General features: G+C 39.6%; 3 protein-coding genes across 4 annotated transcripts; 2 read left to right on the top strand and 1 right to left on the bottom strand.

The window, feature by feature from the left end:
• Positions 1-17,017: 17,017 nt before the first annotated feature.
• Positions 17,018-39,611, top strand: trpc4a (transient receptor potential cation channel, subfamily C, member 4a; the record flags this gene model as incomplete). The annotated part of the gene is given in 16 exon segments (XM_080508974.1): positions 17,018-17,176; positions 19,299-19,517; positions 23,962-24,102; positions 24,857-25,033; positions 25,639-25,839; positions 33,259-33,381; positions 33,383-33,425; positions 33,428-33,604; positions 36,074-36,213; positions 36,293-36,493; positions 36,590-36,711; positions 37,020-37,215; positions 37,320-37,514; positions 37,756-37,797; positions 38,154-38,243; positions 38,928-39,611. Coding segments are annotated over 16 exon segments (2,910 nt in total).
• Positions 39,612-44,207: 4,596 nt separating this feature from the next.
• On the top strand, positions 44,208-61,568 carry postna (periostin, osteoblast specific factor a). 2 transcript variants are annotated; one of them, XM_080508266.1, is made up of 23 exons: positions 44,208-44,478; positions 45,150-45,248; positions 49,369-49,433; positions 49,564-49,721; positions 49,796-49,960; positions 50,058-50,204; positions 50,317-50,458; positions 51,284-51,496; positions 51,585-51,719; positions 51,893-52,041; positions 52,439-52,575; positions 53,517-53,647; positions 53,749-53,879; positions 55,153-55,255; positions 55,359-55,426; positions 55,519-55,564; positions 55,647-55,679; positions 57,792-58,157; positions 58,452-58,481; positions 60,104-60,148; positions 60,369-60,455; positions 60,534-60,569; positions 60,814-61,568. In XM_080508266.1, exons 1-23 carry the CDS (start codon positions 44,360-44,362, stop codon positions 60,867-60,869), a joined length of 2,661 nt encoding a protein of 886 aa, XP_080364392.1. In that variant the 5' UTR covers positions 44,208-44,359; the 3' UTR covers positions 60,870-61,568. The 2 variants fall into 2 exon arrangements, with proteins under 2 accessions (XP_080364392.1, XP_080364393.1); XM_080508267.1 differs by lacking the exon at positions 60,104-60,148.
• An 8,038-nt stretch (positions 61,569-69,606) lies between these two features.
• ugt5d1 (UDP glucuronosyltransferase 5 family, polypeptide D1) lies at positions 69,607-71,758 on the bottom strand (the record flags this gene model as incomplete). Its single annotated transcript, XM_080508973.1, has 3 exons — positions 71,507-71,758; positions 70,682-71,395; positions 69,607-70,188 (listed from the first exon to the last, which is right to left on the bottom strand). Exons 1-3 carry the CDS (start codon positions 71,675-71,677, stop codon positions 69,607-69,609), a joined length of 1,467 nt encoding a protein of 488 aa, XP_080365099.1. The 5' UTR covers positions 71,678-71,758.
• Between the last annotated feature and the right edge of the window lie 331 nt (positions 71,759-72,089).

The following is a 72,089-nucleotide window of genomic DNA, read 5'->3' as shown; positions in this document are numbered from 1 at the left end:
GGAGATGAACGATTGATACAAGAATGTGGATGCTGGTCTGAATTTAGTCATTTAAAATCTTTATACCCTCTGCTCATTAATTTCTCTGTAGTATTTCATAATCATCTAGAATCTTTGTCCCTGCGTGTATTCTTATATAACCAGCTATTGTGCATATTTGCTAAGTGGTCATTAATTGTTCTCAACTCCTTGACCAAATATTTCTTAAGCGCTGTCCAAACAACACACTTGAAATTCAACAAAATCTCATTAATATTTGTAAAACACAGCCAGTTGTGGACATAATTATTTTAAAGGTCAGGTTACTAATGAACTGAGACCACCTTAAACAGTTTCAATGTAGTATTATGTCTTTTCAAGAATTACAGCAGATTTTGCAACCCTTTTTGGCTAAAAAGAAAAAGGTTTTAGTGAAGTGCTGCACTTACAGTGGAGTCTCTATCACACAGAGAAAAAGTTGTCAAGTGTATATGAGGACATTTTATTCTTTTGATAAAACTTGAATTGAGCCGCTAAGTGCTATATGTTGTTTCCAGGACCCGCCTGGGAAGCAGATTCGTTCCCCTAAAAGTGGTTTTATACAAAACATTCAATGCAATATCAAAGTGACGGACAGGTGATAATTGGCGTACAAATGCATAGATAAAAAAGACACAGATTAGTTCTCAATGTTTTACTTTTGCCATACTTGCAGATCTGAGGCTGTTAGTACTTACATTTCTCTTTCTACTCAGTTGGCGCAGCACTACAGTTTTTGTTGCATAATTCATAATGTTAAGAGGAAAACTTAAAATTGTAAATGTTGGTGTAACTTCAGTTCACCGCTGTAATACCATATTGTCAACCCCTTGCATTTTTAATGCATTTATACTCTATTGGCCCTGGTGGAGAAATCCATCATTTGGATTTTCTCTGTAACAACAACATGTAAGAAGTGGTCAGTGTGCACTGCCATACCAGTGTTTAGCATTTTAAATAGGCTCCGAATGATGGATGTGGGGTTTTTTTCAGTGCTGGTAGAACTTGTAACATCGGGAGAAAACTCAGCAAAAATGCAATCAGAATCAAGCTTTAGGGCTAATATTGTACTTGAAATGCCTCAAGAAACACATCTTAAAAGCCTTTTACTACACTATTTGCATTCCTTATTCAGTCGGCGTCATATTCACAAGCTTAGCATGCAGTGATAATGCCCTGCTTAAAATTCATCATGTATACTTGCCGTTTGTCAAGAGCATTTGATTTCAATGTGTGCTGCATGCTCACTGTAGGTGGTCAGTACATGGTGTCTTACCTTTTTCACATATTGACTCTGCGAGAATTCAGACTACATTAAAAATAGAAAAAAAAAAGAAAAAAGGATCCTACTGGCTGCTTGTGAGGACCCTGCGGTGGGTGTTAGATGTACTGAGCATACATGATGTGCGTGATTTATCTCTTGTGACAGCTATAATTGCATGGCTGGGTCAAATATTCAACAACAATCAAAGATGCAGGTTCAGTAAAGCAGCTGAGAACATATGGGGGGGAAAAAAAACGCCCGTTGAATTAGAGGACAAAGCCTTTGCAGTTGCAATGTGTTGTTTAACAAGCTATTATTTTAGGGTTACAAAGTGCTTTCGTTTTCCCTGTGGCTTTTAGAAGGGAAGAGACCATCAATGTGGTTTGTACTAATAATTAGATCAGTCAGGTTTTGGGCGAGAGAGGGTTGAGTGAACATGAGACATGACTTCCCTCAGCAAGCTCAACTTACCTTTATTTACATTGTGATTGGATTCTCTGCCTGATAACCTATGACTCTAATACCTCTGCAGAGGTCGATAAGGGTAATTACCACCAGGAACCAAAGGCGTCAGTACAAGCATGAGTGGAGGTGGTGCACGCATGTGCTTGTGATGGACGGAGCACATCACAACCACAGTGTAACTACAGCAGAACATCCAAGCGGGGACCAACTTTATAGTTATAAATGACTGTTTGAATATGTGATGTTCAGTTGTGTTTGATTATTATTCAATACATATGTATAACCAGATGTGTAACTCACTGTCACAGTAATGATTTTATGGAACAATTGCTTAGCAACACATATTTTTTATTGAAGCCTTATATCTAACAGATATAGAGGGAGAGAAAACTGGTTTAATGAGCTTCTGTTTGACAGTTTGGAGTTGGTTATGGTGCGTCAGTGAATAAGTTGCATCCGCCACGACAAAGAATAAGCCCACCTCCACATCACTGAAGCAACAGATCATTACTTGGCTCTATAACTTAATTTAATAGTTTAACCCCTTACACTACATGATCCAAAGGAGCAATTATATTTCACTTAGTGGACCATAATGGCTGAACACTGAAAGTAAATGGAAAAGAAACAGAAACAAAGTAGGAAACACTGCGGGCAAAGCAGCAGTTCAGCCACAGGGACTCTGACTAAAGTTTATTTTTCATGTTGCATTCGACTTCCTTTCCTGAACTAATTTGTTCAGTTGTATCACTATGATGGCCTCTGTACATTATATAATAGTTATTACGACCTTTTACTCATATTGCTTTGACATAAGGTATCAATGAATATGGTCACAAAGTAGAAGTGATAGACAAAAAGGAATAATTCATAATTTGGTGCTAGAAAATAGACAGCTAGTGGAAATTAACATTTTCTCAAAGCAGCAAGAAGAAAATGAAAATGGACACATAATGAAAAATATATGATTAAAGCTGAATGGTGGGGGATATATGAAGTGAACTGAAGTGCTTTAACCCTGTTATTTCACTTCTCACAGAGCAATTAGTTCTGCTTATTAGTATGTGGACAGAAGCCTCGGTGGCTCCGCAAAACAGCAGCATGCGGTTTTATGCATGTTAGAAATAAATATGGCTGCCTTTCAGCTCTGTGTAAAAGAAAAAAACAAGTATGTTGTTTCAAAATGTATTTTAGGTTTCAAGGGTGACTGTAACAAAGAACCCCATGAGCAAGGGCAGTCTGGAAAAAAAATAATTAACACAACAACGTCCTCTGCGAGTGATGTGCTTTGTTTTCATGGTCCATTTGCATTAAAGATAATACAATGGTTTTGTAGGACAGAGCTGAATGAAAACCTTGTGTAAGTACATGCACTACACACTACACACACACACACACACACACAGACACACACACACACACACACACACACACACACACACACACACACACACACACACACACACACCAGCCACAGATACATATTTTACTTTTGCAAAATTATTTCTCTGCCTGACAAGTTTGAAAATATGAGAATCTGAAACCAGAAGGACCAGATTTCAAAGCAATGTCTCTGTGCGTCTGAAACTGGGGCAATGTCTTGCTTCTTGAGCAGAGCGTTCGTCTGTCTTAAGCAGTGCGCCATGGGGAGTCTCACATTTAGCTAGTGATTGTTCACAAAAAAACTAAACAAAAGAAATTGTATCTCACAAGATTAGAAAAAAAGTCATACTGTAGGATTTGTTGGGTTTACCAAGATCACAACACTTACTCATAAACAAATGATCATTTAAATCCTTTGTATTTATTCTTTAAGGAGTTTAGAAGGTAATAGTAAATGGGGAAATCAGTGAAAACACCTGAAGAGCGAGTGCATCCTGTTTTCTGTATAAACACCATTAATCTGATTTAAACAGTTGCAAAATGCAATCAGTCAAATAACGAAGGATGTTTTTCTGAGAGTTGATGTTCATTCATAAGAGGAGAGAAGCTGAACACAAACCATATACTGGCTATAGAAGAAATTATTAGCCATCATCAGCGATGTGTTAAGATGATGTGACACAACGACACTTCAGACTGCACTCTAGCACTCAATTTACAGACCGTAATAACTAACCCTGTGATTGACATGCTGGCGTACAGCCAACAAAGGAAATAGAAGAAAAAAAAACTAAAAACAAGTGCAGTGAGAGAGCACTCTAAATATCACCTGCTTTGTGATGTGAGAATTGATTCTTAGTTTGATTTTCAGGGTGTGGAGTTGGAGTAAATCAGCGTCCACTGACCAGGAAATGTAGGATGTTAACAAATAGGATTCACTCTGAGGCGACAGATTGAAAGGATGTTGGAAACAGGGCGTTCACAAAAATCCATAGCTGTAGGGTTGATAGGCGAAGGGGAAAGAGGTTGCACACAGCAGGTATTTCTGATGTAAAAAAAAAAAAAAGCTAAATTATTGAACACAATTTTTGATAGTTATTCGATTCATCTGAGTGGAGCCTAAAAACAGGAGAGTTGTTTTTTTCTTGCTTATATATGAGCCATGTCAACACCATCGGCCATTGTCGTCTCTTTGCTTACGCGAGGAGCTGCAGGACGCCGTCGCACTGCACTTGTTCCCAAAATTGGCCGTTAGGCTGGTCATGTGGTCGCACGTTTTGATGGAAGAGATGAGACAAGAGGCAGCACCTGGCTCCACACCAGCTCCCTCGGGGCACACAGGCTCGCACATTAATTCTCTGAAGTGAGACGATCTGTCATCAAATGAAAACACACACATACACTCACACACACTGATGCTTAAGGCATACATATGGGCGCTACCTTGTGGCTATACCCACACACACTAACGAACAAACACACAGACATAAGCTGCGTCTCAGGGGACAACAGTAGCCTTAGCAACAGGAGTTGTGCCAGTTATTTCTCCCCTCATTTTTACATTCTCTTTTTGTCTCTCACTTATGAACACACACACTCACAAAATATCAAAACAATCAAGGCAGCAAGAGTCACTCAGAAATGTTTTCACACCATTTAATTGCATATAAAGCATTATTTTTGCTAATTATGCATAGGGTTCAAAATAAACCCCCTACTGAGAACTTAAAATGGCATCCTGCATTTTTTTTCACAACAAAATAAATCATTTTACTGTCCTTTTCTCCTGATATGTTTGTTCCACTGGATAGAACAACACCCAGGACAGGCTGTCTGTCGCTTGCTACCGGCAAATAATTTATAGATTGGTGCTTGGCCATGTTAATTTGCATGTGTTTGAAATGAGGGAGGAAATCAACGGAATGATAAAATAAAAAAGCACACCTGTAGTGGTGGTGCTATTAAAAAAACAAAAAAAAAACATCAAAAAACAACATGAAAGAATATTCATATGAGCTCAATGGGCAGATTATTTCATGAATATCACTTTTTTGTTTAGCGAGGATATTGCCACAAAAGGTTGGGATTAACTCAAAGAGGGAATCAAACAATTCTATTTTTCTTTGGACTTTGGTCATGCATCAGCGAAAAAGCCTGAGCTGAGCAAGTATGGATTTCTTGCTCGTGTTGCCTAATTAGTCGACCCTCTGCAATTTGCCGGTGGGTGGTTCAGTAGTTGCTGTCTTGTGGGTGACACATTAAACAGGATGTTGCTGACATGGTAACATCACGGTAAATATATATTTTCACAACTCTGAAAGAAATAAAAATAATGAAATTTTATTGTTGCTTCATTTGGCTGGAAAAACCACTTAAAATTTAAAAAAAAAGTGATTTTGACTTGTACGAAGTTTGACTGATGCTTATCACATAGTCGGGATGATTACAATGCCCTCGTGGTCACAGAGTCTGCCACGCTGAGTCGGTTGAACGCTGATGCTGCAGCACTGATATGAAAGCAGCCCACACAAAAGCCCAGAACATGAGCAGAGAGTGGTGCCATCAGAGAAATACATTCGGTGTCAAGTCCTTCCTTTTCTCACAATTGCCCTTACACAGGCGCAGCCTGAAACCATTTCCAGCCATGTGTTCTGCCAAATAAATGCTGACAGCCCGGAGAATGTATGCTGTACCTGAGAGGTTTTCAAATAGGGAAATACATATGAAAAAGAAGAGAATTAGTTATGACAGCCCTCACTGCATAACTTTCGAAAAATGTTAATGGGAATGGCTATTGCAAAAATTAAGGGCACGGAGTCATTCCTGAAAGAAACCCTCTCACATGAAAAAAAGAAAAAAGCAACACTGAACTACTGGAATAAACCTCCCTTTCATTTTTGTCGTATTCAGAAGCAACAAGCGGCAATCAGTAATATGCCGAGACAGAAGAGGCTCCACACGAGACTGAATGTTATGTTGTGCAAACCCACCTCTAAGCTTAGTGGTACTGAAGGACATCTAATCCTCTGCAGCACATTCACACATTACACTGGTTCTCAGCATTGCAATGTGTACTTCTCAGCTATATGAAATGCTTTACACAGAATATATAAGGGGTTATGATGCGGTGCAGCATAAACGAACACAAGGATATCTCAGAATACAGAAGATTCAGAAAGTATGCAATAAAATAGATACTTCATGACAATAAACTCAAAAACAATCTATCTGATTACTCGGGAAACTAAAAAAATGAATCTATTGTCGGAGGATATAGCATAGAAATATGATGACTTTTGTTTAATTCAAATAACAGTCACAGAATCAATGAAACTTACATGCAATTTTGACTTTGCTGTAGATTACAAATCTATTTTGTGCTTTAAAAAGATCCTGTTTTAAGAGCTGAGCTGTGAACAGATGTGATGCATTTCCTGATCATGAAGAAAACTCTAAACATTCATAAAATATAAAAACATGGAATTGATTATATAAGGCCAAACTCATGCATGCAGCACTAAGTCAGCATCAGCAATCTGTTGTAATTATGCGAGTTTAGATTTTAAAGATAAGGCTTGAGTCCTGGCTACTTGATCTGTAGATTTTCTTGTTGCCCTAACAGGGATGAAGCAGGTACAGAAGCTTAGAAACCACTTCAATAAATGAAGTTTATTGTCTTTTGAAAAGTCTGCAGGCACTGAAGCTTCACAATTGCTGAGAGCGGAGACAATAATAATGAACTTGGAACTGAACTCAATTATTGAGCCAAATCACGACCAGGTACATAAAATACATAGTAATCTAATAGTAGTAATCCTCAGAGCTGTGGAGAGTCTGCACTCATAACCCACAATAACACACCCACCACTTCAATAGTTGTCCAATAGGCACTTTTGTATGTGCGCCTTGCTGCTCATATCCTTGCTGCTACTTGAGTACATATCCACATTTATTTGTTTTAATTTCTTTACTGTATATATGTGTTTCGTGTTCTTTTGTGACTTCCAGTGCCCACCATGACTCATGCTGCTACTGTCAACAGAATGCCATTGTATTTTGTGTACATTGACAATAAAGGCATATAAATCCAAATCTAATTTCTTCCATTGGGAGGTATCAAACAGGAGCAATAAAAAAAAAAAAATCAGGGGGCTTTCCTTTGTGTGAAAAACTATATAAAAATAAATACGTCTATTGTTAATTATGTATTGTAAGTTCAGCTAAAGCAAGTTTTAGTGCAAAACGTCCAGAGTGACAGATGTAACAGGTGTAACAGTCTCAAGATTCATCATAAGTTTTAGATTAAAACAAACTAAATGCCACAAGAAGAGTTATGCTTGTTGTGCTCTTGGATACTCGTCTGTGGCAGTAATATGTCATAAACTGATTGGGAAGTCTAGTAACCAACTAAAAATGACTATTTGGAACAAGGCATGTGCACTGTGAGGTTTCAAGAGGTGAGATTTATAGTCAGTGCAACCATAAATTGGATAAGCTGACCACAGATGGATGGGTTTCATAATTTTAAAGGCAGAAGAAAGAAAACATGAATTCTAATTTGACATTAAAACATTTTTACAAGTAGATGCGTTGGAAGAGGCAGTGTAAAGCTTTTCAGAAGTGAATAGATATCCTCGGCTTTTTTATGACACACAAAAAAGTGCGACTATCATAGTGTTACTTTCTTTGTCAAGCAAAGCACTCTAATACGCTCCAGTCTGTGAAGGTATGTCGAAACATTTATTCCAATTATAGGTTGCTCTTTTATTATTCATCATCCTTGAGTTTTTTCTCTCAGCAGCTGGGAAAAGAAGGTTTGAAAATGGTCCATCTTTTGCAAATACAAGTTTAAGTGTTAAGTGTAGTTAAACTACAGCAACCTTTGCCGTGCAAAGTAGCTTTAAAAGCAGACAGCAGATGGGACATTCAGGTGGAGGTCAATGCACTCAAACGTACAGCTGAACATAAAACAGGAAAGCGGTCATACGGTCTGAAGGTATTATGCTATTCTCCAAAAACTCTTGTGATATCCAGGGCAACTGCTTTCATTTATGTCTTGATGATAATAGTACAAAACCAAAAGAGTAGCCAAGTGAAACATTATTGTTTCCCTTGAAAAGAAATCAGACAAAAGACATTCTCATTGAGTGGGTGACATTACTGCTCCTCAACTATCATAGTTTAATCACCCAAATTATTTTTTCACGGTGGATGTTTTTTTTTTCAGAAAACATTTTAAAATAAAAGCCCTCTGGAAACGTTTCCCTACAATAGCAGAAATAAAATGTATGGTTAAGATAAGATAACTGCTGTCCTTGAATATATCCCGGTCAGTAACGCGGGATGTGCTGACAGAGGACGTGTGTGCACGCCGAGACAACCTGTTTATTCTCTCCGGGGTCTGGAGAGCGATGCCAGAGCAGCCCAGCCATTTCTGCAGCTGTGGGTTGTGTTTCTCAGGGAAGAACTGTTTACTTATAGTTGGCATCACTTGGTTAAACTCCTGAGAAATAACTACACTGTTTTGCCTTGGAAATAGCTTGCACATGGAAATTAGATCCATTCATGTTGTATTCATCCATCCATCTTGTATAACATTTTATGTAATACATGGTTGAAGAGGAGCTGATCCCAGTTTACTACAAGTGAAGTCAGGGACCGGTCACCAGTTTATCACAGGGTAAACATATAGAATCAACTCTTGTGTTGAATACATTAATAAACCCCTTGAATGAAAACTTCCAGGTCTTCAGTGATGCTAACACACATTAGAATACAATGGAAGCCTTAAAAGGACATGATTAAATACTTTATTCCCCTTCTGTTTTCCCATGATAACGAGTTAATTTCAGTGGTTTTCATGGAGATCTCGAGTTCCTTCTCCTGTTATCTCGAGAAAACAAAGTTTGTTTTCCCAACATTATGAGAATAAATTATCACAGTATTTAAAGAAAACAAATGTTGTTGTAGGTGGGGCCGCCGAGGCTGCTCACCGGAGGAAGTGCCGCAGCATCTCTATTTTGCATTCCACGCTTTGTTGTGCACTTTGGAGCATCAAATGCTGCTGTATGTATCATTCATTACACATTTGTTAACAGCATTTGTTTTCTTGAGATAATGAGATAATTTATTCTATAATATTGAGAAAACTAATTTTTGTTTCTCAAGATAACAAAAGAATGCTAAATAATGCAAAATCTCAAGAAAAACATTGAAAATGACTTGTTATCATGACAAAACAGAGGAAATAAAAACTATTTAAACATGTCATTTTAGGGCTTCCGAAAAATAACAGCAGTGGCTTTATGCCTATAAGTAGTACCCCAGTCATTCTCCAATCAACACATACATAATTTCTAAATCAGGCTGAGATTGTGAGACGTCATTAGTGAAAATAAAACTTTTTTGTCAATAAACCTTGTGGGTCTTATGCAAGTAAATCTTTAAATGAAAGTAAACAACATTGTTTAGTGTTTATTTCAAAGGGTTACTGCAAACAGTTTTTGGAAAACCTTAGATGTTTTGGTTTTTTTTAAGCTGCCACACACTTTATAAACAGATCTTTCATCCTGACTTCCTTCATGCTGCATAAGGCTTTCACAAACACAACATAAAACACAATCCAAGCAGTTTTAGCTTCAAACAGCACCCAGAAAAGCAGGTTAGTTTATATAAGTGAGTCTTTTCAGAGAGTCAGGTGAAGTCTTTGGCAAAAAGGAAAGAATGGGAAATAAAAATGCTGTTCAGGTTTTCAGCAGTGACATCCCAATATGAAGAATTACAAACACACATCATTACCTTTCACCACAGATTGCCGAGTTAATGTTTTTCTCAGTTGAGTTTGCACACTGTTACAAATATAGACAAAATGTGTCAGGAAGCATGGTGGCAGTCTCTTACTATGCCTACAGGGACGACAAAGACTGATCACTTTACCCAGGAGCTTCTCAGAGAGCATGAGAGTAATGGGGATTTAAGCAGCTGAGATAGCTACATTTACCAGGGAAACCCCCGGAGCCGCTGATACAAAATATAGTACGTCTCCCACAGATGCACCCAGAAGAAAAGTGGGGTTATGAAAAGCTGTGAGTTACATAATCATGATGCTGACAAAAATGGATTCTACACAAGGCGGGGTGTAACTTGATCAAAGGGTGACTTTTTTTGTCAGAAGCTCTGGATGAGGTGAGGACAGCACTGCTTTTCCACAGAGATGAAAGAAAAAAAGGTTTTAGGTTTACGAGACAACTTTACAATTTGAAGGGACGTCCATACACCGATAACCTTCCTCTCTGACCGACTCTTTGTCAAGCTTCAAACCAAAGTGGGTTTCACCTGCGGCTGTGTGGCGAGTGTGAAGGAGGGGTAGGAATAACAAAAAGAGGAAAGACAGAAAAGGCTGAAAGACAGAAAGGAGGCAGTCGGTGTCGCAGACAGAGAGGGTGAATGTTTGCATTGTAGGTACAGAAATATTCCACCTTCATGCTCATTCCATCCATCCATCCGTCCATCCATCCATCCATCCATCCATCCATCCATCAATCCTTGCCATAGCTATATCCTGATTGTGGTTCCACTTTTCTACTGTAAATAAACTGTTGCTCGATATATAAACAGAAATGAAGAGCAAAGAAACTCAGACATCTCTTCCCCTGCAACTTCTTCCAGCTCTTCCAGGCAGACCTCAAGCCACTCAGGGACAAAATAGATCTATAATCTCTCCATCGGGTCATGACCCAACCTCGAGACCTCTTCTCAGGCATACGTGCCTTGTAAACCTCCAACGGGACACGACCAAGAGGCATCTTCGTCACCAAACTCACCTCAACTGTCTCTTCGCAATGTGAAGGACGATTTATGAGCTCCTCTTTCGGTCATGAAGAATGACGTCCACCTCTTTGTGGGGAAAAGTTATTTTAGCTGCTTGTAAACACAATCTCTGTTTTTTGGTCATGAGCCAAGGTGGATATGTAATGGATGGGCGGATGGATGGATGTGCGGCAGCAGTGGAGTCATCAGTAAAATAAAGTTGCAGTAATAGCACTGCACTTATGTTCACTCTGAAATAGGCTATAATAATTTTATTAACAAGTGAAACAACACTGATAAGGAAAATTCCCCATCCGCCGGTAACTCTTGAATAAATAACAAAAAAAGAGCCCCCTGCTTCTAAATCCCTCTGCTGCGGAAGTCATACTGTGCTCCCCTTCAGGGCAAAATTTAATCAAGCAGTACAAGAGATGTTACCTTCATTACAATGAAATGCCTCCACTGTCATGAGGCAGCTTTAAAAAATGTGAATAAATCAGTGTAAGTGAGGCAGGAAGAATGCTCTGCTGTTACTTCTGCTGTCTACCACATGGCACAAGATGCTGTTTAAATGTCCGTTCCAATCAATCTCCTTTAAAGGCCCTTTTATGGGAGAAGAATTAGCTTAGAGACTATTTTTAGAAACCTGATTTTTTTTTTTTTTTAAGTTTCTGACCTGTCTTCTGTACAAATGTGCTGCATTGAGGGCTTTTTTGTCTGCTGTACATTTAACTCAATTTCACCTTTGTTAAAAGCAATTTAGACAGATAATACCTGTTATCCTATAAATGATTCAATATTGCTCTTAATAAATCAGTATATCTCCAATGTAAGATTTATCTTTGGTCAAATTCAAATTTTCCACGCATTTAGTTCCATGCAGCATTACATGTTGGAGTATACATGAGCTTGAGTTGGATTTATTATTTGATAAGGTAACGAATATGTGTATTATGGTGTTTTAAAAGAAAGTGTTTTATGCTATTAGTATATGGTGATCTGAATCAAACACTCATGAGAGAAGGAATAGCTGTTGAAAAGTCTGCATTTGGGATTCAGGCTGCATCTCATGAGTATCAAGAAAACACGTTATTCCATGGGTGTCACCATTTATTTCCACTCGGAAGATTACATCAAAGACGTTAGCCGCACTTGGGACACAACCTCTTAAAATATTTTTTCTCATTGAGGTCCACATGAGGCTGTCAAAAATGCAAATACTTTCTTTTTATTTATTTGATGACTAAGTTGCCATCTTCTGAAAGTCTCCTATGTTTATACAAGTGTATAGCATACAAAACATTACCCATGCTCATTAAGAGAAATTATAGAGATAGATTTTGCAGTTTAAACCCAAACCATCCTTTCCATTCACACAAACCAAGACTCTCTGTCTCCATCTTCACAGTGCCAAGCACGGAATAAACAGAGACTCTCCATATTCAAACGTCCTCTGTGTCATTTCACTGCGGCTGGACATACAATTCAAATGGAGGTTCAGCGAACACAAACACACCCAAACCTGCACATATAGCTAAAGATACAAGGAATGAGTCTGTCTTGGAGACTCTATAAACACGCCAGAGGACATTTAACAGCCTAACACACCATTAGGAAGAATTTACAGCATCAACAGGCCTATAAATCAGACCAGCACAAGACTGTAAAAAGAGGGGAAGAGAGAGAAATGTTTGTGTTTATGTTTGAAGTGTGATCAGTGAGCTGATAAGCAAGAGATTATTGTGTATCATGTGATATACCACTTCACTCCAACTCCCAGCTGTGTAGTGTGTTCAACTGATAAATAAGTCAAAGGGATTTGTAGCTGACTCTCAACTCTCCTCCTCCAGGTATCTTCAATACCATGTTTTCATAATTAAATAGATGTCTTAGTTAAATAGATCTAATCTAACTCACACCAAGATGATGGATGGAGAGAAAAACCTGCAGACAACATTTTTGGTTTCAAAAAACAACTCATGAATATTTGAATCAGCAGATTATCATGAACGTTATGTAAATTCGAGTCTAATTCGCCTCCTAAATATTGTTATAATTGGCAGGCCTCAGTCCTATGTGTCCATCTGTGTGTCTTAGTTGTATTCCTTTGTGCTATTTGTCTTTGGATGACCATTCATTAAAGGGTTCACGCACAGATCTGTTTATGGTAAACTAAAAAAAAAAAAAAATAAATAACATCGTCTTCCTGGGAAGCACTTGACTGGAAAACACGCTTGTGTAGTATGAGTGGGACTTTGATTTTTTTTTTTTTTTTTTTTTTTCAAGCGAGTGTCTGGCTCGGTAGCTTGTTTAGATGATGTTTCCCCTCTTCTCGCAGTGCCACAGTATTCAATGCGTCTCCAAGTGCGCACGACCCGTCTGCAGCAGCGCGCCGCAGACCGCCTGCCAGGCATCTGGCTCTTCTGCGTTTATTCCTGGAGGCGCCGCTTTTCGCTCAATCAACCCCCAACAGGTGGATAAGTCGAGTGGGCAAGAACATCGGTGAAAATACACCCTGGGGAAAACTGGAGGGGCTTTCAGAACCAGGTGTGATCCAGCGAAGGAAACTAAAGTTGAAGCGTATTTTCGTCTCCAGGATTTGTTGCGCGGTGCGCTGAATGCTGCGGTGTGCGCCGGGCTGCGCTTTTTCTCCCCTCCACATATAAGATGGGAATCGTGATCGAAACTGACCGAATCTGGATGTACAGTGGGAGTACTGTCAGGTCTCCAAAAAAATGAGGGGGGAGAATGCAGACTCGACTAAAAAGCAAGGAAAAGACGAACTGGCACAGCAAGACAAGAGATTAACAGGCAGGTTCTTCGTGCAGATCCACACAGCTGTTTTCACCTTTGGGAGATCCAAAATTCATGAAGTTGAGACGAATGATTTGTGTGCTGCTTTCCAAAGGAGGAACACTGATCTCCCTGAGCCAAGCTCCAATGCACAACATCCCAAAGGTTTGGTATATGCTTCACTGCACTTCACATTTCTAGTTTTCGACCCTAAGAGAGGGGTTTTCAGTATAAGCTCCAAAGATAGAATATGATTTTATTGTAGACAGGAACAGATTGTAAAATATATGTAAATGTGCGCCAATACTGTTCCCCAGCGTATAATTGGCAAAAGGACCCCAGTGAGTGCAATGTTGAGTCCTCTCTTATTTACAATCGTTTGTATGTCATCATGTTAACCTCCGGAAGCTCTCTCACACAAACAGAGAAATAAAACTGTCAAACTATTACTCGTGAGTATGTGCAAGCACCCTGTGCCAATTTCCACTGACCCGTTTGTCGTTAATATAGAGAAAACTGACAATTGTATGGTTCTTTTATCCGCACTGCAAGCTCAGGACATGCAGGCTTCTCTCGATGGGTTGCCCATTCTGTTGGAAAGCGCATCTGTTCATGTCTGCGCACTACAACTTCCAAAATAAAATATCTTTTCACTCAGCATATTCTTCTCCACAGTGCTGCAACTCTGTGTGGCGCAAACAGCTGACATTGTCCGTTTTTCAAATTGTGTATTGATCTCAATGATTCCAAGAAGCTGTTGAGGAAAGTCTCTGCACAACATTTTGTGTGTGTGTGTGTGTGTGTGTGTGTGTGTGTGTGTGTGTGTGTGTGTGTGTGTGTGTGTGTGTGTGTGTGTGTGTGTGTGTGTGTGTGTGTGTGTGTGTGTGTGTGTGTGTGTGTGTGTGTGTGAAAAGCATCCTCATATCCTGTTATTCAAGCAATTCTACTTGCAAGCTTACTTTTTGGAAATGTCTGGCACACATTACATACCATTATGAGCACAATGCTAAACATGTAAATATTTGACAAGCACCTAACTTATACCATCTGCCACATACTAGTATCTAATATGTGAACCTTTATATTTCTCAATGGAATAAGATGTCACCAAAATGTCAAATGCGGGACAAAACCCCCCTCTGTGTAGGTTACAGACAATTTCTTATTCTCTTGGAGGAATTCTTTAGAAACTAAATTAAACTTTCCTTCATTTAGATTACAAGTGATACTTTGAGAGCAGATTAACCTGCATTCATGTAAATGATGCTCAACCTCATGCACTGGTGCAGGGCATATTTCTACAGCAATGAAGTAGAATCTTACAGAAAAAGATTGTTTCGTTTCGGAAAACGTAATCGACCAATGGCTTGTTCTTTTTCTCATCCATTAGCCTAATTTCTGGGATTAATAACCTTTATTATGGACTTCTTACACCCCTGCTGCAGTCTGTGGTAACACTGGTATTGCTGAGCAGCTACACTGCTGATCACTAACTGAATTAGAAAGTAAGTACTTGTACTTACAATTGAAATAATAAAGTTTAAACACAAGTTTAATCAGAGTTATTTTTACCTTTATTTACTTGCTTGCAGTGAGTTATGTGGCTATTTGTGGACAAGCATAGCTCAGCACAAAAGGTAATATTAATATTAACAGTTAACAGTGTATTAGACCTGCAAATATCCAAAAAGTATTTTGCAAAAGCTGGTCAATTTGCTTCTCGAAGGTACATTTCCTGGATATAGTACCGCAGGACCAACGTGCACATTTTTTCACTTATTAAATAAGTTCTTGTTTCGCTTCTTGTCCCCATTAGCTAATTGGGCTGCAGCTGGTTGTCTCACTATTTCTTGAATGTAGACCATAATGAGTTGTCCTGAGACAGAGGGCAACATTTACTGCAAGCTCCTTTCTTTTTTATATACTCAGTAGCATGCAGCTCTGTTTGCTTGTTTGTTTTTAACTCACGTCTTATATTATTTAACCTCTTTATTCTCTGCAGATGTTGTCTTGTCCTCTCAGTCCCTTGTGGGTTCAAAATAATGTAAAAAAATAAAGATTCTAAGGTTTTAGAAAAATAACAGTTCTTGATTATGCATTTTGTATTAGAAGCATGCAGTACAGCTGTCAGTAGTTCAAGTCGAACACGTTAATCATCCAATTGTACTGTACATGCATATCAATACATGGAGTAGTTTATGAAATAAGCTGAGCAGAAGCAGTTACTATTGAGTAAGCTCTGATACTTTATTGTGTATGAACTACAAACAGGGCAACGTATGTGGTGCTTTTATGGGCCATTTATGGCCACCACTGCATTTTTCTTTTTTCACTCAGCAAGAAATTGTAGCTGCAAATTCTTTCCATTTGAGAGATCAGATTGTCTCATTTACATCAATCTAGAAAATTATATATTCAGTCAGTGGTTTAATTTCATAATGTTTTGCACTGTGAAGTTGGCTGTTATCCACACGATCTCACATGCAGGATTGGATTTCTTTTCTCCTTGTCGACAAGACCATAAAGCGAGGAGAATGAACATTGTCTCATCCAAACGACCAGATGTGCTTTTCTGTCGCCTTTTGTAAAAACTCAAACAAGGCTGCAGTGGAAAACAATCCAATGTGCTGTTTCCATGGGCTCTGATTGCATCCTAAACACTTTCAAAGTGATTGTAATGTCAATCAGACGGGCACCGTCTGATTGTCAAGTGCTTACATGACTAGAATTTATTAATGTTGCAGGTAATCCAGTATATGATCAGCCTATAAAAGGTTAAACAGTTTTCGAACATTATGTCTTCACAAGTTCCAAAACATGCATTCTCCACACATTTCAGAATCAGATATTAAAGCCCTCCACTCAGCAAAGTCCCTAAAAAGAGTTTTCTCCCCGCAAAAGATTACATAAGCGTTGCATAAGGCTGTGCCAGTTTCAAAACACGCAACTTATTGACAGTTTTAATTTACGAGTTCAGTTTGAAATGCTCTAAAATGATGTTTACACTGTCTTATCATTCCTAAACTGACCTCCACATCAGGTGATGTTTGGATCTTCTTGGTCATGTTATCAGTGGTCAGGGATTCATCACCTGCCTCAGCATTGACAGTAAAGCCTTGGTTCTCAGCTCCTCTTTCCATATTCTCTAACTCGTTTAAGGTCAATGCCAACAATTTTCTTCTTCCTTTAACACCTTTCTACCCGTCCCTTCCAGTGTGAAGTCCCCCGGCCTGGCCGCAGCTGTAGCAGTGTTAGCAGGGTGCTGGTGAGCTGAAGCCCAGGGAGATGTCACAGCTGTACTACCGGCGGACTGACAGCTCCTCATACCGGGACCGCATCCCGCTGAGAATTGTGCGGGCTGAGTCGGAGCTGTCACCTTTGGAGAAAGCTTACCTTGGGGCTGTGGAGAAGGGGGACTACGCCAGTGTAAAACAAGCCCTGGAGGTGCGTGTGTCTGATTACATGAGACAATACATCACTTCATTGACAGATGGGTGGTGAAAGAATGCAGCCACATTAACATATGATTAATTTGGAAAAAGAGATATAAGACTTATGGACGCCACATGCAGCCATGATAATCATGACTCATTCCCAGGAACACATTAGATCTACAATCATCTTTTATAATGTCAGATTGAAAATGTAAGACACATCAAAAAAAAGCAAAGAGAGAAGAAAAAGAAAAGTCATATTTAATCAGCACAGCATAATACCGTAAGCTGTGACTTTGTTTTTCTGGAAGGGAAAAACCTCTGCAAGCACCGTGTTCTCCTTTTCTCTCTTTTGTTTTCTTACATAGAAATCCTGAAAAAGATTTGGTTTCTCCTTGTTATTCTCAGAAAACTGATGACAGAGCGTTGACCTTCATGATTTTCCTGGGCAGAAAACCAAAGGTTTAAATTTCGGGTGATTTTTGAGCCTCCGTCCCAAAATTTGTGCAACAGGAGAGAGCGAATACTAACTGTGTATTACTGCCAAAGTAGCATACACTAAAAGAATACCTGACCAACTTTAGGAAATCACATTTGAAACAAAATACAAGAAAATCAGAGAAGCAGAGAGAGACGCAGAGGGTTTTTGCTGCGAAAGTTTCTACAATTTAAAAATTTCAACTCACCTGCCAACAGTTCCGCTTCAGAGTTGTTAAACTATCTGCGAACAAATATCACTATATGAATAGGCCTCAATTTTAGCACAATAAAAGTTCTTACTTTCTTATAAGACTCAGAAGTTTTATTCAGTAATGGGTTAAGTGATTTATTGTATTTGTAAAAATGATTTGCTAAAACCTGTGGCTATTATTGTTTGGTGATAAAGGGTTTTGTATCAATTTATTAAATGTATTATTACCTTATTTAGCATTAAACTTAAAGTTAAGACAATGTGTAGCACTAAAGAGTGAAAATTAAACAAAAATTGGCCTCCACAATATGAGTTATTTGTAAATTATAGAGTTTTCTGTTATAAAGGTTTTACTAATTTAAACCTTTTTGTCTTGTTGTGGAATTGATCTTGATGAAGGTTGAGTATGAAGGTGATCCTTTACATCTTGATAGATTGTATTCATTATATCAACTCATGCAGTTTCGGGGGTTCATGAAGCAGTCGGTGCTTTATGGTGGATATTTACAGGCACACAAAGTAACACCAAAAAAGTATTTGTGAGGTTGTCTTAGAAAGGAGGAACACTTCTTAGAAATAGCGTAGGGAAATAAAAACTCACTCTTACATTTGGCATTGCTTTTCAGGAAATCAGACAACTACTTTAGTTAGTTTAAAAAAAGAAGACATGTGGCCAACTGCTTTCAAATATGAGTTTGTGGAAGTTACAAGTTGTGATTCTGCTATCTTAAATTACCTTCCTTTTACAATGTGTTGAACTATATTGTATATTGTGGGTGTGTTTTGGTTTTTTGTTTTTTTGCCATGAGAGCTTTATATGACCTGGTGAAGCTTTTTTTAAATATACATATATATTTTATTCATTTTACTTAAGGAGGCTTTAAAAATAATGATCAGTTTTAGTCATTTAGTTCTGTTTTATTTATGCGATCATGTTCAAAGTGAGGTCAGACTTTTTATGATGTTCCATACAAATCAATTGCTCCTCCACTGCAAAGAAGTGGAATATTATTAATACTTTTATCTTCCAGTACTTAATTTTCTGACTAATTTCATTGGTTTGGAACTCAGGTGCACTATTGGATTATAGATGTCTGTTTGTAGAGATGTGATTGACCAAACTCATCAGGAATAGATGAATATCCAGTGATGATTGGCTGGAGGTTGCCAGGCCCCATGAGACCAGTTGTTGAAGGATCCATTATGGTTGGTTTAATGTTAAACTGCTTGCCTTGAAAAGGTGATTGGTCATCTCCCCTGCTTGTTGCTCTCTCAGATCCCCCCCCCCCAAAAAAAATCTGTTATATGGCAATATATGTTTTTTGTTGTTTGTTTGTTTTCCAATTTCATGCAATGATTGACTACATTTCCCTCATCCCAGACTGGGTCTTTCAGTTCTTCAAACTAACCCTGGTTTTCAATTACCACCTCGTTTTGTCAGGAGGCTGAGATCTACTTCAAGATCAACATCAACTGTATCGACCCCCTCGGCCGCACGGCTCTGCTGATCGCCATCGAGAACGAGAACCTTGAAATCATCGAACTCGTACTGAGCTTCAACGTTTACGTGGGCGATGCTCTGCTGCACGCCATCCGCAAGGAGGTGGTGGGAGCCGTGGAGCTGCTGCTAAATCACAAGAAGCCAAGTGGCGGCATGCAGGTGAAGAGAGGACTGGGGGTGGGGGGGGGGGGGGGGGGGGGGGGGGTGGGGGGTTTAGGGGATTGGGAGGAGAGTCAAATTAAGAGTGCTTTATTCATGAGGTGGAAGAGTGTCAGGGCACGGAGCGTGAGATGCTGTCAAGGTTGGGGTGATGTCAGGAGAGGAACTGGTATTGCATCACCATATTGAGATACTGAAAGCATTATTTTTAGTTTTTGCAGTGTACAAAACACCACGTGTAATCCTATTTCTGAGCCTCTTCGGGGAGCTGTGCCAGTAATAACCATCTTTTATCACACCCATCCGGATGTTGACTGAAAAATAGGAATGCTCAGCTCGTGTAACTGTAGCACTGATTATAATATGCATGTTGAGAATCATTAAAATGTCATGAAGAACAAATATATATTACTTTTATTGTTAAAATGAAGAAAAAAAGGTTGACTGAGCTGAATGTGTTTTCTAAATCTGAGAAAAATGCCTAACAGCCACAGGCACACTCATCCACATGTCATATCACAGGAGGGATTTTGGATTTAAGTAGATTGTCAGCTACAGCAATTTGGGAAGTCATTGTATAGCTTATAAACTGCATGCGGTTGCCTTGGAGCTTTTTATGCCATCCAAAATAATTGACCCAGTATTGTTGGCAACAACAAAAGCTGACACTTCAAAAAGCTTGTCTTCATAAGGTTTTTTTTTTTGTCTTTCAGAGAAAAAAAGCAGTTCCTACAGACAAATTTAATGAGTATGTTCACTGAAAGAAAATAGGATGTGTAATTTGGGCAAAGTCAGATTGTCATGTTTCCTTTTTTAAGTTCTTGTCGCACTTCGGATTAGTTTGAGAAAGATGTAGAAAAACAAATCTCTTCTCTGAGTAGATGAGGACTGCTTGTGTAGCGCTTTAATTTACTGTAATAAGGGTATAAAGAGCTGTGCAATTCTCATTTCCTTTCACTTGTGCTTGCTACACAGAAACAACACATACATTGTTTCATATTCTTCTCATCTCCCAAACAGCAGTAATGCACCATAAACCACCGAGGAGCTAATATTTCTGGCTTCGTCAATCAGCTAATTAGTCGACTTCACTGCTGCTCCTCTTGTGCCCTATTAAAAGCTGAGAGTTGGCTTTGAAATATTGCAGAAAAGCAGTGAAAATAATGGTGGAATTAAGGTATGTTCCAGGGAGAAATGGAGCACAGTCAGAGAGCGAGACACAGAGGGCAAAAACCTTCCAATCTGAACCCCTCAATTTTGACATCAATCAGTGGACACATTTCCTCTTTACCTTAATACCTCCATAAGGTTCCTCTCCAGTTTTCTGATTGCATGGATAAGCCGTGAAAATCCATCACCTTAGCTCTATCGCATCACCCCAAGAGAAGCTCATTGCTTTTATTAAAATACTTCCTGGGAAACGCGCAGCCTATCTGATGCCACGTCATCTGTGAAATGTATTAATACGGAGAGTTGTTCCATGCCATGCTGGAATTGTGTATATCTGTCTCTCTGTTTTGCAGACTGTCCAAATGATGTGTTGTTGGTAATCACAGAAGTGTTGTGGCTCATTTGTTTCCCGCTGAGGACGGCGTGGATATCAGCGTTTTGAACAGCTTCATGTATTATCCTCTATATACAGATATGCATCTGTTAGTGGCAAAGACACTGGCGCTCGCAGTGTTTCTCAATTTAAAAAAAAGCCTCTAGCTGGCTTTGTATTTATTTTTTTTATTCTGCATTTCATCTGAAGATAGTTATGTAAGGAAAGGCCTCTCCTTCTGACATGATATTGAGCATAATGTAAAGTAAACATATTAATTCATACTTGAATCCAAGACCGTGGCTTATTTCCACAGGATGAATCAAAAACAAAAGGCGCAGTGTCCTATTTTATGCAAGCTTTATCGAAATATTTGGGACGTTGTTGGATGACAGGTGAGCAGCAGTCGGGAGGCTGAAAATAGAACCAGACTGACAACAAAAGTAAGAGCACATTTTGATATTTGCAGATGCGATAGATGAATTTTTAATCTGTATTCTGATGCTGGATCTGCTCATTCTGGTTTGAGTAGCAAATGTGCATTACATGGAAGACTTGGTAACAATTTAGTCTCTTTTCTCCACAATTAACACAACTTCACATCCACCAGCTTTCACTCCTCATGGTCTGTGCTTGGGCGCAGGCTGAGGCTGTTTGATGTCGGCCATTTGATGTCCCTCCTCCTCCCACGTGGAGGACCGAGTATATACTGTACTGGAGCCTATTAAATCACCCTCCATGACAACTTTCTGACATGGCTCTGTGCCACTCTTCGGTGCTTCTGCTGCATTGTAACTACTCTGTGTCCACATGATTTAATGACTTTTGGGTGTAATATGGATGACGAAACATTTTGGAGAAAAAGAATCAATCCCTAGATAACAACTCTTCACATTCTGGTCCTCAGATGTGTTGAAGCCATTTATATTTCCACGAATAAGAGGTAATATTATTGTCAATGTTTTCCAAAACATCCAAATTAGAGCATCACAGGTGTTGTCCTTAACTGTCATATGTGCATCCACATCATCTGTTTGACCATTAGGACTTTTTGCTATCAAATGAAATGCACACATTTGCCCACAACCAGAATATCCCTGGTTTGAGCATGAATGGAGAGCCTTCTGTGTGTATTGTGCATTTTGTTCACAGTCCAAAAACTTGACTAATTGGTGCCTGTTTGAATGTGAAAGTGTGATCGTCTGCCTCACTTTGTTTGCCGTGTGATGTAACCTGTCTTTGCCCACTGTCAGCTGAGATCAGCTCCAGCCTGTCACAACCCGAGATCGGATAAAGATGGATGACTGGATGGGTCTTCATGCTCCTTTTCTCTTCTTAGTACATTCCTCATGTCGACCTGAAAACAAAATGTCGCCACCAGCTGAACAGTTAACAGACTTCTGTCTGGTGACAACGAGTCACTTTTCATCCTGTCTCCTTTTAACAGTGTCCAGGCTTAGTGCAGCCTTTGACCATAACATCTAAAGTAAAGGCTTTAGCTTGTCAACCCACGCTTTTTGGTCACGTGGTTTGAGTTAGTTTATTGAAACTTTCGTCCGCCTGTGAGTCACTCTCCATATCCACAAGAGAGGCTGGTTTTCATTTCTTATTCAGTTGAAATATTTTTAGGTAAATTATAACTACTGTATATGCAGATTTGTGTGAAATATGTTTTTCTTCTACCTAGCAACAGTAAATTCATTTATTTGCACTGGAAAGTTTATTTGCACTGGAAAAAAATGGAACCACAACATAGCTATAGCTCGGATAAAGGCTATGACATGGATGGATGGATGGAGGAAGGCAGGGAGGAATGGATGGACGGATGGATGGATAGACGGATGGATGGGTGGGATGGATGAATGGATGGGTAGAACAGAAAGGAAGAAATATACTCAGACTTGTAAATGAGTAAATGAGAAAACATGCAAATAAAATGTGAATAATGAGTGATAGCTTATAATACAATGTGATCTTCTATTCGACACAGATGAAATGCATTTAAATCACATTCAGAATTAAATATTGATTAATCATTATCGTTCCATTGGTCAAAATCGATATGACGCTTGTACTTAGCCAACACGCATGCAGTTGTTTCACATTTCCAGGTCGTATCTTTACAAAAGGACTGTGACACAAACCCTCAATCTTCTTTTTTCTTTTTGAAACACCCATTGTGTTGAAGCTCTCTCACTGGATTTAGAAGCTCTTAATTCCATCTGTCATCAGTTTTACGTCACATTTTGAAGTAGGTCCTTACCTACTGCATGTCCTCTAACCATTCTCTGACTACCCCCCACCTTGTTCTCCACCACCACAGTATCAGATAATAGGCCTTCAATTAAAAAAATGTGAAAGGAGGCCAGCTTACTCTGCTTCTGCCTGCAGCCATGCATTCCTGCTGAATGACATGGGAATAGCAGAAGGACTAAGCTGGAGTGGGTGATAAGAGGGATAGGTAGAATGAGATTCTTGCCTTGCATAATGATTCCCTGTGAAACGTGTGAGACACTGATGCCTTTTGCCGCATTGTGGCCTGTGTACCTCATAACTGTCTTAATACGAAGGTCATATTGTCTGGGTCCTTAGTAAAGGGCATAATTTCTTGGTGGTATTTGAACAGTCTTCCCTCCAGCTGCCGAAAGCCTTTTGTATTTTTTCATGGACTTGTTTACTCTATTTACCTTCATGGTAAAGACCTTTGAACTTCTGTCCGAGGTGAGCAAACGTGTGTTTAAGTGTTGCTTCCACTCTGCACTGAGCAATCCTACTGGAAAAAAGAAATATTTACAGTAGATTGGCAAAAGAGCAAAGGCCAAGGTCAAATGTGTCAGAAAGCTTTGTTCCGTTTCAGTATGTGATGAAAGCTTTTATATATTCTCCCCTCTGCCTTCAAAGGTTCCTCCTATCTTACTGGACAAGCAGTTCTCCGACTTCACCCCTGACATCACCCCGATCATCCTCGCTGCGCACACCAACAACTATGAAATCATCAAGCTCCTGGTGCAGAAAGGCGTGTCCATGCCACAGCCACATGAGGTGGGTAAACCAAACGTCCATTTTGTTACGTGGATTTCTATTTTCCCTGTGTAATCGTGACACATGACAGATAAATGATTTAATACATCTTCATTATATGAGTATGCACATAAATTGTCTGGTCAATTACTCTCTGGTCAAACTATGCTTTTCGCAATGATTGGAATTATATGAGCTGGTTGCAACTAATTTGCACAATGGTTTAAAAATGTCTCATTTTATTCTTTAGTCATTTGAAAGTACTTTCTTACATTAAGGTAAGAAACTGTCACATTTTCATCATGTTCTTTTTTTTCAGTTTGATGTTTTGAGCCCAAACTGACATAATGACACTTTTCCCCCCTTCTTCTGTGTTTTACAGACGCATAAGTGTAAGAATTAGTCCAATCAGATCCTTTCCTCAGACTGAATAACATCTGATATTTGACTGACAGCATTTCAATGAACATCTGCTGACGATCGTACAATATTTGAGTTGCAAAGTGAGACACAACAGCACCTCGCTGAGAAATAATAACAAGGAGATCAATTTATCAGTGACATAAAATAATTTTAAGGTGGAAAAAAAACATACAATTTAATTATTTACCACAATTATTTTCATGCCAAATGTTTGTCAATCTATAACGCATGCATGACAGCACTTTGGTGGCATAATGGTTGTGTCCCTCTCAGATCGAGCGCAGCACATGATCCATCACTGACCCTGGAGGAGCCTCATTAAAATGTGTACATGCTTTGTTTGATGTTGCAGGTGCGCTGCAACTGTGTGGAGTGTGTGTCCAGTTCAGACGTGGACAGTCTGCGGCATTCGCGCTCGCGCCTCAACATCTACAGAGCGCTGTCGAGCCCCTCGCTGATTGCTCTCTCCAGCGAAGACCCCTTCCTCACCGCATTCAGGCTCAGCTGGGAGCTGCAGGAGCTCAGCAAGGTGAGGGTCATGAAGGGGCCGGATTATAGTGGTGTTGGAGCATCAGTGTGTAAGACTTGACTGCTTGCAGTTGTTCATGTATTAAGTGAACGATACTGTTGCTCACAAGAAGTTACTCTTACTGGAAGGCATTTGATATTTTATCTGAATGATAAACTGCAACCTACTACATTTTAAAGTATAATAGCATGCAGTGCATTTTACAATAATCCCCATCACGTCTAATAGGTTTAGAAATAAGACATCACGTCACAAAACATCCAACCAGGTTACATTAGACTGATAATTCAAAGCACATTTTTTGCTCATCCTGTTTTACTTGCATGAGGCTCCTCTCACTTCCCAATATAGGGTGGGAATTGGTTAAAAGCATGTCAATAGAGGTGAGGTTATCAAGGTCTGTGAACAAACTGAAACAGTCTTGTTCACAGACACAAAACACCCAGAGGCAAGGTTTGATTCAGAAACACCAATTTTCAGACATGCCCTGAGGCCACACTGAGATTTCCCTTAATATGTTGACTTGCATGTCGGCCGCCAGATGCTCTTGATGTCGAGTAACTCAGTATTTTTATTCAGTGTATACTCCGCCTGTCTCTTTTCAGGTGGAAAATGAGTTCAAGTCAGAGTATGAAGAACTGTCTCAGCAGTGTAAACAGTTCGCTAAAGACCTCTTGGACCAAACGAGGAGCTCCAGAGAGCTGGAGATGATCCTCAACTACAGAGACGATAGCAACCCATTGGATGAGGAGGGCAACAATGACCTGGCCAGACTCAAACTGGCCATCAAGTACCACCAGAAAGAGGTAGGGTCAACTCTCCATTTCTGTCAGTCATGATAGTAGTCATGAGAGTTGTGTTCATACTTGGTGGTGATGGTTTGGATATATAGTGGATTTATTGAATAACAGTTGTGGATGCAGTGAACACATGCTGTTTCTACAGTTCTGCATTCATTCTCATCACTTTCTAAACATCCATGTAGTCTTTGTAGGAAGAAGCAAAAGGGAGACATAAATGGTTGCTTGTTTGTTCTTGATTACGGGGGCTGCAGAGATGGAAACGGAGCAGGGAAAATCATCCAGGTTGCCATCAGCATCATGATCACATATACTCATTACTTCCCAGTCCATTGCACCTGCCTCCTCGTGCACCAAATGAGCTGCGAGAGCCAGTTATGACTCTAATTTATCAGGGTGGCCTTTTAATCAAGACCAATCGATGAAAAGTTGTATGAAATGTAAAATCATTTCCTTCTTTCCAGTACTGGTCCCTACAAGATCTCCTGTGTGACATGTTATAGGATTTCTCTCGCGCTGTATTCCCTCCATGTTTCCCGGGGAAGACTGACAAGCCTGAAGTTTTCCACAGAAAGGTTTCTTTGCCAGCCGATGCACAGAAGTATAATGATATTGGATTAGAATCAGGTTTAATGATATCAGATTATGTGCTCACAAAGATTGATATCAGTTTTTGCTTTGACAACTCAAACAGATGACAGATAGGCAGAGGACTTTGAATTTGATTATCTAAGTATTGCAGCAGCAAGATAAATACTTAATTCCACATGAAGATATTATATTGTGGATTGTGGGTTTTTATAGTCCTAAAATAACATGCAGATTCAGCAGCATATGTCAAGTCAATCATCCTGACATTGAAAGGACAATAAGCTGTTGAGATCTCTCTACAGCTCATCCACTTGAACACACAGGCCTTGTAATGGTCTGTCATGTTTAGTCCAGAACAGGCGCTACGCATCTGTTACGGTGAGAACACATGGTAATTAACCACTGATTGATTTCACAGTCCAATTTGGGCTTTCCTGCTTCATTTTCGATTCAGCAACCATTTCAGAGAAACTAAAATATAATATAAATAACTGTGGGAAATGGTCCAAACATCTTAGCTTAAAAACATTATTTGGTTTTACAGTCCACTGATTTCGTGCTCCCATTTTTGTAGGGTGATAATAGCTCTGCCAGTGGGTAGAACCATGAGCAATTAGTATGCAAATAAGGTAATTTATTTCCTCCAGTATATATTACTGAATTTGTGGTGCACTTTGTGGGATAGTACATAGAATGGCAAATAACTGAGTGAATAAAATGAAAATAGATCTTCAAATGTGTTGATTAGTTGATCCCCTTATGACCATAATTATGTTTAGTCCACCCGGATTCATTTCAATTTTACGACTTTAGAATTGTCGGAAAAAGTGAAAAAAGCGAGTGCTTTGGCACCAGAACAACTTCAACTTTCAATATCTGGCAGCTTTTGAATATCGTGAGTTTTTGTCTGTGACGCTTTTGTCTGTAAATGGACAACCATACTGTGAATGTATTGAGGGACATTTTAACAACTAATATATCTCTCTCTATAAATCAAATTATAAATGGTCTCGCAGTTATGGTTATGAGAAGTATACACGCCAAATCCTGTCCACAGCAACAGTGCACCGTGTCTATGTTTAGACCACAGCGATCATTAGTGGTCATTCAGTTTTTGAATGATGTTAAGCATATTATAATAAATGCCATTATTAAGAATTGACCCATATCGCCTTACAGCAGATTGTCAAAATGCATTTAAACACTTTATATAAATAACCATGAACACATGGAGGCATGAAAATCCTGGCTCCCATCCTATAATCACTAAAATGTTTCTCCTCAAAGGCTGAAACATTGAACTAGAAATAAAATACCATTCAGGTTTAGAGCCCTTGTGAAAAAGCTCATAATCAGGTTAAATGCTGCAATCCACCAATGTAGCATGAGAAACACTTCATTTAATTATGGAGCATTTTCTTTTCCTTTAAATGGAAAACTTGACTCCACAGTTCTTTACAGTTTGTTTGCATTCGCTCAGGGTGAGACTTGTGGATTGTGGGGCAAACCGGTTGTCTCCAAGTATTAAATGTTAGTTGAATGCCAGAAATATGGTGTTTCCAGAAGGTAAATCCTTTGTGATAGCTGATCTATAAGGAATAAATGATATTTGTTGATGGGTGACAGCTCGAGGTTTTCACTTTGAAAGCAGAAGTTATTTTAAGCCTCCACAGCCATTCGTAACCGTCCTGAATTACATGATTACATCTATGGCATTATTTAATGACTAAAACTGGAAAGCGTTGTACTTAAATGAAAACAATATTTTTTTAACCCTCTGTGTAGTTTGCTCGTTTATATGATTTCCTTTCATTTTTACACAACCCAAGCCCAGCCCGTCTATCTGTCTGTACATCAAAAACAACTCACGGCTGTCGGTGAAAAGAAAAATGTAATAATCCTTACAAGCAATGCATGAGCTGCATTTACAGCTAAAGGCAATAGGAAGGGGTTAAATACATTTTCTCCTGCAGAACTGGTCCGATGATGCTTCCAGAAGCAACCGATAATTCATTCATCTGTCTCTTGCTGGGAGCTCTGTCTGGCTGTTGGTGCAGATGCACCTTAGGTAGAGGCTCGGTTTATGGCATGGTCATTTCCTCCTTCTGCTATCCAGTTGTTGTGCATTAGCACACAGTTTGGGAGATGACGCCGAATCGCAAAAGAACAGTTGGGAATTTGTGGACATGTTGATGATGGACAGACCCATGTCATTTCACCTCCCTGTGGTGCTGGTAGTAAATCATTCTCCGCTCACACTGTAAACAAACCTCCCTCCTGCTGCCTCCGCCACTCTGCCTCCGAGCATTTCCTCGCCACAGCTGCACTCCAATTAACCAGTAAATGTCCCAATATGCCCTTTGCTTGTATCCTATCTGTGACGCCCTTCGATCGCACCTGGACTTTGATGGAGAGCAGCACATCATGACGTGGTAACAATCCACAACGCTGCCCTTTTCAAATGTCCCATCTGACTAGTTGTTGAGGTTTATTATGAGACAGTTACTGCTCCACACACAATGGTTCTGTTGGTGTGGTAATTGACAAATCATGCTTTATTTCCAATAAAGTTGCTGATGAAATCTGAGCCTATAACCAAAATTCAAGCTTCAAAAGTTGTTTACTGTTCAATGTACTTGTTGAAGCCAATTGAGACTTTAAATTGTCTCTGTCATATTAGTGCAAACTTACCAAATAAGAAATATTATTTGAAATATTCTTGTTTTTCTTGATTAATTGATAATGATTATTGTGCGGATCTCTCCACCTGCAGCTGTGAGCTGAGTGTGTGGAAGGAGGAACGAGTGACAAGTTTTTCTACTCATATACACTTATATATATAAATCTATATGAATATTTGGTGCAGCTTTGATGCATTTAGAGGTGTGAAAAAGTCAAAGTAACAATATGATATATGTTTTTTAATTATGTTACCACTCATTCATTTGGAGAAAGAAAACAAAGTGTGGAGTTAGTCTTAGACAGCAATGAATATTTTCATACACTGCTGTGCAAGTGACAAATTAGAGATCAATCAAGAATTGACCTTTCTACAGCTGTCTTCCCAGAATCGAACATCTTTGCAGTTGTACACGTGAAGAAAGTCTTGCGCTTCTGCCGGGTGATTTTTGTACCAGATAGGGTTTTACACCCTGAGAGACACTGAGGGTTAAGTAGCTCTCACTTGGACAGGAACGGCTGCTTTGTTTTTGCAGAGGGCAGTTATTGTGTGCAAAGCATTGGTTCTGGTGTGATTCCTGCTCATCTCTTTTTTTTTATAGCGATCTTACAGACAAGCACTTAAGCTTTCATAATTACCACTGACACCGAGCCACAATGTGTGATTTTCATTTGGATTTTTTTCATTTTATAGTACAAGCTGTTTGTCTCACAATTAGTTGCAATAAGCCTGTGTTTGACCCTCAGCCGAGTAAAGCAAAGGACGCTTTTCTTTGTGCCCTGTTATACATGAAGTGTTGTTTACATTTCTATATCTATCCTTGCGTCTCTGTGTGTTTTGCGGCTTTGGTGCTGATGTGCTCCCATGGTTTGGAAAAGCAGTTTGTAATGGTTTGAAGAGAACTCTCCACAGGCCTTCCTGTCTAAAGAGCTGGGCTCACTGAGTGGTCTGTGCTTTGAAGCCACAGAAGGCCAAAGCAGATAAATATGATCAGTAACATAAGGACATTTAAGGGCAGTTTATCTTCTGCTTTGTCTTGAGGGTTTTAACATTGACCTCATTGTCAAAGGCATACTTAATATAGGCAAAAAAGGCTGCCTTGATTGTTTGAAACTGTCAGAGGCGCCAAGGAAAACCCATCAATTTTACATGCTGTAGTTTGACAATGCCCCCTTGTGATACCACATAAAAACTGCAGTTCAATATTTGAAGATGTTGTAATACCTCCATTAAATGAAAATTAATTTCCACTCACAGGATTAAGTATTATGTGGTGGAGAACCATTAATAATCACTTGTTGCAGAAATATACTGCAGCACTTATCTGTCTTCTTCTTCTTCTTCTTCTTCTTCTTCTTCTTCTTCTTCTTCTTCTTCTTCTTCTTCTTCTTCTTCTTCTTCTTCTTCTTCTTCTTCTTCTTCTTCTTCTTCTTCTTCTTCTTCTTCTTCTTCTTCTTCTTCTTCTTCTTCTTCTTCTTCTTCTTCTTCTCTTCTTCTTCTTCTTCTTCTTCTTCTTCTTCTTCTTCTTCTTCATCTGTTATGGGTTGCCACAGTGATTCATCTTCTTTCAGTACTCTCCTCTATTTTCCCTCCTGCCAGCAGCTGCTGCCTGTCCTCCCTCACTGCATCCATGAAGATGCTCACATCCTCACCCAATCTTTTCTTTACACAGCCATACGGACGTCATGAGGCACAACACTTTTGCCAATTATATACACGTAGTTTTATAATGAACTATGTTTGGTCCTTATTTGATAGCTGTTATTTGAGCCTTATATCATCCTTTCAAGACTTAAATTAACACCCAGTTTATATTATGAATTGAAGTTAAATTTTGAAAAGTACATTTTTGATCACCACTGGTTTTTTTTTTGTTGTCTCTTGTGGAGTTCAGTAGCACTCAGCTGCGTTCAAGGATGCATGTGTGGTTGTTGATTATGACATCTAAAGGTTCATGGTCTTCAAGGCTGATTTTTATTAACTTGTAACATAAGACCGCTGTAACTTCGTTGTCTAGGAAAACGTTCCACTCATGAGAATGTTCATGGATGTTGTCAGAATAAATTTCCACTCACAAAAAAAGATTTCACATTCAAGCCTAAAAACCTTGGTATCCAATAAAAGAAATACATTTGGATGTAATTGCCATGCTATTCTAACTTTATGCCCTTCTGAAACATGTATTCTTGTCTGATGTGCCTGTCAAAGTGAGAGGAAGAGTTTTTATGTTGGTTAAAAGCTGCAGGGGGGGAATGTGTTTTCACGCAGCCAGCTTCCATTCTGGGCACTCACACAGTGATAAACACTTTCCTTGGCACATGTGGACAGTTGACAGTGGAGACAGTTGAGTTCACAGAGAGACACTCTCCCAACCAGACCTGGGAACCGCGAGGGATTCGGTTTGAGAAGTGTGAACAAGCCACCTGAGGCTGATATGACACTTCACTGCTGAAGTGATTGTGACAGACAAAAGTGGAGTGCCACAGCTCTGACGGTTGGCGTACTCTGACTTTTCCCTCCCAGGAAAAAGAATAAAACAGAAATGGGTTGAGGTTTCACAAAAAAAATCAAAGGTAGTATGAAACATTCCCAGCTACAGTTTAAAAAAACCCAAAACATATATGTGTGTGTGTGTGTGTGTGTGTGTGTGTGTGTGTGTGTGTGTGTGTGTGTGTGTGTGTGTGTGTGTGTGTGTGTGTGTGTGTGTGTGTGTGTGTGTGTGTGTGTGTGTGTGTGTGTGTGTGTGTGTGTGTGTGTTTGCTTTTCTGTCGAATACTTGTGTGGATAATTGTTACAAAATCTCCCCTTTAAATAGATCATGTGCTTAGATTGTTGTAACATTATTACCTAATTATTACAGTGAACATCTAAGTCAATTAGTCTAATTTCTGACCTCATTACCATCACTGTCAGTATTTATTCATCAGGCAGATTGAAACAAGACTTCAAGCAGCCCCAGCACCTCTTGTTTACTGTCGCTAATTAGGTTCAGTGTTTCAACATGCAGTGAAAAAAGATGCAAGCAAAAGAAAAGATCTATTTTGAATAGACATACTTATGTCTTCAAAATTTTAACTACCTGAAGAACAACATTCATAGTTATTTTAAAAAGACAATCAGTTTTTTATATAACTGTGGCAGAACTGAAGACAATGGTTCATTTTCCTCTGATCTAATGCTACACCCGGGGCTCTGTTACTGCAATTTTGTTTGACATAAAGAGACAGTTTATCTATAAGTAGGGTCACTCTCAAAGAGCTCAGAAACTTTTCCCTTCTATTTTTTTATCTTTAAAGTTGAAAAAATGTGTGTGTGTGTGTGTGTGTGTGTGAGGTGTGGGGGGGGTGGGTGGGGGGGGGGGGGGGGGGGGGGTGGGGGGGGGGGGGGGGGGGGGGGGATATCTGTCACAGTCTTATTGCTTATTGAAAAAAAGAAATCTACCTGCACCTCTCCTCTCATCCATGAAATCCATCCTCTCTTCAGCTCCTTTTTTGCATTTCCCCCTCAAGTTTTGTGGTGATTCTGTTGTAGAAGTATGGAAATGTGAGCCATTTCTCCTTCAGACCCTGACACTGATAGGGGATCTCTGGTTTCCATGGAAACGAGGCTGCAGAGTTGATGTATTGGCTCCCACTGGTGTCGGTCAACACTTTGACTTACAGACTTTGAGTACTGTAATATTTCACAATATATGGGCCTGGGTAAGTGTTTGTGTACGTATGCATGCATGGTCGTGGTCTTTCACATGCATTGACCCTCTGCAGTACAATAAATACAACCCAATCAGTTCTAGTGCAGTATCGTGCAAATATTTCCACTCACTGTCCTGTCTGTGTAAAACCACTGAAGACAGACTGTTTCATGTAAAAATATCCTTTTGCGAAGATGATAACCCTTCAGTTTTTTGACACTGCCAACACATCCCCCGCCTGGGTTTGAATGCTCTTTATTGGAGCACTCTGCTGCAGGTGCTAATTCTGGCATGTGGTCAGTGGGACATTGTGGACTGTGTTGAAGAACTAAATAGCCTGAAACTGAGAATACAGTGTCTCAGCGTGGCAATAGACTAAATGCAAGCATTGGAACAATGGATGAAAAGTTCACATGAGAAAAGTATAATACTTCTCTCACTCTCTCCCTCTCTTTCCCTTAAGTTTGTAGCCCAGCCAAACTGTCAGCAGCTTTTGGCGTCCCGGTGGTACGATGAGTTTCCTGGCTGGAGGCGGCGCCACTGGGCTGGAAAGTTTATCACCTGTGTCTTCATCGGCCTCCTCTACCCCCGTGTTCGCGATCTGCTACCTCATCGCTCCCAAGAGTCGCTACGCCTGTTTATCCGCAAGCCCTTCATCAAGTTCATCTGCCACACAGCATCGTACCTGACCTTTTTATTCCTGCTGTTGCTCGCCTCCCAGCACATCGTGACCACAGAGCAGGACAGGCAGGACAGGCAGGGGCCTGCTCCAACCACTGTGGAGTGGATGATACTGCCCTGGGTGCTGGGTGAGTAAAGCAGGTGATGACTGAAGGTATTTTGGAAGTGGATTTGTGAAAATAACATCATGACCACTTACTATGGAGGGAACAAAAAACAACACAATTTTAACACTTCCCAGTCTATCAATGTCTTAATTTGCCACTTTCTTGTGGTAAATGTTTTTAATTATGGTGATAATCAAGAAGAAGAGTTAATATGTATTGTGTGAAACTCAATATACCAACCAGTCTATTACTTGGCTGGTGAGATGTTGCCTTGGTAGGTAGGTATGACGTGCTAGGCGGCTATTGTTTACCTTTTGCTTCGTGTCAATCAACTGAGTCTATAGATCTGGTAAGAAGCAACAGTCTTTCTTTATTTTAGTGCAAAATCATATTAGATCAAAGTTCAAATCATGAGAAACAAAACACGAGCATAGCCTGACAAACTCTGCTAGAGCGGTCAAAAACCTGCATGCCCTTCCGGGGTCAACACCTGTGTGCTCCTTGATTGGCTCGACATGTATGCATATGACTCAGCGATGCACAATATATACATACACAGGTCAAAACAAATGTACAAAATCCAATAATACCATATTTGGCTCCTACACTTAAAACACTGGCAGCATAACACAAATGCAATGCTTTGCTGTGGTGGAGGAAGAATTCCAAGCATCCACAGTAGACCTTGTTAGGAGTTCTGAATGAACAGTTTTATCAGGTTTCAACAAGGTGTAATCTTTTCATTCTGCCCTGGGGGAATCATGCAACAGATTTCCGAGCTTACTGATATGATGATTCTTGTGGAAGTGTTATTTGAGAGTGAGAGTTCACTTCTGCTTTTGGAGATTTCATTTTATACAGGCTTGTGAGTTGTTGTTGTTTTGGGGTTTTTTTCAGCTGGGTTGATGGCTTCAGGGAGTGTATCTCTCCGTTATTTCATTGTTTTGGTCAAAACTGACATATCTCATCAACAAACGTGTGGTATATCTGCCGGGAGAATTTCCTAGTAAAACCTCAGGAGACATAGCACGCAGGAATCAGACTGAAAGCAATTGAAAGGTTTAAGAGGATTTTAATAGCTTATTCTTGCGAGAATAGACAAACACCACAGTACAGCCTTAGCAGGACTGTTTAGGAGTTCTCCTGAACATTTATTCAGCAGATCAGCTTCTAGTGGTTGAATTGTTTTTGAGAATGATCCAGATGCAAGTCTGCACTCAACGAAAGTTAGAAAAGTGGTACCACAGTCAAATCACACTTCATTCTTTATGAGACAAAACAGCTTATCCATAACAGTATCTAAATAGGCTTTTGTGTCACTCTCACTGTTCCACTGTTTTTTTTTTTTATATATGATGGTCACAATTTGGCTGACAGAAAACTGGGCACTCCAGATGCTTAAATGACATTGAACGTTTCCTTAAACTTGCCTTATTGATTTGATATACATTTTTAATATATTCAAAGTGGAGAGGATATAAAATTCAGTTTCAGGCATTGATTCAAACAGGCTTCTCAGAGGTTACTCAGCATGTTTCAATATGCATAAAGTAATTTCTCTCCATAAATTAATTGGTAGGGGAAAAAAATACAGTTAGCATTAAAAAAAATACTGCTTCTTCTGTTTGGGAGCATTGGAGAGCCACTGACAAGGCAGCCTCTTGGGGACGACTCATATACTACAAAGTACCAGTCATTTTAAATACACGCTGAATAGTCTCTTGAAAAACAATAAAAAGAGGACAATCATCCCACTATAATGGGAATTAGTAGTTTTGAGCGAAACACAGCAAATCTTGAGCTTTATTGCTCTTTGCAGCAGAGTTCGTTGACTTTACCTCGTTCACACAACTTTTCCCTATGAGGCCAACACTTTGGTTTACTTTTATGTTGTGGATTTTCTGTGTACTTATGTGGTTGGTGTGTATGGTCACAGGGGTTTGTAGAAGGAGGATCCAAATGCATGACCAGTTACAAAGCAGTAAGGGAAGTTTTTTTTTAAATAAAAAGACAGCGAGAACAAATCTGTCGAGGTCCAAAAATACAGGGACAACACAGAAGCAAGTAGGCATCAAAAGGGGAAACACAGGCAGACTGACAAGCCACAGAAACAGACTGAAGTTGGGAGCCAGCGACAACAAGACACACCAGAGAATGATTGTGGGTAATTCGGGGAAGAGAGGGAGCACAGAGAGGCCACAAGGGAGGAGCAAAGGAATTGTCAACACAGGCAGGGAGTGGAACATGAGGGGAGGCAAACATGTCCACTGGCAAATGTTTTAAACATAACTAGAAAACATCACAATTGTCAATCTCCTTGTCTGTGTGAATGCTGCTTCTGCAAACAAATCTCCTTCAGAAATCTGTATGCTGTTTATTGAAGGAGGGAACTTCCATCCCAAAATAAAAAAATACTTTAGACTTCAGACAAGTCGTTGAATAAAAGAAAAACACCTATTCTATTCTCTGTATGTCTATATGGATTTCTAGGTTTCATCTGGGCAGAGATCAAGCAGATGTGGGATGGTGGTTTTCAAGATTACGTCCATGACTGGTGGAACCTGATGGACTTTGTCATGAACTCTCTGTATCTTGCAACAATTTCCCTCAAGATTGTAGCCTACACTAAGGTAACCGGAGCTACAATGATATAATATTGTGTGACTTCCTTCCTGAAAGTCTATTCCATCCATCGTTTCCGAAATCCAGTACAGTGGCAGTAAACCCAGGAACCAGTGGGAAATGTGGCACCCAACTCTGGTCGCTGAGGCGGTGTTTGCCATAGCCAATATTTTCAGCTCGCTGCGCCTCATCTCGCTGTTCACAGCCAACTCTCATCTGGGGCCACTGCAGATCTCTCTGGGGAGGATGCTGCTGGACATCCTAAAGTTCCTCTTCATCTACTGCCTGGTAAACTTGCTAATGTGTGTTCACTAACATGCGGAGTAAATGTGACATATTGGCTTCAAGAATGGCATCTGCTTTGGAAACGCTCTCTTTCTTCAGGTTTTGCTGGCCTTCGCTAATGGACTGAATCAGCTGTACTTTTACTATGAGACCAAGGCTTCAGACGAGAAAGGGAAATGCAAGGGCATCCGATGTGTGGAGCAGAATAACGCTTTCTCTACGTGAGTTTACACTGATCCCAGCTCGCTTGCACGTAGAGCATAAATGTGTGATTGTGTGAAAATGAAATGACAAAGAAAAAAAATAGTGAAGTGCGTCTGCGATTGTTTCCAAATTATGTGAAAAATGTCACACTTTTCTGTTGCTAAGAGAAACTGATGCTTAGTAGAATTTCATAAACACCAGGGTGAGTCTTTTTTTGACAAAATCCTTCTATTGATAAGTCATTCCTACGAGGACAGTGCAGATATGTGAAGATATAATGTTTGATATGCTGACTTCTTTTACAATATGTGTGTTTCTCTTACAGGTTATTCGAGACTCTGCAATCCCTCTTCTGGTCTATCTTTGGTTTAATAAGTCTCTATGTGACCAATGTGGATGCCGACCATCAGTTCACTGAATTCGTTGGTGCGACCATGTTTGGCACATACAACATAATCTCACTGGTGGTGCTCCTCAACATGCTCATAGCCATGATGAACAACTCCTACCAGCATATTGCTGTGAGCACAGAAAATAAAAACCCTGCAAATGAGGATAAGGATTTCTATAAAAGATAAAATTCCACACCTGAAATGATTCTGACTGCGCTCCTGTCTGCCTTCAGGATCACGCCGATATTGAGTGGAAGTTTGCCAGGACTAAGTTATGGATGAGTTACTTTGAGGAAGGGGCCACCCTGCCTGCTCCGTTCAACATCATCCCCAGCCCCAAATCATTCTGGTACCTCATGTGTTGGATCAAGAAGCAGGTGTGCAAGAGGACAAGCTCAAAGCGCACTGGAACCTTTGGGACTCTTGGAGTAAGTCATTAATTGAACCCTTGCACACATTTCTGTTTTGTTGTAATGACTCTTTGTGCTTTATTTTTACAAGTCTTTAATGTTTCGTAACACTCAAAAGTAATTTGTAGTAAGATTTATTTAGAGCAGATGTTTTACAAATCTGTGATCCTGTGAAGAAAAACTAAATGTGTTTTTTTGGGGTTTTTTTTTACTCGCCTCCCACTCTTCCTTTACCTCTGGTTTTCTGATGTCTGTGCAGAGGCGAGCAGCAGAAAACCTGCGGATAAACCATCAGTATCAGGTGAATTTAGTCTCGTTTTATAAAGGACTGAAAATGATTACAGTTTGTGTGTATTCGTGTGGTAATGGTACATTTGTTTGTTCTCGTGCTAAAAAAATAATAATAATAAAAAAGTGTCTCGCACAATGTCTGGATATGAGCCTAACAATTACCCTGGATAATGACAAGCGCAGGGGTTGATTGTAGTATTTTTATCGGGACTGTAGCTTGAAATGGGTTTTCTTTTGTGTGTATTTGTTATTGTCTGTTTTGCAAATGAATAGCCGTCAAGTTTTCAATTCAAGCAACAGAGCTATTGTACACTGCAAAATGTCTCGGTGTTGAATTTCTTTTCTTTTTTTTTTCAATTAACATAGGAGGTATTGAGGAACTTGGTTAAACGTTATGTGGCTGCCATGATCAGAGATGCAAAGACAGAAGAGGGCCTGACTGAAGAGAACTTTAAGGTGAGATCAAGTACCAACAGCGTAAAAAATATATTACGGCAAGCAGTTTTATTAAAGAGCTCTAATGTTACAAATGAATTGAATGAATTTTAGGACTTTTAGCTTGAGCAAATGAATAATAACCACTTGGGCCTGAAGTTGAGATTTAAAGCCTTCTGCTGCGTGGGGTTCCACCAGAGGAGCTGATTTATGGAGTTATTTGCTCTCCATTTTGCTACTTTGCAGACTAAGCAAATAAAAACAATGGAGGGATGGATGGTACACCAAGATGACTAAAAGATGCTGCAATTTATCATTTAAATATGTTTTATTTATGATTACTGTCATTCAGTAACATGGAATCAAAATATATCTCAAGCGTGTAATTTGTTATTCATCATTTCCAAGCTTAGTCTCATAATTCATTATGTTGTTGCCAGCAGTGATTTGATTTTCTCAACATCTGTCATTATTTTGAATACATCTCTCATATTGAAAAGGTCTTTCATGCCCTGTGAGAAAGCGAACGTGCTGCGTCATTATTTTGTGGATTCCACTGTATTAATTTAGTATTGGCTGAATCAAATGAAAATCAATCCTTTGCAGAGGGTCCTGTAGACACCAACAGCTGGAACCATTAGTTAAATGAAAAACATTAGGTCATTTTCTAAAGGGGGAACTCGTTTTTTTTCTTTGATCTTTCAGGAGCTTAAACAAGACATCTCCAGTTTCCGTTATGAGGTGATGGGGATGATGAAAACGGGGAAGCCTGCTGTACAGGCGGCGAAGGCCAGCGGGAGTTCGGTGGATTCCATCGTCGCTTATCCAAATTCCTTACTCAAGGTTTCATCCTGCCCGCCAAGCAGCCAAGTGAAAAACAAGCTCAACCGATTTAAGATTACCACGTCGATCCTGAAGAAGTGCAGCTCCACAGAGTCACCCAGACCCCCAGAGGCCTCCAACGGTCTGCCTAACGGACTCCTGACTGTGGCTTCTGAAGAGAGCCCGGGTGAAAAGTCAGGCCAGAGGAGGACCTGCCCCAAAGACATCTCTGAGTTTGGCTTGTTCCAGAAACGACACTGGGCTGGCAAAGAAGCCACTTCAGGTGTGGGGCAGGCTTTGCAGTCTTTGTCAGAGGAAGCAGAGGAATCTGGCGGCCCATGTGAAGATGGACAGAGCAAGGTCCAAGTGGCTTCGGGTGACGGGGAGAAAGAACCACCAGAGGTAAAAAACCAGGATGAAGTTGCACAGAGTCGGGAGGAATTGAACGCCAATGACAGCTCGGATAAAGGTGGAGATAAAGAAACTGAGAAAAAGGATAAAGATTTACCCTGTGCCAGCTCAGGAGCTGATGGAGGTTTGGCAGGGTCGCCCGGACACGATGCTTGAAATATAACAACACAAAAACAGAAATACAGGCCAAGTAATTCTGGATGAAAGAGAGACTGACAATCAACGTGAGCTTGACAGATGATATCTGTTTTCAAAGAGTCTTAACTTTTCCAGTTATTACTAAACTAACGATCAGCTTTGATCTTTGGAGACTCAGGGAGGCCTTTGGTTTGAGCGTGTTAATGCCGTTATATTAGCAGTGGAAATGCAGCAAAGGTATAAAGAACTGTGTGTGAGGATTGCAAAGATTTCGATTTTAAGATAAAGTCACTTCATCTTGTCGCTCCCCTAAAGATGATTGAAAAGTAATTAGTTCCTTTTGCTTAACCTCCTCCTCTCTTATCATCTCTTATCTGATGTATGCTTCTGTTCAAATCTCCCTGTTTGCCACAACCTTTCCTTGGTCATTCTCTCTCTACCTCTTTTTACTTTCTTGGTAATCTCGCCATCACTTTAATTCCTCCCATCCTTATCTCACTAGAGCAATAGATGTGTTCTGTTTTAGACTGACTGCCTTACTCTGTCTGTTTCTGCACTTTGCACACTTTACAAGCAGTTTCTCGAAGATGTGTCAAACTCTGATCATGCAACAGCTCTGTCAATGTTTTTTCTATGCAAAAAACCAAAAGATTTTTGACTCTCGTCACACCGATGAGGACACCTGTACATTTAACGGTGAGAGTCTCTGACAGTTATTCTTCGATGTATAGTAGAGCGTGACCGGACTGTTCACAATATGAACACAGCCTATCAAACAACAAAAGCAACATATTATTCATGTTTTATCACTGTTACGAAAACTAAACTTGTTATTTTGAACCGATTTGCTGTTTTTCAGTGGGGATTTTAGACGTCAAGCTAGTTTGAATGAATGATGTTATAGAGATTAAACTATAAATCAAGAATATATTCAAAATACTCTGTCTTTTTTCTTTTTTTTTCTCCACAGATAACTGAGATAAATGTGAGCACAACCTTTGTACATTACAACAGTGTCACAAGAATGTTCTGATATTTTCATGGATATCTGCTGCATGTTGTCTATAACTCATAAAAGCAACCATTACATTATTATCAAGGTAGTATTTCTCTATTGAACTTTAATGGATTGTTAGTTGCCATAAGGAAAACTACATTTGTGAGACTGCATTAAAAAAAGTAATTTACTTGTCTTAATGGACTCATATCAGAAAGACTGCTGTACACATTGCAAACAGTCTCCAGCGATTTAAATAAAAAGCAGATGCGTAGATTCCACATTGTTCACTGGTGAAGAATCATGTGCTACAGACTCAAAGGAATTCATTGATATTTTATCTCAATAAATAATAAAAAAAAAAAAAACCCAAACTGAGAAATTTTGTGCAGCTTAGTGAAGCATCTTTATAAAAAGGTTTATTGATTAATTTTTCTATTAAAAACATTTTACCCTCTCCATGAGGTACGTATATGTGAATTTGACTCCCAAGTAAACAATTTCTGAGATCTATAATAACGTTTTGTGTTGAACTGTCCAAAAAGTGTTTTTTTTTTCCTTTTTACGCCAGAAGTTATTACATTACATTTATGTGAGATTGTGACAAGTGCAATTTAGGCTCTAAACCCAAATGATTCATGGAAAACATTTTCTACAATTTAACTCTTGCTGTTGGGTATACTCTGTGGACTTGTGTTTCGTGCTTGTTTCATTCATCGATCGGGCCTTGCTCTCACTTCTCCCCACATGTGACTTTCTACTTATTCCACTTTCTACTTACTTAAATTCCCGTGCATATAGAAGAGAGAGGTGCCAAGCTTGCATTAAAATCCGGTCAATCAACAGAAAGGAACAAATGCAATATCTGGAGGGAGTACATATTTATAATATTAAATGGTACAATTTTCTATTATTTTTCTGTCTTTAGTCCCTGTGATTTACACCATAATTATACAACTGCCAGATACAAGCTGGAAGCATTCCTCTGTGAGGTTTGATATGTCAGTGAAGGTTTTAGTCATCAAGCTTGTTCTTGAGGTAAATGGTCTTGCTTGAATTTTGGTTTTGTTTAGTTTTTTCTGTTGTGTTTGTTTTCCTGTCATCCTGTTGTCATGAAGGCTCCCAAACAGGAAGCGGAATGTCCCACCAAAAATGCACACAAGACCAATTGCATCCACAATACACCTAGGTGTGTTTTGTTGCGGTCCCTCTCTATTTGTACAAAACATAGCGAACAAACTGAAAAAAAAATACACCCTCTTTATACAATATGGGCCTTTTAAAAGATAACCTACACTGTGCGTCTAAAAAATTATGTACACAGAAGAAAATGCAGAAAATGCCTCATGCTGTCCTCACAGTTTTTTTTTCTTCTAATTTTATTATATTTATCCGGTCTCTGCCACCTCCCCACTGGTACTGCTCAGTGGCCAGCCATTTCTGCCAGTGAGAAACTTACCAAGCAAATGAAAAACGGAGATGAAATATTCAAGAGATGATGAAACTGCTCCATGTGTGATGAAAAGGCTGTGCAGAAAATGCTCCGGGGGTTATGATGGAAGCAGTCTGTCACAGACGAACAGGAAAGAATCAGACTTGTGTGTATGGATTCCCACACACAGAAACATATGCCTTGTGGAAACCCATATGCTACTATTGAGCCCTGGCGTGACTCATATACAACTGAATAATAATTCACACCAAAGAAATAAATATATACATTAATAAATAAACACATTCAAAAGGAAAATTGTATATTTTCATGATGTCAGATAGGAATGAATTGCCATGTTCAGGAAAATATGGGAAATAAGTATTCTGCAGCAGGATGGATTCATGAACCAACATGTAGAGACAAATGCATATTACAGAATGATCCTTCAATAATTCCAAGGAAGGAATTTCCTTTTAGTTATGTATTTGATTATATGTTTATCTTTTTTTGTTTATTTTATTATTTATTAATTTAAATTCATACAGACATTAAAACACACACACACGCACACACACACAGAGAGAGAGAGAGAGAGAGAGAGAGAGAGAGAGAGAGAGAGAGAGAGAGAGAGAGAGAGAGAGAGAGAGAGAGAGAGAGAGAGAGAGTTGGGTTTATTGTTCTTAAAATATTTTCTTAAAAACAAATGACCTTTTCTCAATATTAGTTTCAATGCCAGTATTTGCAGATGCTTCCCACCAGGGGGAGATGTCAGCTTCATGATATCATTACTGTTCCCTCCTGTCAGCATGCTGAATCCCAGAACCGAGGAGAGGAGTCGGGTGCAGGTTTGTTCCAACATGTGAGTGTGTGTTGACAATAATTTATGACTCCTAATACAATCCTCCATAAGGAAACCGTGTGTGTGTGTGTGTGTGTGTGTGTGTGTGTGTGTGTGTGTGTGTGTGTGTGTGTGTGTGTGTGTGTGTGTGTGTGTGTGTGTGTGCGTGCGTGCGTGCGTGCGTGCGTGAGTGTCATTTATGACGTGTTATTGCACTCCCCCAGAAGGAAAGTGTGGAGATGAGTGTGCGTGTGAGATTTATTCACGGGTTTATCTGAATTTAATGACAGCATTCGAATACTGTCACACCTCTGAGATTATGCAGCCTCCTGAGTCCTCCTGCCATTTCTGGTGTGTCAGAGGTCATGTGAGTTCACAAACACCTCATGCATGTGCGATGTACTGTACCTCCATCAGCTCGACTTTCAAACAGCATTTGAAGGTAAGTCTTAGAAATACGACATGTACCTATGAGCAGGACCACATCTGTGAGGTAATCGTGACTTTGATTTCAGCTGCAGCATCAGCTGGTGAGCCTTGACCTGTTGTGTCTCCAGTGTGCAGCCTATAACGTACCTGCTCAGGTTCACAAGCCAAGGCCATACTTGACGACGTCTGGGGAACTTGTTTCCCGATGGCTGTAGGCCTTTGAAGAATAATCAGATCTGGCCGAGGGATGAAGACAGCTGGAGGTAAAAGCTGGGACCAAGTAAGAGATGAGCTGATGAACGGTGAACATGACAGCAGGGAGGATGAAGGGAAACAGGGAGCACAAAAGGGAGTTGATGGGAGGAAAGGCTGTTGGAAATAATGAACGTAAAACGAAGAAGATCGGTATCCCATCGGTGGCATGATGAAAAATACAGTCAGTCTCTGTCAAGAGAATGTAAAGCAGTGATTCACAGATATTTATCATCTTCTTTCTCAAAGTTTGTTTAACCTTTTATTGTGAGCCTGTGAGACTAAAAAAAAAGTTTTTCAATTCTCACGTGGCGTATCCAAATACCCGTTTCACAGTAGTTACTCATCAGGCTTCAAAATCTCCTGCTCACAGCTGGAAGAAAAGCTGCTATTATAAGTTGTAGCTCAACGCAAAGTTGGGTGTCGTCGGTGCTCTGGGATGTGATGGTGGTCAAGAAATTCATGCAAAATTCACGTGAAAAAGCTTGTGGGAGGAGGAGGCAATGAGCTTAAGCACAAGTCATAGTTGGAGGAAGGATTTGTGCAGGGATGAAGGGTGTGTTCGGGTGAGAGCAGGACGTAATGGTATGGTAAAGACAGTGAGGGAGTAAACGGAGAGTGGGTGTGTTAGAGAGAGGGAGGCTTATTGCTATAAAAGCTCCCCCTCTCACGTGTGTTCCCATATCTTCTGTGTATTTTTTCTGGGTGTGTGTGTGTTAGTGAGTGTGTGTGCGTGAGTGTGTGTGCACATTTCATAGGACAAGTGGAGTGTGTGTTTGTCGTTCTGCAACACGAAGGACCGATAACTCCCCAGGATGCACCGGTTTCTCGCGGTGACCTTAGTGCTGGTGGCACTCTGCTCTCTAGGGAGCGTGGATTCTTCAGCCTATGACAAGATAGTCAGCCACAGCCGCATACGGGCCAGGAAGGAAGGGTAAGGAGGTGGGATTCGGATAAAAGGGGGCTTGTATAAAGTGTGCAAAACCATTTTTTTTTGTATTGTTGAAACAAGTGACGAAATTGATTATCCTGTATTGTAACAGTATAGAAATAGCAGTGCATGTATTTTGCGATAAAGAACAAGCTGGTAGGAATCAAATATGTCGGGTTTTTCTTTCCTCATTTTATGTTTCATTCCGATAAAGTGCTTGTTTATCGCAATTTAATTAATAGGGCAGCCATATTGATGAAAACATTGATTAGAACCATAGTGGAAAGATCGATACTGTCTCTAACATTCATCCACTCCCGGCTCAAGAATCATTCTTTTTGAATAACGTGACTTCTATTAAAGAGCCAACTTTGATAAACTTTGATAAACGTTGAAAAAAAAAAAAAAAGTTGGGTTTAATATAGATTGTTACATCTATGAAAAAGTTTTTTTTATGCATGAGTGTAAGTGTAAGTAACAGTTTTTTTTCCTTCACCTTCCTCTTTTTGTTTCACATAATTACTCATCTATACCACCATCCTTTTTTCTTTTGCTTACCTGTCCTCTTCTCCTCCCTCTCCCACCCTCTTATTCACCTCCCACATCTTTGCATTCCACCTCACTCCGCTTCTTTGTCCCCCCCCCCCCCCCCCCCCCCCCCTTACCTTGAACAGACCAAACGTGTGCGCGCTGCAGCGGGTACTGGGGACCAACAAGAAGTACTTCAGCACATGTAGGAACTGGTACAAAGGCTCTATCTGCGGGAAGAAGACGTAAGTCTTGGCCGAGAGACTGAATGGATGGTTTCAAACCACGTCTCAATCTCTTTTTGCACAAAGTGTAGACAACTAACAGCTGTCAGACATTTTAGGCACACGTCAGATAAACAGTGACTGGTTTCTCGGAAACAAATGGCTTTTGTACAAACTTATTATCATGTCTTGTTATTGCTGGTCAATCTGCAAAAGTGTTTGACCACACCCATAAATCCTTTCAGCCTATTCGCCGCCTCGGTTCATCAGGATGCTTCTCATCGTCCCACCTGATCCTTTACTAGAAAATTATTTACCATTGATTGTAATTTATTTTCCTTCCATTTATTAGCTCTCAAGTCACAGCGAGATCTCTTGCTCTGAGCTTTCTTGACATAGAATGACATTTAAGGGGAAAATCTCAGTCATTTGATTTTAGATCTTTGCTGTTTCTGCAACCCTCTTGGCCTTGATTCGCTCTTGTGCAGGCCTGTTGATGTTGTCAACAGTGCCGCAAAGTCATCGATAATATGTTTCAGGTGTTGAGGATTGCTTAAGTTTATATACTTCTAGTGCCTGTCCACAGTTGAGGAGCAGATGATATTTATTTTTCATGTTTTGTTTCACCAGATTTGGGTATTTGCCATATATGTTCTTGCTTTGCTTTGTATGCAATTTGTATAATGAAGCTCAGATACTTTTTGCTTTGGAAACTGTTCTTGGTAAGAGCTGTAAGACATTACCTCAAACATATCTGGATGTTGCTCATTTAAGTGGGGGCTTTGAGGCCCATCTATTTTAATTTCCAACTTCAGTGATCCTCATTTGCAAAAGTCAAATCTGAACTCGTTAACGAGCAAAATTTTGTGGGAAATGTGTTTGGTGATAGATTTTAGTCAGCTCCATTTATTCTTCTGAAAAAATGTCAAATGAATTAAGGATTAGATTAATTACATTAAAAAGTAGGATACAGCTGATGGAGCGTAAGGCCTGGATGGAGCTCCAATGGCTTGCTCGTGATTAAATTGCGTGAGACGAATCCTAAAATTGAGCACTTTATCTCTGACTATTACACATATGAACATACAAGAACCCGCATGCTGATGTATAAACAACTGGTGCACCTGGAGCATCTCTTTATTTGGGAATGAGCGTGAGAAGGACAAGACTTGAAAGATAAAACGATGGGAGGCATGTTGATTTCTATCAACACAGTAGAGTGAGATGCCATTCTGTGATAACTGTACAAAAACACCCAACAATCCCGCAAAACATTACGATGAGTAATACTTTCATAAATTTAAGTCACATTTAAATTGAAATTAAAACTTCCATTTTGACAGCTCGAGTTTTAAGCAATGAAATAACCTTATTGCTCATGAACTCTTTGACTGTGAGAACTGTTTCATTACCAAATACATCAGGTTAATACTTTTTTGTTTGTTTGCTCAAGTCCATCTTTCTGTTCAGACGGCTATATATTTTCCCTTCAATCAACAAACCATTAACTGTGATTTAATATTTGCGTACTATACAATGAAAGACAAAATTGAAATGTTATGTGGCAAAGTCATGGGAACTGAGCTCTCCCCCCTCTGGTTGTGGTCACACTGAGGACATTGTTCTGCAGCAGTGGAGGAAATCGACACAGCTGTGGTTGTGTCTGAGCTGGATGTGGTGCTGATGACAGATTATGAGTAGTTGTTGGAGTGAAGTTGGGCAGCCCCGTGCTGACAGTAGTGTTGATGTACGGACTGGTAGGTGTCAGAGTAATACCTGGAGTTATTCTCAGAGAAACCCGCTCTGTTGAGAACGCATCATACTAATGTGAATCTAAGAGGCACTGTGTTTTTTTTTTAAATGATGAGCTATTAATATAATGATACCTTAAGGGATTTTTAGTGTGTTTAATTTTCACACAAAAAGTAACAAACAGACCCGGGTCGTTAGGGGCTCCGATGGAAGCAATTTTCTCCAAACTGACGTGTTGGGCTACAGGCACAACATGCCGTGAACAGAAGATGAGGGCTTAAAATGAAGTGATCCAAAGTAAAATCAGATGAGCAGGAGAGGAACGCAGTCTTGATTGAAAATCCGCATCGCATGTAGTGACAAAGACACCGGTGCAGTAATCAAGAAGCCACAAAGCCTAGGCCACAGGCAGGGGTGTTAAGTATTGATTACATAAGAGCAAAAAAAAAAAAAAAGCTGTCATGTTTATGTCTGATGCCACACACACCCCATGTAGAGTCTGAGGGTACAGTGTGTGTATATTGTCCCATGTGTCCACATTAGCTCATCTGGAAGCCACATTGGGCTGTTTCACCGCCACGGGCCAAGTTACGGTGCACTGGGTAGTTTCTGTCTCTGCTCTGTACTGCATCTATTATCCTGTCAGAGCGCAGCCAGGGAGCAATGACTTCATAACTTCCTGACAGCCAGTCATGTGTGGATATTTATGTTTTTGTACATTGTAGAATTAGTGTCAAAGTAAGGATGGACTGTTCTTTAAGCAACATGACTATTTTTGGGCAAGTCACTAATATTTTATATTAAACTGCCTCCTTCTATCCAAATAATCACACATATTCCCATGAAAACACACATAATGATTGAAGTAAAGTGCCAGACCTTTGCAGTCATTTCAGTACACTTCACTACTACCGTATTCATTTCTGAGAGGAATGAGTTGATATTTGTTTTGGATGTAAAGAGAAGAATCTACATTTAGGAAGCCTTTAATTCTTAGACCAAAAATGCTCCAGTGAAACCTCTGTCAACAAATCTCCTAGTATCTGACTGGAACCTGTGTAGTGGTTTAGGTCCAGGTTCACTAAAACATATTCAACAGCTAAATTGCTTCTTTTTTTCTCGCTTCCATAGAGGATCCATGTTGGGCATCCAGTTTTGACTCACTACTTAATGTGTTTGCTTTCTGGAAGGTGTGTGTCAAACTTGGGAGAAGCCACAAGCAAATGCTCACAATTGATGTTTCAGTTTCAGTAAAACTCAACTTGAAAAAAGAAAAAATAATAATTATCCTTTCATTAAATCTACATTACTGACTCACAGTATTGGCCCTCTCACAAATCATTCTGTCATTCATAACACTGCAATAAATTGCAACCCGAGTTCTTGTAAACTGCACAGTTGATTGAGTAGCATGGGTCAACTGCACAACTTACTTGGCATGCCCGGTGTCAACAGATCCCCTCTCCTTCCTGTCAGGATGTTTCTACTTGTTTGAGTTGTGTTTTCACAGGTTTATATGAGCTGTTCCTTACACACACACACACACACACACACACACACACACACACACACACACACACACACACACACACACACACACACACACACACATACACCCTCTCAAAAGCCTAAATCTGTTTAGTGTGTGTACGTCAACATTTAGTTTTTCTGGGAGATTTACATTGGATTTCTGGCCGTGTAACAGAACAAATGGGGAGCAGACTCTCCTGTTCAGGGAATATTAACGTACATATTTAACACAGAGTGCAGTGTAAGGTGCAAGTTGTTGATTTGGTCAGGAACGTGGTAACAGTAAGACTTCATAAAAGGTTTTATTTAGCAAATGGGACTCAACCCCTGTTCCATGAGTTCTCTGTTAGTAGAATTCTGCTATTCCAACTTGGGTTTTATTTCTTAAACTGGGCTCATTTGATGTCTGAGATCATTACTTTTGAATGAAAGATTAACCATGTTGGCTAAATCTGCAAAGCCAAGTGTCTTGGGCGAGTCAGTCCAGCTTTTCTTTTTCTTTTTTTTTGTCTTTGATTGGCTTGCTGGGAACTGTGTGAACTCATCCAGTTTGTTAATGGAAGAATTTACCAAACCACTCTCATGTTAATGTGGTTTTTCTTCTCTTTATTTTTCTACTCTCTTATAACACTTCTTCAGTTTATTTTTGTAACTTTGTAGTATGCTTTTTTTGCTGTTGAATTGTAATTTCCTCACTAGAGTCTAATTTATTCTATTATAAATTCATAAGTAGTTGGCAACTTAATTTACAAAATTGCAACTATGATATAACTGAAATATCAATTTGATACTGTGCATCAGAGTAGAATTTAATTGTGTTTTTCATGATCAAATTAATAAACTGTGCTTCTTTTTGCAGCGAGGTTATTTATGAATGTTGCCCTGGGTACATGAACCTGGAAGGCATGAGAGGATGCCCTGCAGGTATGCGCCCAATACCACTGTCTGATCTCATAATGTTATTATCTCCAGCAACTACCTCATTAAGAGTGTAATTCAAGGCTTTCAACATGTCACTTTGATGTAATAAAAATGCCCGTGCTCTCTCCCACAGTGGCTCCCATTGACCATGTTTATGGTACACTGGGGCTTGTACAGGCCACAAACACGCAGCAGTACTCCGACATATCCAAGCTGAGGCAGGAAATAGAGGGAACAGGCTCATTCACCATGTTTGCACCAAGCAATGAAGCCTGGGATCAGCTGAACCCTGTGAGTCTTAAATGTTTTGAGAGGAGCACAATATCAGTCATACCGCCATCTCGCTAATCTTGTGATTTCCAAAGGAAATGCGGTCTGCGCTGGTGAGCAATGTAAACATTGAGTTGTACAACGCCCTTCACTTCCACATGGTGAACCGGCGTCTTCTGACCAAAGACATGAAGGATGGCATGACTTTCACCTCCATGTACAATGACCTGGGACTTCACATCAACCACTACTCAAATGGGGTCGGTTTACTGTAAAATGTAGAAAAATAAACGCTTGGAGACAAAATATGTCTTTATGGTTCAAAAGGTCTTGATTAAACATTTCTACTCTGTAAAGATTGTGACTGTGAACTGCGCCAGGATCATTCTTGGTAACCAGGTGGCTACAAATGGTGTGGTGCATGTCATCGACCGGGTCATCAGCGCTGTAGGCAACACCATCAAGGATCACCTGGAAGTCAGCGATGAGCTCGCCTCTTTCAGCGTACGTGAAATGCACAATTTAATGCTGATCTTTTAAAAGGGACAGTGAATTGTATCTAAAAGTGGCTACACCATGTAGTTTTGCAAATGCTCCGTCCTGTTCTTTTCCACAGACTGCAGCATTAGCCTCTGGTCTAATGGAAAAGCTGGATCAGCCTGGTCAGTTCACTGTGTTCGCACCAACTAATGAGGCCTTTGAGAAACTGGGTCCAGGTTACCTGGAACGTATTCTGGAAAACAAAGAAATTATCTCAGGTACAGTATCCTTGATGTGCACTGATTATGTTATTAACTAGTAGCCTGCAGTCTTGTTGTATTTAGTGATACTTCTGACTTTTCCTTAAACTGCTACTGCATGCCAGACTTCATGTTGCTCAGTGGATGTTTATAATGAGGTGACGAATCACCTCTGCGAGTTTAAGATATTCGTTTCACATAAGTTGCCAAGAAATGAGCTTCAGACAAGCATGCTCCAATCAAGATTAATATGGTGCTCTCTTAATTTAAAATCATGCTGACGTTTTAATGTCTTTTACATTATCCCTAATGGAATTACTCAAAAAGACTGCTCACAAAACATTAGAAAAGCAAGAAACAGCTTATCTCTTTATTTTGCGAAATAAGATGAATGGGTGAGCAGACACTCTCCTCGGCAAGTGGACTTGCTCAGCAAATCATGCTCAAGCAGCCTCCACAAATGCAAGAGGATCTTTTTGTCATATTGGGCCCACTCAGATATTTGCTGTTGCTGTGCAGTGCCGATCGCATTTCAGTTTTTGCACGTTTGAAAAGTTTAATCGTGTTGGCAGTGCTTTGCTTTTGTAGGCCCGTTAAACTTGCATATTTTGACAGTTGGACTTGGCCAGAGGTATAATCCCATATTGAAATGTTGATAGAAGTGTCTGAGTGTTTATAAAAGAGCTGGCAGAATAGTTTCCTATGTTTCTTCTGCTTGTGTGTTGAGTAACGATTGAAACGGTAAAACTTTGATAGCCTAAACAGACACACAAAAAAAAAAAAAAGAAATCAAGACCAATCATGATAAAGAGCCTTAAAGTTTTCATTTCTCCTGTCTCTCAGCCCTGGTGAAGTACCACATGTTGAACAGTGTCCAGTGTGCAGAAGCAATCATGGCGGGATCTGTGTACGAGACCGCAGAGGGAAGTACTATTGAGATTGGCTGCGACGGCAACAGCCTGACTGTCAATGGCATCAAAATGGTCCTGAAGAAGGACATTGTTGCCTCCAATGGTGTCATCCACCTCATAGACCAGGTTCTTGTGCCCAACTCGGGTAAGACGTCCATCAGATTGCTTTCAGTGCTCTGTGTGCGTCATTTTCTCTAATAATCAGAATCTCATGTTTTTATGATTCATCTCAGCCAAAGAAGTGATGGAGCTGGTGGGAGAATCACAGAGGACTTTCAGTGACATGATGTCTGAACTGGGCTTAGCTGCAGCCTTGGGTCCAAAGACTGAGTATACACTCCTTGCTCCTGTCAACAACGCCTTCACCAGTAAGTTGAGCCTCTGAATGTATTCTTTCACACAACTAATTGGCTCAGTGATTTAGTAAACAAAGTAATAGTTTGACTTTTACAAACTAGCATACTTTGGAAATAGATATTCTATCAGCACTTGTATCTTATTTCACCCATATGATGTTAAATTAGTTTTCTTCTTTTGTCAGATGAGGTGATGTCAACGGACCAGAGCCTGCTGAGATCCATTTTGGAAAATCACATCTTGAAGCTGAAAATTTCTCTGAGCAAAATCTACAATGGACAGCTGCTGGAAACACTCGCTGGCAAACTTCTCAGAGTCTTCATTTACCGCACTGTGAGACCTATGAGTGTGTGTGAATGTGTGTCTGTGTGTGTGCGTGCATATGTGCATGCGTGTGTGTGTGCGTGTGAGTGCATTTATTTTTGCAACAAGCTCATAGAGTTAGTAAGAAACATGAAGAAAGTACTATAGCAGTGAGAGCAACAGCTTGGAAAAGCCTAGGAATGTGAAATCCATTACCCAACCATTACTAATTGTGAACACAACTTTGTTTTCATTCAGCTGTAAATAATTGCAATAAAACAGTAAATTAGTGCAGCTCTTGGCAGATTAAGTTTATTCATCCACGAGTGGTTTGTGGGTCACAAATAGTTGCCAGACTTGTGTGGTGACCTTAACGGTAACTTGTCACTGTATTTCACTTGAACGTTAAATGTTCCTCCTCTTACAGGCTGTGTGCATAGAGAATTCTTGTATGCTGCGTGGCAGTAAGGAGGGAAGCAACGGGGCCCTTCATGTCATGAACACAGTCATCAAACCGGCCGAGAAAACAACGTACGAGCTCCTGGTCGCTGATGGACGCTTCAAGTAAGCACTTTTTGCTTACTTTATACATGAAATGTTGACTCATCGATTTTTTTCATTGTATATAGCCAAGTTAGAGAAGCTCTTAGTAGCATATATTGGGGAAACGACAAGGTTCACCAAAGTGTAGTGTATTGTCGGGCTAACAGATAAATGTACATCTTTAATAGTAACCCAGGATGTTTTGGGGATAGTCTTGTTGTGAGGTAAAAGTGCAGACCTCTACATAACAGTGTGGCCCTTTAATGACTTTTTGGCTTTTAATTATCCTTTCAACACAAGTGAAGTGAAACACCAAACATATGTTTAGAAAAATGTGCTTATAAACATCAAAGGACATCATTGCTATACAGTCAATTTCCCATCGACTGCATTCCTTGGTCTTCAAATATTTGTTCTTTTGCAATTTCTACAACTTTATTGCACACCATCAACAACATGATCACTTCAACCAGTAGACGAGCTTGTTGTGTCTTCTTGTGGTCTCTTTCTACTCACTCACGCTGGGTTGATTTGTGTATTTAAAATGGGGACATTTTATTGCGCTAGGATGATGTGTAGGCACCAGCAGAGGCTGATGATGATGGATAATTGAGGAAACAGATGTGTGACACAGTGGGACCACACAGGCCCAGCGCTCTCACACAAATCCCAGTCTGACCTTCATTGCCAAAGCTAAAATCCCCACTGACAAAAATAACAGGTACCACACAAGCAATTTTCAATCCAAATGTGGTAACAATCTGGTCTCCTCAACATAGTTCAACGTGCCATCATAGCTGGAGCTGCGTCCCCAGAGGAAAACATTTTGACCGAATACATTCTGTGCAGCAATGAAAAACAGATTTGCGGGCTTACTGAAAAATTTAAACGCTGTGGGGCTCTGTCACTATGTAACATTTAACATTTTCTTTTATTCCCCTAATTTTCTTGATTGAATGTAGGATTTTCTTGTCACTGATGGAGACAGCAGGCCTGGATGAGCTGCTGAAGCAGGAAGGCTCCTACACCATCTTTGCACCAACCGATGATGCTTTTGATGGGCTCAACAGAGAGGACTTTGAGCTGCTCAAAAGTGAGTCTACTCACACATCTTTTCAAGCACCTCTTTCCCTCGGATGACTTGTTTTGCCCGTTTTGACATGACTCATAATGGCCACGTGTTTTCTCTCACAGGCGATATAAATGCACTGAGAACCATCCTCCTGTACCATTTAAGTAGTGGTATCTTCATCAATGGAGGATTACAGGGAGGAGTCACCAATCTGCTGAAAACTCTTCAAGGCAACAACCTGCAAGTCCTTTCTGTATGTCAGCATTTCTACTTCAACAGTTCTTTAAATTTAATTGAAAGATACATTGACATTATATAACAGCCTGAATTTACTAAATCCAGATTGTTTTTATTGGTTTTCCCTAGCTCATCCTTAAATATGACATTTATGGAGTATATCTTCAATCAAACAAATAGGGATAAACTCATACATATCCCTATTTCTAAGTGTTATCACATTATGTAAATAACTTGTTAGTAATATATAGATAACATGTTAAAGATTTGCAAACTCGTTAATCATGGTCAGTGTATACAGTTTAAAGTGTAAAAACGTGAGAAAGATTAAAACAGTTACAGTAAATGAAATATAATAGAAAAATCTTACTTTAATAGAACCTTTTTATTATGTTTAAATGACCACGTTGACCCTATATTGAGAGACTTAAAGTCAATCTGTCCCCATGTTCTCATTTCAACAATAGCTTCAAAGAGCCTTGGCTTATCTTCTTCAAAGCTGCACAATCAGCCTCAGTCTCTAGGGAAAAGCCAGACGTAATAAAACCTGGCATCCTGTCACTTCCATCAACACCCACTCTCTGCATTCGCCCTGGAGTCCCACTTCCCATTCGGATGCCCTTCACCTGCTGTAATTCTCTTCATTTTTTTTGCATACCGACCTCATCATCATTTCACCCATTACTTCAATTTTGGCTTCCTGCAGCTCCCATTGTTCTCTCAGGTTATCAGTCAAGATCTCATATCAGGCTTTAAGGAGTTTCATAATAAGCAGAAGCTTGTATGAGGTTGGTTTTCTTTTTCCCGACAGCAGGGTGGGCGAATCAAACTGAGACTGAAATGACGTGGTGGGTGGACAGAGGAGAGAGAAAACAGAAGAGAAAACTATCACTTACTTACTCTTTTATATTGGTGGAAATGTATTATATTCAGTTTAGTTTTATTGATGTGTTATTGTTTTTAAACATATAAGCAAAAGTAAAAATAAAGCAAAAATAAATCTCACCTTCAATTTCCAGCCATTGTTAATGTTTTAGAGTACGGTATTTCCATGAAGCCAGTTCTTCCACCTTCTTCATCACATATCTTTTTCAAGATACGTAGTAAAGATAATTTTGATAATAGTGTTAGATTCTTCATGGATTGTTGTTATCCTTCTACAGGTTCAGAAAACATTAAAATGTTGATGCAAATACAGTCATCTATGGAAGTGTAGCTCCTGAGAGTGCACTCGACATTATTTTTTGTATCTTTGAACACGTTGTGTACTTACTGTTTTCTGTTTGCAGGTAAACAACTCCATCCATGTCAACTCTGTGGATGTGCCCGACAGTGACTTAATGGCAACAAATGGCGTGATCCATGTGGTGCGGAACATTCTCTATCCTGGGGGTGAGTGCAGCATACAGTACCATTCATGTAACAAGGATGCATTATGGGTTAAAGTCAGGGGTGAGGCTCGGTTCAATACATATTAATTTGTTATTACTTCCAGACCTGCCTGTGGGCCGTCAGGACCTCCTGGTCCTCTTGAGGAAGGTGATTAGATACATCCAGATAAAGGTAAAAAAAACAAAACATACAGCTCAGTAAAACATTTGAAATTAAGTGTCTTTTTCCTCCTAACTCCGATTTTTTTTGTGGGTTTTTTGTAGTTTATTTCTGGATTTTCTTATACTGAGATCCCACTCACCTTCATCAGTAAGTGCCACTGTTTCTCTGCGATGTGTAAATCCTGGTATTTATGTACATTATATTAAAATCCAGCGTTATGCTTTCGCAGAAAAGACCATCACAACTACTCATTATATTGAAGGTAAGACCAACAATTTACCTTGTCATTGAAATAATCTGAATCTTCTTTGCTCTTTAAATAACTTTATCATGAGTCACGGCAGTAACTTTCCTGACAGCCTTTGAAACTGGTCGATGAAATCCATCCAGCAAATGCAAACATTTCATATGTGCATCAGGATTCCATGGAGACCTTTTCCCCAGTCCCATCTCCTTCTGTTTCTCTTCACTCAACTTACTCCTTCAGTCCATTTGGACCTTCTAGCTCATTTAATCAGTTCCTGTTGGTATGAGGTAATTACGCTGTCAGAGGATAAGAGGGTTAGTGACCGTAGCGTACTTTTGGACTTTGCTCATTCAGCTGGGCTGAGTCTAATGTACCGCCACACAAAAAAATCGGCCTGCACTGACGTATTAGGTAACATAGGAAAATGAAACCTTCAAAGGTGATTAGATACACTACATGGACTGTGGAGCAGCAGGTCAAGAACGGCAGAGGTTTTCATTTTCAAAGATTGTAATTATCTGCTATGATTCAACAAGAATGAAAATCTATCTATTTATTCATCTTCTATACTGCTTTATCCAATTCATGGTTGTGAGGGCAGTGGATTCCCATCTGATTATGGGTGAAGGCAGGGTACGACATGGAAAGGTCGCCAGTCCATAAAATGGCAAACAGACGTGCCGACAGGCAGAGATGGACAGGCATTCACCGCTATAGGCAATTTATACTCATCACGTAACTTTAAATTAATAGAAAACATTTTAGAAAACATTATCCCAAGGATGTTCTCACTATTGGGCGAGAGTGTACAGCAGTGTGGCCTTTCAGTTCTTATGTTCATTCTCTGGACTTTTTATGTCTGTAATATTAGTGCAGTAAGAAAAGGTTACTAATTGTTTGAACCTTTGTGCTTACATGTAGGCCTCGCTTAGTTCTATGAATTCAGGAAACAACGTTTTTACGACATCTTTTTTTGCTGCACTTGAGGAAGGATCCGGGTTTATAATCCTCCGCCGTTCATTTCTGACACTTGAGATGACAAAGTGAAAGCTCTAAGATTACAGAATCTCATGAAAACACATCTGAACATCTGATACGCAGTAACAAACAGCAGAAAGGCTTTTGGGATTATGTTGATTTGTGAGTAATTCTGAATTGGATGAATGCCTCATATAACAAGATAACCATCCCTCATATTGACCTACAGTACACTCCAGGTTTATAAACACATAAATATGAGGGACATCATGTTTGTACCTTCATTATTCAGACATGCGGAGAAATGATTTCTCATCCAGATGATGAACATATTTGCAGTATGTGAGTCACACTTGAAAGCAACTTCACTTTTGATCATAATTTAAAAAAATAAATTAAAAAAACACTCAATACAAGATGCTATTTGAAGCATGGACATGATTCTGGCTCTGATTACCACACTAGGCCACGTATCAAGGGACCCGAGGCCAAAGATTACACACCCTTTGATACAACCACACATCTGTTAGCTTTCATCCCTGTACAGTCAGACAAAAAGATCATCACTCAGTAACTATTAAAAAAAAATGGAAGAATGTTCCTGGCTGAAGTTTCTGTTGACATGTGTTCAAAATGAGATCTGTAACACTTACAGTTATAGTCATGCCTTCGGAGAGGGCTTGTTGACCGAGACAAGACGTGAGTCTTATCTTCCATTACTTTTGACCTAACTGTTGAGTTTTTAATTTCTGTTCAACTGTTTAATGGATGACTAAAGGACAAAAGCCAAACAAGATCACTGTATTATTGAGTATACGAACAGCAGAAAAAATATTTTAACAACAATTTGTATCCCTCTGCTCACATCATTTTGCTTGCAATGGCAAACATAAACATGGATTTCCATTTTCATTGCTCTGTATAGTGGGTTTCAATGTTATACAAACAAACGAATGCTGCAGTTACTGTCACTTTTTCAGTCCTACAAATTGTCAATGTTAACTCAAAAGGGCTGTGATCGACTTCTACTGATCAGCCGGAAACAGTTATTCCGTTCTCCTCTGACTGTAAACATGAACATGTGCAAGCTTTGTCACGATCACAATGTCACTTTCAGCAAATTCTCATATTAAGTTTCCGTCTCTGCAGTCCCTCAGTCAGAAAAGGTGATTCGAGTCATTGGCGAGCCATCCGTCACCAAGGTTACAAGAGTTATTGAGACGGAGCCTGTCATCAAAGTGGTTGTCGACGAGCCCGTGATCACGAAGGTCACGAGGGTCATAGAGCCTTCCACCACCAAAGTGACCAGGGTTGTTGAGGTCGACTCTTCAATCAAGAAAGTGACCAGGGTCGTTGGGGTTGACCCTTCAATCAAGAAAGTGACCAGGGTCGTTGGGGTTGACCCTTCAATCAAGAAAGTGACCAGGATCGTTGGGGTTGACCCTTCAACCAAGAAAGTGACCAGGGTTGTTCAAGGACAGCCCACCATGACTAAAGTTACACGGGTTATCGATGGTAAGTTAGTAAACTTGGGTAATCATTCCTATTGTTAGTGCAGATCAGTTAAATGAAACATGTGAAACTGGTGACCTGTTTGCTAAAGGCAACCGCATTCCCAATTTACACACACGATGTGAAGAGTGGGGAGTGAATTTAACCACATTTGAACTAGATGTCAATCTTATTTATTGTTTTACCAGCTGTGTTTAGTAGCCTAATTTTTCATTATTCTTGTGGTAATAATAAGGTGGTTCTCTGCAGATGGTGAAAACAAAGTCAAATCATGTGACATGATCCCTTTAATTACAGGTGCAGAGGTTGATGCAGATGGAAAGCAGGGTGAGTTAAAAAAAAAATACTCTTAAAGTTGAGAGCTACAAACTTTCATGCTTCTTCTAACCACTCTTAACAAAAGTGCTACTGTTGTGCCATCATCTGTCGTCATTGTTAATTAATTTATCAGACATTCATGTTTTGCACCAAAATTCACTTAAGGGGTTAAAAAGATTTATTGTGAGTATTTCAGACTTTATTTCAGTAACTTTAGCCAATTCATATACATGATGAATGTCGTTAGGCACGGACGATGTAGTAGTTTCTGCACAAGCAGTGACTTGATTGCTTTGGCTGGAATTTTCAGCTCCTAGCCATTACTTTATCTTTAAGGCTTCAGAAACATACCAGACACCCATATGGTTTACATCCTGCACTGCTGTGGTTGGACACAGTCCAGACACAGCTTCTGCTGCTGCAGTAATGTGTGTGTGTGTGTGTGTGTGCGTGCGTGCGTGCGTGCGTGCGTGCGTGCGTGAGACTGTTTTTGTTTTGTGTTTGTCAGCTTGTTGAAAAGATCCACAGCATCTTTAACGTCAATCAAACAGCGTACTGAAACTAGCAGCATAATAAAAATGTATACAGGTCTGCCAAAAATGAAAAAGCATGGTGGGATGCGTAAAACTTGGAACTCCTTATAGCTGTATTACAAACTCACAGACATAAATGACATAAACCCACACCGAGCAGCTAATGAAATAAGCCGATTTTTTTAACCAGGCTGAAATTCATCATTTTCTAAATCTGACTTTTCAGATCTGGAGTGAAAACAGTTCCATAAGATGAGAAAGGAGCCGATATTCAGTCTGATTGTTTTGCAGGCCTGATTTACCGTTCCACCCGAGGTTCATCAAAGTCCATGACAGTGTCTAAAAATGTTCAGTAACGTAGGCAGTTATCTCAAGTTTATACAATTATGCTCACAGTTCTATACAGAATATTTTCACAAGCCTCAATTCTAGTCACTGCAAACTCATTTTGGTTTATTATGCTCGTATAGGCTTGATCAGGATGTTTCGGAAAGTCAATGGTGAGTTCATACAGTCCATGCCATGGTGAGGCATGGTGAGGTATAAACTTCCTCAACTATCTGTGGTGCATCATGAGTTGGATGTCTGTTCATCTCACCATGTAACCATCTGATTTCATCTCATTATCCATGTTCTTGTCCCTCTGGCAAGAAGGCGATCACTACTCATTTCTAATTTAGAAGCAATGGTCATGTGTCAGCAGTGTGCAAATTCGCCATGCGCCATTTTGGGGAGGCCAGCTTGGACCACTGGGCCATTGGGTGCCGGGGCAGACAAGCTTTAATCTGTTTTCAGCTTCTCTGGTGTCTTGCAGCTTCTTTTTTTGGGGGCTAAGCTAACGAATTTGCGCTGAGCTGAAAGCCCCACGACAACGCCTGTACTTCACACTCTGCGCATTTCTCTGCAAGTGTGTATGTATGCGAGTGTGCTCATAAACACTGCACATTGTGCTTAACTCTGTGTTGGCGGTGGTGTAGGAGGTGGTTTTTTTTTCATTTTATGGGTTGTATGTACCTGTCAGTATGTTCGTCTGTCAGTCGGCACAGTTGCTAAGTCGTTAAGTGACTTTCAACACCGTTCTCCGCTGCCCGTCTGAAGGTGGAGCCAGAAACACCAGGGTTGGCCAGCCTCATATCATTGAGGGTAGGGTTTCCTCCGACTCTTTTCACCAAACAGGTTTCTTTGAAATTTTTTGGTTGTGTTTAAACTTTTCATGTCAGTAACTGATACATTATTGATTCCTTGAAGGCAGGAATCCAATGACGAACTTTCAAAACTTGTGTAATTTTGCATCTTGTGTTGGATGTGAGGGGAAAATTCCTCAACACGTCAGAGCTCATGGTTTTCTCCTCCGGACGTTCAGGGCCAGACTTCTCTAAGATCACCACCATCCACGGAAACCCAAATCTGCTTGAGGAGGAATCGGACAGGATTACCAAAATAATTAGAGGTAAATAAACCAGATAAGCATGGAGTTTGTTTGTCCAAACACACTGATAGAATGACTCTCTAAATTGTCTTCTCGCAGAGGGAGGTAAATTCGCTGCTGCCAGGAAAGCGCCAGGTAAGAAGGCGATAAGCCGACAATACATTTATCAATGCAGACTGGTGACTGAGACAGAGAAACTTTTGCCAAACTATCCTGATAATCATGGCTGGAAAATATGCAGAGCAAAACGTCCACTGTCTAAACACATTTATCACTGTTTGATTTTCCCTTCACTGTTTCACATTGGCAACCACTTTCTACACATTTTGTCTTTGATTCCTCTTGATTAACTTTGTCTTCTCTGCTTTGTCTTTTATAGCTGGAATGAGAAGGAGGGCAAGGCTGGTCAGGCATCAGCGAAAGCCAAGGGAGTGAATCCAAAGGGGTGGGAGAAAAAAAACATCTTCTGGCTCACCGCAGAAACTGAATGCATCCCCATCGCTCCTGGTCGAGTGCTGGAGGAGTGGTAAAAAAACCAAACTTGGGAACAATCGGGAGAGATTGACTAAGTCTAGCAATTTCTTTGTCTAAATCACCAATATGAAAGATTGTTTCTTGCTCCATCTGGAGCATACTGTATGTGATAGGCATGTTGTGTAATAGCTATACAATGAAACTAGAATACCCTTCATGTAAGTAAAATAAGTGAGCAAGGGAAATGCCAATGGGTGAACAGGGGTGAAAGGTAAGATATATTCTACCACTGACAGACTGTTTGCTTTATGTGTGTGTAAACAGACTGCTTGTAAAAACTTTTGTAAACCTCTATGGTGCAGGCATTCAAGACACTGAATGCATGTCAATGAGCTTGACAAATGGAAGAAGTTTTAAACAGCGTTTTGAATGCTGTATTTTACCTCTGTAAGTGATCATAGGGCAAATAAAGATGACAGATTTTTTTTTGCCCCAGTTGTTATGATTCTACTCCACAGAACCAAAATATTTCATGTTTATGAATGTGAGCCTCACTTTTGTATTTTGACATAAAACCAGATTCCGCAACCAATATGGCTGTACCCTTAAAATCAAGTGATCAATAAATGTGTAAATAAAATGTGCATAATAACCTGTGAATGAGGGCTTTTATTAATTTCCAAATATTGCAACAGAGTATATTATACTTTATTTATTTTATATATTTCCATCTTATATTGCTGTCTGCCTCAATAAGATATTGTAGCATCCCACGGGACGTTGGGAAGAACGACGACCTTCTTGACTGCATATTCGCTTTATTACCAAACAGAACACGGTTACTGTGGACCATAACCAGGCCAACACAACAAAGCGACAGGTACAAACTGATCTGGCTGCTCCCTCATTCGTTCAACTCCCACTTCGCTCTGGTCACCCCTGCACACCTGACCCGCCCCCATTCTCCACCCACAGCCACTCACGTTCCAACTCAGTCCAATGCTTTCAAAAAACAACAAAATAAACAGTCATAACATCTTTATTGAACAATAAAACCACACCTATAACACAACTGCAGAGATGTTATAATATATTAAAAAAATCTATATAAACATTTGCTTTATTTCATACATCGATTCTTCAGATAATTTGATAATTATGAAGGCCACAAAATGTCACCTTCACTACCAGAGATCCAAATTGTGACTAAACACATCTATGGCAAGGATACAACTATGGCAGCTTATTTTATGACAACAACTCATCGTCTGTTTTGGAATTTAGTTGGTATGCATAGACTTTTTTTTTAACCCTGAAATATTTGAGTAATATATTAATTTGGAGAAATTGTACAGGTTGTGCTTAAAATTGCCAATATTTATATAAATTAAATAATGTTGGGAATATGTTTACTGGCCAATTCAAAGCATCGGGAGATGAGCTGCATGTGTGCAGTCTAAACTGTCAACACTTTTTCTGAATCATTCCTGCTGAAATCACACAAAGTTGTAGCTGTTGATAGCGTGAGAGTGAAGTTTATTGTGCTTGCGTTCCACTTATCGACTGAGGGCAGCAGGCAGGTACGCCCAGGACATATTTCCAGTCCAACACAGGGTAAACTTTCATTGACAGTCACTGACAGTCACAGAGTGACGAAGTGTGAATACAAATAAATAAGCAATTCATGTTTGTCACACAGTCTAATTTACATATTAGAATATTCAACAAGAGTCATGCAGTTGTTTAGTCAGCTGTTTTCACTCTCTTTAGTCAGATAAATTATGACCAAATGATGCAAAATTCAGGTTGTTGTTTTTTTTCCGTATGCATTAGGCTGTCAATTGTTTACTATATACAGCTCAGCTGGCGTCTGAATGTTGTTAATGTCATGCGACGTATGTGTTGCAGCTGCTTGGCCTCAGCATTGCTGAGGCCCTGCAGGGATTTGGGAATCTCCAGAGATGATCTCAAGGTTTTGAATACTAAACAGAAATACATGTCTGATTTGAAGGATTATGTAATAATGATCCTCCTGCAGCACATGTAAATGCACGCGCAACGTCACTGTGCGCATGTATAGGACCCATGTTTTCTTGCATTATTATCTTTTTCTAAGTGGGACAGTGAGCTGATTATTGTTCCGAATGTTTATTTATTGCGTTGCTCATTAAAATGATAAACTTCAGCATTCAGAAAAAACAAGTTAATGATTGTGCGCTGACTGCTGCTTAACAACCCAACAGTATGATAAGGTTGTGAAAAGGAGTCGTAGAGATATAGTATATGGGTTGTAAAATTGTAACATACCAGGGGTGTTCATATATGGACATATATTTTTTTCAGTTTCACAAGAGAAATATCAACAAGATAGATCTGGGAAACCTCTGTGAACTTATCTCAACCCACACCAATTTTTTGCCATACAGAAAATCAAGGACATGCAAGTAAAAGTATTTGAAGATATTGGAATTTCCTAGTTTCCTGTATTAACTTCAAAACAAGTAATTCAAGACTAACTAAGTCCACTGTTTCATATAGGCATGTTGAATAAAGACACAAAAAAATGTATATTGAACATAAAATAATGTAAAATAATATTGTGTAGTATTAGGTACTGTATGTTTGTCTATACTCAATTTACACAGAAATTAGGCCACATTCTGTGGTCAATAAGGCCAAAAAAAACAAGCAAATTCTAAAGGTTTCAATCAATTTTGATTGAAATTGTATGTGTGTATAGGTGAGTCTGTGTGTGTAAATTGATGTTTATTAATGTATGTGCATGTATGGATAAATCTCTAATTCACAAACAGAGTTAGATAGGCCTTTGTAACACTTTTAAATTGCCAGAAACGGATTAAAGTATAACTTGCACAGGCTTCGACTCGTGTTGCGCTTTTCCACACATGTACCTGCCCTGAGGAACGTTATTGCACAGAATCAGTAGTCTGTTTACAGAGGTTTGACATTCCTCTGTATCAATTTTCCATGTCAGCAGGTTCTTACACAGTTAAAGGTGTTTGTTAGCACAAGCTGAGGTGGTAACGACCCTGCATGTGGGCAGTTATCTCCAATGACCTGTGTTATTGCCATATAATGTTGAAATGAATGACGATATGAAAACACATCGTGGTGTGTGCAGGTGTGTAGTTGCTCACCATAAACTGTGTTGCACGGAGGTCAGTGTATTTGATCCAGACATCACTGATCAATGAGTTCATATATTAGTATTGATAACAGTAGAGGAGCATCCAATGGCTGCTTTCCAGAAAACACACCTGGTTGGTCGACCCCCTTGAGGCCTTGACCAGGTGCCAGACTTGGCGAGCTTCAGCGCCTCAGCTGCAGCTGTTGTGACGGATAGGAAGTGACATATTTAGAGTGGAATGAGCACTATTTGACTTTAACTCCCCATTTCTTCATGTCTGACCTATGTTAAAAAAGTACACATTATGTCGAGTATAATCTTAGGATCAGAAAAATTATCTTTAATGTATGTAGAGTTGCTGGTCACATAAACTCTCCTTTGCTTATATTGTTATCCAGAAACTGCATACCAAAAGCAAATAACTAAATAAACCTCTTGGCTGCATAAAGAATCAATCAGTCCAAAACCATGACGATTATTTTGACCAAGTCAAGATCATTAACATCATTTTGCACGGTGCAACAAAGAAATATTAAATGGTAGTCAAACTTTGACAGGAATATACCACAGGGAAGTGTCACCACACAAAATAATTCTTGTAATCCCACTGATATTAAAAATGAGTCACTCCTCAATGCCTGATAAATGTACATATCATTTCTTTATAACTGGTAATCCCATGACATATGAAGACAAACATTACCGGTAATCCCACCACTTCCCACAGAACACATATTTTAGTCATTTTTCTTGCTCTGTAATCGGCTCTATAGTCTCCATCCAGGCTTTGCCCCACAATCTTTGTCCGCTCTTTCCCGTTGCAGTTCAGTGCCAGACAGCTCAGTTGTAGGTCCTCCAACTCAAAATAAGAACCACCTGCCTGCAACTGTGGATCTGAAATTTATGGGGGCCGAGGGTAGTCTGCCGAGACATGAGTGAAGTGGCATCCAGGATTCACCTCATGATGGATGCACTGTGACAGAAACATATTCAAAAACCTCACTCAATGTGCCACTTGTGCTAATTTCACACTGTGTATTCGGATGTAGTGCTTTGTGATGTATATGGTAAAAATGACATGCCCGAAATGTCAGACATAGAATGGAATCAGTGCTGATTCATTTTCATATGATTTCCTGATCCATCTTCTGTTTTCACTGACACTTATGGTGAGTTTTCCAGAAAATATTTATCAGTTCAACTGCGCTGCCAAAACAAAATATTATAAGTGTAATTATAATTATTATTTTTTTTAAACTAAAACAGAGAGGAAACATTTCGAGGACATAAAACAGGTGCAGGTGCTCCTATTTTTTTTCAGTATGGAAAACTAAAAAGCTGGCCTGTCTGGGAGCATAGCACATTGTTTAAGTATGACTGATTTCCAAGAGTCAACAGACAGCAACACGTGCGAACGCCAAAGCTCGAGAAGAACAAGATTCGCTGCACAGTTCAGTGGATCTATTTGTGCTTCTGGCCAGTAGTTTCTCCTCCTGAAACAACCGTACACATGGTTTAACCAGCAACAAATGATACTTAGTTTTGTGTTGCATGCATATTTTTGTCTTTGACGGTTTATTTACTTAGTAATAAAGACTGCCTTGTAAAATACGAAACCTTTTAAAAAATAATTTCTGAATGAATAACCTGAGATTAGTTTCCCTCTAAAAAAAAATAAAAAATCTTTCATGGAATCCAGAAGCAATATAATCATGATGTATGTTTATTCTCTGTTGTTTTTTAAAATTGTTTGTTATAATACTTTGCTTTCCTGATGCAGAGTCTGGCTATCACTAGTGCGACATCGCATTGAAAGACAGCCACGTTCTTTGGACGTGCTCCTCAGCCTTGACCCCTCACTAACAAAGAACATGCACAGTGAGATCATCTTCTACCAATTATTATCCCAGGGAGGATTTCCAAATGAATCCAAAGAGGAGTTAGTATAAGGGAAAGGGATAGGAAAAAGATCAATAGTTGAAAACTGACAGAGGAAAAGATAATTTGATAAAGAAAAAAGAAAAAAGAAAAAAAAAGGAGAGGCTGTGGCTCGGCTTCTGATACCAGTAACAAGAGGAGCGCAGCATCTGTTAGAAATCCTAGCATGCTCCTGAAACAGCTCACATGTGTGAGTGTTGATCAATCAAAGCATTAGTGGTGAAAAGTTACTGGAGAAAATTATTCTATATTGAGCAGTGTGAAATACGTTCACCACGAGGAAAGATACAAAACACATGCGACGATAAAGGCATTAGCTTTTCAGGCATGAAGTGCCACATTTAACTTGAATATTATTATAAATATTTACAGAGAATTAATCAATTACGTTTTAGCTTAAAACAATATTTAGACACAAACTGTTCAAAGCAGATTTGTATTTGCAAAACTGAAACAGATGATTTGGCCTTTGTCATCAGTTTTTATTGAAATCACTCTTTTTATAGCTTTGCCTCGAGGATATACAAAGATTTGATTGACCGCAAATCAAAAAATGAATAATCAGCATCATCTCTGGTCAAATGGAGGCTCTAATCAAGAGGGAATGATGACCTCCGCCCAGCACTGGTGTCCTCACGTTGAATGGTCCAATGTTTACAGTCAATCATCAGAGCAGTGATCTGATGTAGATAACAGGAGGCCTTTCTCACTAACTCGCATGTAAGTGTTGCATAATTGCTCCGCACTGATAAAATGAGGCTCCCAGTGTAATATAGGGTCCAAGCCATGGCACGTGTTTCTATTACAGACAGGAAGCTCCTGCAGACAATCTGGCAGCATCGTGATTCTACAATATGCAAGTGGTGTGCTCGTTGTGAATCGGGTTAACTTTTGACTTTGAATGCCAGGGAAATGAGGATTTGGATAACAGTTGTAGCAGGAAAACCATAAAGCCTAAAAGACTAGAAAAGTGTATTGTGGTAATGGCATATGTACAAAAAAATGGGAAAATTAGCATTGTGTGTCCGACAAGGTTTATACTATAATTCTGGTGTTGTTTTTGGCTGATTCACACTTCGGCAAGTTCCAAATCCTGTAAGTTTCTTATTGTACAGTTCTGGTAGGAGTCATATATGTAATTTGACTACTTCACACAGTACTTACTTAGAAATACTGCATCCGAAAATAACTTCAATCACAAGCTGTGCTTCTTTCTTTCCTGCTCACTGAGCCTGCTGGTGACATAAATGTTAGGTTGAATCTATTGTATTAACAGTTGAAAGCAACACGGACCTTGTCTGATTGTAATAACATGGATGTTACCTTAAGTCCACTGTACCAGCCAGTCAGTTGCTGGTTCAAAATAATGGTTGGTTCAAAACAGTTCAAAATAATATGTGTAACAATGTTTGATCTCTAACTCACTCAAATACAACCTAAATCCCACAAAATGGGAAACTTTGTTAAATGTAAATTTTTAAAAAAACAACCTTTTTAACCGTCTTGGTCTGAAAATGACATTTTCACATAAAAAAAAATTTCTGTTTTCTGTTAAAACAAAAATCTAAGTTTTGATGCATTCCAGAATGCTCATAGTTTAGGTTTGTTTTGAGTTTGCTTCGTGGCAGACTGGAGCAGCTGTGGCCTGCTCGCACTTCATGGAATGGCGTGTCTCAGAGGAAAAGAGATCTGCAACAAAAACCTCCACTTCCCACTCCATCCACTACTGGGTAAATCAGTGAGGTCATAATCAAACGCCAGCACTGGAGCAGAAATGAACTTGCACATGCTCGTTGCTTAGTTACAGATAAAATCATCGCAAACAGTGCGCATAGTTTCAGCTATTTTGTTTCTCTGTATTTCTTTTGAATGTTGTTTTGCTGAGTGATCTCGAGGCCTTCGAAACTACTTCACAGTCTTTGTGCCCGGAATATTTAAACAAATCCGCTTTTCTCATCAATGAGCTCGACAATCTCAGGCAATCTACCACCGGATGATAAGCAAAATGACATTAAGGCTGTATTTAGTTTTTCAGCAAGACAAGTCATGTTAAAAACAAATCCATGTGAGCTTCAAGTTTTATCAAAGAGAGCTTTCTTTTTTATCTTTCATTTGTTTGCAGACATCTGCTTTTGAATTGTGAGATGGGAAATCGTTTTAATGTGGCCCATTTTCAGATGCTTGTGTTCAGGCTGGAATTGATTTCAGTTTAGAAAATGATGTAATTCATCGAGATAAAAACAGAGACAAACAAGCAACACATAATCTATCTTTGAGATTGCCATAAAATCTGCCTTAAGCATTCTGGTAGCAATATGTGGATGTGCTCTTGATTTGTAAATACCTTTTCTGTTTCTGACAAAGTGATACAAGAGGGATTCAGAAGAAACGTTTGCATTGTCTTTTGTGATAAGCAACACACTATGTTGTTGCAAAGAGGTTTTATAACAGTCCTAAACATTTTTAAAAATTGTCAAATAAAAAAAAATGTTGACCACTGGTTGGAGACTTTTGGTGTTATCTTCAGAACATATGCAAAAAAGTTCCTTCTTTGTATATAGAGTAATCACTTGTTCCATCATTCTGGTATGAAAAGTGAGAGAACCTGATTTTGTTAGAATGAATCCATGTGGACTTAATGCAGGGTTGTCAAACTTATTTTACTTCAGGGGCAAAATGCAGCCCAAGTTGATTTAGACTGGGCCAGACCAGTTAAATAACAACACAGCATTCTTCCAAATGTTCCATTTGTTCTCTTGAAGTAAAGTTCAAGAGATTTTGGGAAAAGTCAACATTTTTACGAAACCTTCGAAAGATACTCCCTGATTCAGTAAAATGTACAAAAACAATGTCCTAAAATTGGGTCATTTCGCAGACTTTGTTTTGACATTCAATTTCACCTTTGATGCTAATGCTACTTCAACAGCAATAAGGCAGCTGGTTTCCACTGCATCCGTGTAAATAAAGAGTAGATATTTAAGATAAATAGCATATACTAATTTTGAGGAAAAAAAATTTCCTTTAATTTTGCAAGGTCATCCTGCAGGATGGAAAGGATTCTCTGACAGTTCATTTCTGGCCTGCTTTCCATATGTTTCACTCCCCTGGGCCTAGGCGTCTTTAAAATGTCTTTCCGTGGAAATCTGCAAATGGTGCAACTACAAAAGTGACAATGTGTTAAATTCTCCAGGAAGTGAATGTTGTCCAAAAATGTTTGTCATGTAAAAGTGATTTTGGGGAAAAACTAAACGTGTGCATGCATTTTATGGTGTCTGAATGTTTGTGTTTTTGATAGTCTGGACATAATTCAGTCAAACATGAATTGATTTTATAGAAAACATGGTCAGAATGCAAGTTTTCAAGATGATGACATTAGTAACATTACAAGATGATAAACAATGTCCCACAGTGATATATCGTATTGATGTGAATTCATAAAATCACTTTGCCACTTCTAATACATCAATAACAATTATTTGACTTAATCTATCGAAAGATATATCACTAAACCTTTGTAAACCTAAAAAAAAAAAAAGAAGAAGACAGAAATAACATATCTTAGGAAATATGTTCTAAGCTAAATACAGTTGCTTTTAAACTAGTTTTCCCTAATCAGTTTTGTTTGGCTTTTGACTTTCTTCTTCTGCAGCACAGAAATCTGAACACAGCTACAGTAGAAGCAATCAACACAGTTAGCACTGTCAGCATGAGGAGCAGTACATCTAAAGAGTAATATGAGTACCAGGGCATCCTGTAAGCCTCTGTGCGTAAATGAGGAGCCCCTTTATGGCGTATAACATATTCTACCCAGAAGACGGCCTGATCCATGGGAGCCATGGGCTGGTCCCTGTGCAAACGTGACAGCCGCTGTATGTTCAAACGGTAGCTGTCTGTATGGAGCACTTCCTGGATGCCTTGTTGGAAACTGTCCATGTTGAGGTCTTTCAGCTGTAATATCTTTGCAGCGCCCCGGTCCTGCAGACGTAGGAGGTTGTCATACTGGTCAAAGAACAAGGGTATGCCGAGCACAGGGACGCCGTGGTAAATAGCCTCCTGGACTCCATTGGTTCCTCCATGAGCAATGAAGAGCTTGAGCTGTGGGTGGCCCAGGAGGTCTTTCTGGGGCATCCAGTCCACGATACGAGTGTTATTACCCAGTGTCGAGGGAGGCTTGCCTTTGTGTCTCCAGATCACCTGAGAAGTAAGCAAAAATAAATAATCAAACAAGAAACTAATAATTAAACATGCCAGTGGAGCCAGACACTGTTTTGTAGCGTTTCAGTAATTTAACTTGGTCATTATGCCATCAATCAATTCCCTCTTCTCTTCAAATGTTTCTACCTTTATTTTGTGTACTCCAATACTATAAATGATTATGGGCTCTTGGCAGGATGCCAGACCACAATAGGCTTTTTTTCTTTTTTGAAGATTGTATCTGTCCAAGAACAACGAGCCAACTTGCTAATTCATTTTCAGATTTACATATATTTTTTTCCAATTGAGAGGCTGTTGATTTTATGTGGCTGGTGATCAATTTCCAGCTGTGGGGCAATTCCAATAATAAATGCAGACTGTCGCATATTTCTGAGATGCTTCTCTACAATGATGACTTATGTTTACAAGATCCAAAAACAACACGAATAATAAATGTTTAAATAAATCCAAACCACTGCAATAAAGGAGTTACCTTCTGAGGCAACTTGGCAAAGACACTGGCAACTTCGTCTGCAACATCTTGGGGCAAAGCATTGACCAGAGTTCCCAGAGTCATGATGATCACTCCGTCCTCTCCAGCACTCTCAACAAACTCCTCCAGGTCTGCTGGCAGCGGCTGCGCCGGTTTGCACTGGAATCCTCCGATGTAAACCACATTTGGCATTGTGGGTCGGGGGTAGTCAAACACAAAGTCTGACCTGAACAGCCAAATATCAGCTTCTTGAAGGAGCGAGACAATGTCGCATCCACTGTCAAAATACTTCTCACGGACAGCGTCATAGCTCGGCTCCACCATGACTTTCTGCTGGAACAGGATGATGCCATAGAAAAAAAGGTTCTTGACCCTCTGGATGAAATCCATTTTGTCCGTTAAGCCTGATCCTGGCACTGGGATGTAAGAGAGGGGCGACGGGGCTAAAGCAAAGTGGCCTTCTCCGCTTGGAATCCAACGGACATTGAGCACTAAAGGTAATTTGAGTAATTTCGCTAGGTACAAACCTGGTGCCATAGCCGGGTCAGTGAGAAGCAAATCATACTTTGAATCTGAGATGCTTTGGATGAAGTTTTGATCTTCAATAATTTGAACAAGGGCCTTCGCCCATATGTCATGGGCCTGAGAAATCATAGAAAGGAAATGGTTGGTGAGTTTGAAAAAAGTCCAGAATGAAGCTCCTTCTCTCGTTGCCTAAACAAGGTCAGAAAAAAGAGGACAAGCAATGAAGAAAGTCGTTTACTCCACACATCAATGACTACAAGACCCACGTGGGGCCCATTGTACAAGGTATTATTTACATACCCTCAGATGTTCATCTAGGTACTCATCAAAGAAGTCCTCCATGCCCTCATCCGTTTCAATTGTAATGGATTTGTAAAGAGGAGACTTTTCTGGGATGTACCAGCTGTTGGACGCCCTGATGACAGTGAGGTTGTGTCCCCTTGAATGAAGCTCTTCCAAAATCACTTTCATATTCACCCAATGGCTGCCGTCCACTGGAAAAACTAGAATGTTTCCCCCATCACAGGAAATTAGGCATAAACTAAATAATACAAATAATCTGTATATGCGATGCAACTGCACGGTTCCTAAAATGAGAGGAAAAAAAAAACCTTCATGACTTCACAAGTTCACATATCAACATGAATATGTATACATGATATGACAAATAAATGCATGCTCACATATTGATCAGAAAATGACTTATAATGTTTTGGAAATCCACTCACCCATGGTCAAAGGAGGCAGCAGCAATACAACCCTCCTGCAATGTGAAGTCGATCAATGTGACTCTGCAGTTATTTGAGTTCAAACTCCATCCTCACATATGACCTCCCCCTGAAGGTAGATAAGATACATATGACACGTGTTGGATTGAGACATA

This window comes from Blennius ocellaris, assembly GCF_963422515.1.
Source record: "Blennius ocellaris genome assembly, chromosome: 14".
Lineage (NCBI taxonomy): Eukaryota > Metazoa > Chordata > Actinopteri > Blenniiformes > Blenniidae > Blennius > Blennius ocellaris.
This window is presented reverse-complemented; position numbering and strand designations above follow the sequence as displayed.

Bases quoted from the DNA above. Each gene is read 5' to 3' on its own strand.
- postna (XM_080508266.1), top strand. From the start codon at position 44,360: ATGCACCGGTTTCTCGCGGTGACCTTAGTGCTGGTGGCACTCTGCTCT. The intron at 49,961-50,057 runs GTCGGTTTACTG...TACTCTGTAAAG, and splicing joins TCAACCACTACTCAAATGGG to ATTGTGACTGTGAACTGCGC. The intron at 51,720-51,892 runs GTAAGTTGAGCC...TTCTTTTGTCAG, and splicing joins TGTCAACAACGCCTTCACCA to ATGAGGTGATGTCAACGGAC.